The sequence below is a fragment of the Capricornis sumatraensis genome, chromosome X (assembly GCF_032405125.1).
Source record: "Capricornis sumatraensis isolate serow.1 chromosome X, serow.2, whole genome shotgun sequence".
NCBI classification, from domain to species: Eukaryota; Metazoa; Chordata; class Mammalia; order Artiodactyla; family Bovidae; genus Capricornis; species Capricornis sumatraensis.
The window spans coordinates 95,954,109-96,026,197 of NC_091092.1; the positions used below are offsets into that span (position 1 = coordinate 95,954,109).

The following is a 72,089-nucleotide window of genomic DNA, read 5'->3' on the forward strand; positions in this document are numbered from 1 at the left end:
TGTGCTCATCTTTGCACAAAATTTTCCCTTGGTATCCCTAATTTTCTTGAAGAGAGCTCCATCTTTCCCATTCTATTTCTTTGCATTGGTCACTGAGGAAGGCTTTCTTATCTCTCCTTGCTATTTTTTGGAACTCTGAGTTCAGACGGGTCTATCTTTCCTTTTCTCCTTTGCCTTCAGTTTATCTTCTTTTCTCCACTGTTTGTAACACCTCCTCAGGCAACTATGTTGCCTTTTTTCATTTATTTCTTGGGGGGATGGTTCTGATCATAGCCTCCTGTACAATGTTATGAACCTCCATCCATAGTTCTTCAATCACTCTATCAGATCTAATCACTTGAATCTATTCATTACTTCTATTATATAATTGTAAGGAATATGATTTAGGTCATACCTGAATGGTTTATTAGTTTTCCCTATATTCTTAATGTAAGTCTGAATTTTGCAATAGGGAGTTCATGATCTGAGCCATAGTCAGCCCCCTGTCTTGTTTTTGCTGACTGTATAGAGCTCCTCCATCTTCAGCTACAAAGAATATAATCAGTCTGATTTTGGTATTGACCACCTTGGGATGTCCATGTGTAGAGTTGTCTCTTGTGTTGTTGGAAGAGGGTGTTTACTATGAGCTGTGTGTTCTTTTGGCAAAACTCTGTTAGCCTTTGCCTTGCTTCATTTTGTAATCCAAGACCAAAATTTCCTTTTACTCAAAGTGTCTCTTGGCTTCCTACTTTTGCATTCCAACCCCCTGTGATGAAAAGGAGATATTTTTTGGTGTTCGTTCTCAAAGATCTTGTAGGTCTTCATAGAACCATTCAACTTCAGTTTCTTTGGCATTAGTGATTAGGGCATAGACTTGGATTACTGTGATACTGAATGGATTGCCTGGGAAATAGAGATCATTCTGTCATTTTTGAGATTGCACCCAAGTACTGCTTGTCAGACTCTTTTGTTGACTATGAGGGGTACTCCATTTCTTCTAAGGGATTCTTGCCCACAGCAGTAGATGTAATGGTAATCTGAAGTAAATTTGCCCATTCTGGTCCATTTTAGTTCACTGATTCCTAAAATGTCAATGTACACTCTTGCCATCTCCTCTAAAGAACAAACAGATCCATAAATAAAGATAAATTGGACACGGTCAAACAGGAGATGGCAAGAGTAAACACTGATATCTTAGGAATCTGTGAACTTAAACTGACAGGAATTGGGTGAATTTAATTCAGATGACCATTATAAGTACTACTGTGGGCAGGAATCCCAAAGAAGAAACAGATAGCCCCCATAATCAACAAGAGTCTGAAATACAACCTATAAAACAACAGAATGATCTTATTTACTTTCCAAGGAAAATCATTCAACATCACAGTAATTCAAGTCTATGCCCCAACCATCAATGCTGAAGAAGCTGAAGTTGATCAGTTCTATGAAAACCTAAAAGACCTCTTAAAAGTAACACCCCCCCCCAAAAAAAAAGTCCTTTTCATCAAAGGGGATTGGAATGCAGAAGTAGCAAGTAAAGAGATACTTGGGGTAACAGGCAACTTTGGCCTTGGAGTACAAAATTAAGCAGAGAAAATGCTAACAGAATTCTTCCAAGAGAATGCATTGGTCATAGCAAAAGCCTTTTTCAACAACACAAGAGACAACTTTACACATGGATATCACCAAATGGTCAATACCAAAATCACACTGATTCCATTCATTGAAGCTGAAGTTGGAGAAGCTGCATACAGTTAGCAAAAAGAAGACTTGGAGCCAACTATGGCTCAGATCATCAGCTTCTCATTGCAAAATTCAAACTTAAACTAAAGAAAGTGGGGAAAACCATTAATCCAGTCAGGCATGACTTAAATAAAATCCCCTATGAATATAGGGAAATGACAAATTGATTTGAAGAATTAGATCTGATACAGAGAGTGCCTGAATAACTATGGATGGAAGTTTGTAATATTGCACAGAAAGCAGCAGACAAAATCTTCCCAAAGAAAAGCAAGAAGGCAAAGTGGCTGTGTCAGGAGGCTTTACAAATAGCTGAGAAAAGAGGTGAAGAGAAAAGCAAGGAAGAAAAGGAAAGGTAAAGCCAACTAAATGCAGAGTTCTAGAGAAGAGTAAAGAGAGAAAAGAAGCCCTTCTTCAATGAACAGTGCAAATAAATAGAGAAAAAAAACAGAACAGGAAAGACTAGTGATCTCAAGAAAATTAGAAATACCAAAGGAACAGTTCATACAAAGATGGGCACAATGAAGGACAGAAACAATAAAGATCACTAGAAGCAGAAGACATCAAGAAGAGATGGAAAGACTACACAGAAGAACCATACAAAAAAGATCTTAATTATCTGGACAACCATGATAATGTCATTCATCCAGAGCCAGACATTCTGGAGTGTGAAGCCAAGTGGGCTTTAGAAAGCACTGCTGTGCATAAAGCTAGTAGATATGATGGAATTTCAGCAGAGTGAGTGAAAATCCTGAAAGATGATGCTATTAAAATGCTGCACTCAATATGTCAGAAAATTTGTAGAACCCAGCATTGGCCACAGAAATGGAAAAGGTCAATCTTCATCCTAATTCCGAAGAAAGGTAATACTATAGGATGTTTAAACCACCAGACAATTGCACTCATCTCCCATGCTAGTAAGGTTATCCTCAAAATCCTGCATGCTAGGCTTCAGCATTACATAGACTGAGATATTCCAGATTTCAAACAGGGTTTGGAAAAGACAAAGGAATCAGGGGTCAAATTGCCAATATTTGCTGGATCATAGAGAATGCAAGATAATTCCAGAAAAACATCTACCTCTGTTTCATTGACCACACTAAAGCCTCTGATTGTGTGGATCATAACAAACTGTGGAAAGCTCTTAAAGAGTTGGGAATATGAGATCATCTTACCTCTCTCCTGAGAAATCTGTATGTAGGTCAAGAAGCAATAGTCACCTAGTATGGAACAAGTGACTGGTTCAGGATTGAGGAAGGATTATGACGAGGCTTTTTACTGTCATCCTGTTTCACTTGTATGCACAGCACATCATGCAAAATGCTAGGTTGCATGAGTTACAATCAAGATTGCCAGGAGAAATATCAACAACCTCAAATATGCGGATGATACCACTCTAGTGGCAGAAAGTGAAGAGGAACTAAAGAACCTCTTGATGAGGGTGGAGGAAGAGAGTGAAAAAAGTTAGCTTACAACACAATATTAAAAACAACAACAACTAAGATCGTGGCATCCAGTTCTATCCCTTCATGGCAAGTAGAAGGGGAAAATGTATAAGCAGTGAGAGATTTCCTCTTCTTGGGATCTAAAATCACTGTGGATGGTGACTGCAGCCATGAAATTAGAAGATTGCTACTTGGAAGGAAAACTATGACAAACCTAGACAATGCGTTAAAAAGCAAAGGCTTCACTTTGCGAACAAAGGTCCATATAGTCAAGGTTATTGTCTTTGGAAAAGTCATGTGCAGATGTGAGAGCTGGACCATAAAGAAGGCAGAGTGCTGAAGAATTGATGCATCTGAACTGTGGTGCTGGAGAAGACTCTGGAGAGTCCCTTGGACTGCAAGGAGATCGAACCAGTCAATCTCAGAGGAAATCAACCCTGAATACTCATTGAAAGTACTGATGCTAAAGCTGATGCTCCAATATTTTGGCCACCTGATATGAACAGCTGATTCACTGGAAAAACTCTGATGCTGGAAGAGATTGAAGGCAGAAAGAGATAAGGGCAAAAGAGGATGAGATATTTTGATGGCATCACCAGTTCAATGGACATGAACTTGGGCAAACTCCAGGAGTTGGTGAAGGGCAGGAAAACATGGCATGCTGCAATCCATGAGGTCAGGAGGAGTCAGATACAATTTGGTGACTGAACAACAACAATATAAAAAAGAAAGTATAGACATTCAGCAATGAACAACACAATAACTAAGGTGAAAAATACACTAGAGGGAACGAATAGCTGAATAACTGAGGCAGAATTACAGATAAGTGAGCCTGAAAATAGAATGGTAGAAATAACTGAAACAAAGCAGAATTAAAAAAAAAATAGAAAGAAATGAGGACACACTCAGATAGTTCTGTGACAACATTAAGCACAAGGATAATTGTATTACAGGGTTCCCAGAAGAAGAAGAGCAAAAGAAAGGGTATGAGAAAATATTTGTGGGGAATACTAGTAAAAAAAATAATAATAATAATCCATAACATGGGAAAGGAGATACACACCCAAGTTCAGGAATCCCAGAGTCCCACACAGGATAAACCCAAAGAGAAGCATGCCAATACACATACAATCAACCTAATGAAAATAAAACATGAAGACAAAAATATTTAAAGCAATAAGGGAAAAGGAATATATAGCATATTATGGGATCCCCATAAGGCTCACAGGTGATCTTTAAACAGAAACACTGCAGGCCATCAAGGACTAGCAGGATATACATAAAGTGATAAAAGGAAAAAAACCTACAACCAAGATTATTCTATCCAGCAAGGATCTATTCAGACTTGAAGGAGAAATCAAGAGCCTTACAGATAAGCAAAAAGTTAAGAGAATTCAGGACCACCAACCAGCTTTACAACAAATGCTGATCGAACTTCTCTAGACTGGAAACACAAGAGAAAGAAAAAGCCTACAAAAGCAAACTCAAAAAAAATAAATTAAATTGTAATAGAATAATACACAACAATAATTACCTTAAATGTAAATGTATTTAATGCTCCAACCAGAAGACACAGACTGGCAAAATGGATACAAAAACAGTACCCCAATATATGCTTTCTATAAGGGACCCACTTCAGACCTAGGAACACTTACAGACAGAAAGAGAGGGGCTGGAAAAATATATTCCATGCAAATGGAAATCAAAAGAAAGCAAGACTAGCAATACTAATATCAGATAAGATCAACTTTAAAACAAAGACCATTACATGAGAAAAGGAAGGATACTACATCATGATAAATGGATCAATCCAAGAATAAGATATAATAATTATAAATATAAATACACCCAATAAAGGAGCACCTCATACATAAACAAAAGGGAAATAAGAAGGAACATAATAATAGTGGGAGACATTGATATCCAACTCACACAAAGGACAGATCATATAGAGAGAAAATTCATAAGGAAACACAATTATTAAATGATACCTTGGACCAGTTAGATCTAAACGATAGCTACAGGGCATTTCATCTATTTAACATTTTTGTCAAGTGCACATGGAAACTTCTCCAGGATAGATTACATCTTGGGTCACAAGTTAAGTCTTTGCAGATAAAAAAGTTGAAACCATTTTGAGCATCTTTTCTGACCATAGCACTATAATATTAGATATAAACTGCAGGGAAAATAAAACCTTAAAAAACAGAAATAATGTAGGCAAACAAATATGCTTCTGAATAACCAACAGATCACTGTGGAAATCAAAATATACCTAGAAATAAATGAGAATGAAAACACGAGAATTCAAAACCTATGTGTGTGTGTCTGCCTTCTTAGTCATGTCCAACTCTTTGTGATCCCATATACTGTAGCCTGTCAAGCTCTTCTCTCCATGGAATTTTCCAGGCAAGAGTACTGTAGTGGATTGCCACTGCCTACTCTAGGGAATCCACCCAACCCAGGTATCAAAACCACATCTTTTGCATTTCCTGAATTGGCAGGCAGATTCTTTATCACTGTGTCATCCAAAACCTTTGGGATGCAGTAAAAGCATTGCTGAAAGGAAAGTTTATAGTAAAACAAGAGAAACATCACATAAACAACACAACCTTACATCAAAATCAACTAGAAAAAGAAGAAAAAAAAATTCCAAACTTGGTAGAAGGAAAGAAATCAAAGAACAGAGCTAAAATTAACTAAGAGGAAATGAAGGAAAAAACAACAAAGATCTAAAAAAAAACTGAAACCTTGTTCTTAGAGAAGATAAACAAAATTAACAAACCATTAGTCGGACTCATTAAGAAAAAAGGGATAAGATACAAATCTATAAAATTACAAATGAAAAAGGAGAGATTACAACAGATAATGCAGAAACACAAAAAGATCATAAGAGACAACTACAAGTAACAATATGACAGGAAAATGGAAAACCTGCAAGAAACGGGAAAATTCTTAGAAAAGTATAACCTTCTAAAACTGAACCAGGAAGAAATAGAAAATATGAACACAATCACAAGCACAGAAATCAACTATAATAAAAAATCTTCAACAACAACAACAAAAGCCCAGTGCCAGATGGCTTCATGGTGAATTCTACCAAAAGTTTGGAGAACAGTGAACACCTATTCTTCTGACTCTTCCAGAAAATTGCAGAGGAAGGAAAAGTCCCAAACTCATTCTATGAGGCCACCATCACTGTGATACTAAATCTAAAGGTACCACAAAAAATAAAAATTACAGGCCAATATCACTTATGAACATAGATGCACCCCATTTTATACAACACCTGGTCCTTCATATAATCAATTTTTCTTCTATCCCTGATGCCACCATAAACAACACCCAAATTTCTTTTTATGTCAGCTACAGAATTAAATTTTCATAGCCAGGTTTCCCAGTGACTTTTCTTTTTTACCTTTCTCTGATTATAACTATGCTTGCCCAATAAGGCAAAGATACCTATGCAAGCCAGATTACATATGCACCTGCACATTATTATGATTATCTAAATCAGATCTGGCCCCAATTACAAAAAGATTTCTGTAGCATCCACCTTTGCAAGAAATTTAGAACAACTTTTATTTCAGGATAGAATATTTATTTCCTAAATGTACTTATACTGAAAACCTAACTGACCCCAGGCTTAAATGGCCATATGTAGTAAGTGAATCCATTAAAACACCATTTTAGAAAAAGTAATTGGTACCCTGCCACTATTTATCTTTGGTGGTTGACATTCTCCTCATGTCTATGAATGCCTAGATGGCTTACACATAACTGTACAGTATTCCTTAGGTTATCTAGTTGTACCTTTAACTGTTCACAACCAAACTGAGACACATCTCCCCTGAATCTATATCATCAAGTTAGGACTTAGGAAGCATTTATGATTGAGGCTTCGCTTCCTTTGGCAGACCCCTACATCCCTGGTTAAGAATGAGTATGAGTACAGCTATGGTCAGAAACCTCTCTTTAACCATTGGAAACATCACCAACACTATCGCTAAGGCCATAGTGGCCCAACAAAAATCTCTAGACTCTCTAGCTAAAGTTTCCCTTGTCAATAAAATAATTCACAATTATCTCTTTGCAGAACAAGGAAGTGTCTGTGCTATAGTCAACATATTTGTTGTACTTGAATCAACACTTCTGGGGGAGTAGAGGTGCAATTATCTAGAATATGAGAAGAAATTCATTGGTTACAAGTCCAAAGTGACTCATCTTAGAATTGCCATTTATTCAACTGGTTATCAACAGGATTGAGTGCATAGTTTAAATGTATAATATAGTTTGGTCTTTCTATCTGCCATTCTATTCTGTGTTGCAATTTTTAGAGTATACAGCTGCTGTCTATCTAGCATCTGTAAAAATAGAAAAACTGAAAATGCTTGTCCAGTGCTTCAAACTGATATTGAACACTCGTAACCTTGACAAGATCTTCCTGCCTTGACCCTCCACTTAGCCCCCAAATAAAGAAGGCATTCAAATTTGGCCTTTTGAATTTACCACTCACCCCCAAAGCTTATTTCACCCTGAAGAAATGTGTCTAATCATAGTATGATGAAGAAAAAGAAACAAAATGGATAATCAGTCAAAAGGTGAAGTTCATGCAAAAGAAACACCAAGCAATATATCAGATGATCAGCACCGTGTAATGGGGATGTGATTTTAAAAAGGGAAAATATAAAAACAAATTAAAATGGAGTCACTTATGTCAGGAACAAACTGAAGATGGTCAACACAAGCTGATAAAGGAAAATTAACCTAACCTTACAGAAATTCACACCTTTCTCAGAAATCAGCAGAAAACACTGGCTAATTCCCAAACATCAAGTATTCTTTCCTCCTTAGTTTCCCTGAGTCAGCTATCGTAATCTAATACACAGAGTTTGGTTTTTGAAATTACTTTTTGTTTAAATGAGGTCAATGAAATTCACTTGCCATCCTCTCCTCCATGGGACAAGATACCTGAAGATGTTCCTCCTCAGCTCGAAATGACATGTATCTCAAATAAAAATGCTGGGGAAAAAAGGAAGGAAAGAAAGAAAGAAGGAAGGAAGGAAAGAACCAAGAAAAGAAAGAGGAAAACAATGCCTGAAGACTTGATCAGCGATGCTTTCTGTGAAACATCTTGATCAAGAGAAGGAAATGCGAAAGGATTTCAATCTAAAATGGAACTGGAAGATATTAAATGAAAAAATCTCACACATGCATACTAAGAAGAACAGAACCTAAGGACTGATAGACTGATTTCCATAAATGCCTAATTTACAGAAGCCCAAGACTTACTTCCTCACCAATGAGTATCTGCTAAGACTCTCTCCCCATCCTCAAGCCAACAAACTTACTGCTTAGACTCTAGCTGGCATTTCCCCTCCTTACACTTCTTGCCCATAAATACAGTCAACTTCAACCCCTAAATGAACTTTACTTGTACCTTGCTATGGCATATGGTTCCTGAATTGCAATTTCTCTGATATTCCTGAACAAACTAAATGCCTGGCAATGGGAGCATGTCTTGCTTTACTTCTTTATTTAAGCTGACACTATAAATATCCCAAATTCGACAAGAGTTATAAAACAACAGATTCAACAATCTGAGGGAGACCCAAAGAGCATAAATGCAAATTATTTCATGACAAGACAAATCATAATTAAACTTGTAAAAATTAAGACAAATAAAATATCTTGAAAGCAAATGAAAAACAATTCTTTATTATAAGGAAAAAAGTTAAAATGATGGCAAAATTCTCATCAGAAATAATGAAAGCCAAAAGCAAATGAAATATATTTCAAGTGCTTAAAGAAAAAAAAAAAATTCTATATATAGGTCTTTAGTTTCTTTAGGTAGATATATTCCTAAGTATTTTATTCTTTTCATTGCAATGGTGACTGGAATTTTTTCCTTAATTTATTTTTCTACTTTCTCATTATTAGTGTATCGGAATGCAAGGGATTTCTGTGTGTTTATTTTATATCCTGCAACTTTACTATATTCATTGATTACCTCTAGTAATTTTCTGGTGGAGTCTTTAGGGTTTTCTATGTAGAGGATCATGTCATCTGCAAACAGTGAGAGTTTTACTTCTTTTCCAATTTGGATTCCTTTTATTTCTTTTTCTGCTCTGATTGCTGTGGCCAAAACTTCCAGAACTATGTTGAATAGTAGCTGTGAAAGTGGGCACCCTTGTCTTGTTCCTGACGTTAGGGGAAATGATTTCAATTTTTCACCATTGAGGATAATGTTTGCTGTGGGTTTGTCATATATAGCTTTTATTATGTTGAGGTATGTTCCTTCTATTCCTGCTTTCGGAAGAGTTTTTATCATAAATGGATGTTGAATTTTGTCAAAGGCCTTTTCTGCATCTATTGAGATAATCATATGGCTTTTCAAAGAGGACACTAATAGATGGAGAAATATACCATGTTCATGGATCAAAAGAATCAATATAGTGAACATGAGTATACTACCCAAAGCAATCTACAGATTCAATGCAATCCCTATCTAGCTACCAGTGGTATTTTTCACAGAACTAGAACAAATAATTTCAAGATTTGTATGGAAATACAAAAAACCTCGAATAGCCAAAGCAATCTTGAGAAAGAAGAATGGAACTGGAGGAATCAACCTGCCTGATTTCAGGCTCTACTACAAAGCCACAGTCATCAAGACAGTATGGTACTGGCACAAAGACAGAAATATAGATCAATGGAACAAAACAGAAAGCCCAGAGATAAATCCACACACATATGGACACCTTATCTTTGACAAAGGAGGCAAGAATATACAATGGAGAAAAGACAATCTCTTTAACAAGTGGTGCTGGGAAAACTGGTCAGCCACTTGTAAAAGAATGAAACTAGATTACTTTCTAACACCACACACAAAAATAAACTCAAAATGGATTAAAGATCTAAACGTAAGACCAGAAACTATAAAACTCCTAGAGGAGAACATAGGCAAAACACTCTCCAACATAAATCACAGCAGGATCCTCTATGATCCACCTTCCAGAATACTGGAAATAAAAGCAAAAATAAACAAATGAGACCTAATTAAAATTAAAAGCTTCTGCACAACAAAGGAAACTATAAGCAAGGTGAAAAGACAGCCTTCTGAATGGGAGAAAATAATAGCAAATGAAGCAACTGACAAACAACTAATCTCAAAAATATACAAGCAACGTATGCAGCTCAATTCCAGAAAAATAAACGACCCAATCAAAAAACGGGCCAAAGAACTAAATAGACATTTCTCCAAAGAAGACATATGGATGGCTAACAAACCCATGAAAAGATGCTCAACATCACTCATTATTAGAGAAATGCAAATCAAGACCACAATGAGGTACCACTTCACGCCAGTCAGAATGGCTGCGATCCAAAAGTCTGCAGGCAATAAATGCTGGAGAGGGTGTGGAGAAATGGGAACCTTCTTGAACTCTTGGTGGGAATGCAAACCAGTACAGTCACTATGGAGAATGGTGTGGAGATTCCTTAAATAATTGCAAATAGAACTGCCTTATGACCCAGCAATCCCACTGCTGGGCATACACACCGAGGAAACCAGAATTGAAATAGACACATGTACCCCAATGTTCATCACAGCACTGTTTATAATAGCCAGGACATGGAAACAACCTAGATGTCCATCAGCAGATGAATGGATAAGAAAGCTGTGGTACATATACACAATGGACTATTACTCAGCCATTAAAAAGAATACATTTGAATCAGTTCTAATGAGATGGATGAAACTGGAGCCGATTATACAGTATGAAATAAGCCAGAAAGAAAAACACCAATACAGTATACTAACACATATATATGGAATTTAGAAAGATGGTAATGATGACCCTGTATGCGAGACAGCAAAAGAGACACAGATGTGTAGAGCAGACTTTTGGACTCTGAGGGAGAGGGAGAGGGTGAGATGATTTGGGAGAATGGCATTGAAACATGTATACTATCATGTAAGAAACGAATTGCCAGTCTATGTTTGATGCAGGATACAGGATGCTTGGGGCTGGTGCACGGGGATGATCCAGAGAGATGATGTGGGGTGGGAGGTGGGAGCGGGGTTCATGTTTGGGAACTCATGTACACCCGTGGTGGATTCATGTCAATGTATGGCAAAACCAATACAGTATTGTAAAGTAAAATAAAGTAAAAATAAAAATTAATAAAATAAAAAAGAAAAATAAAAAATATAAAAATAAAACTCAGTTGAATACACATTGGATTTAGAAAGAAAAATTGTAATTGTGTTAAGTAAATTTCTATTCTAACTGATTTTAAATTGATTTATCTCTGTATAGTAATAGTGCATTAAAGGATAAAAATAAATTTGGAAGAAATAAAATAAATAAATAAATAAAAGGTTAAAAAAATTTCAACAAAAACCCTTTGAGGTGAAAATATTCTTCAGTAATGAAAAGGAAATAAAAATATTCTTAAATGAAGGAAAATTAAGAGACTATATCTTAGGCAGATAAAGGAAGTTCTCTAAACAGAAAGGAAATAATAAGAGGAGGAAACCTGGAATTTCAGGAAGGAAGAAAGAACACTAAGAAAAAATATCAATAATAAATTAAATGCCTCTTCTCCTACTGATTTTTTTTAAATTATGTTTAATGTTTTAAGCAAAACCATAACACTTCCTGATGTTCTTTTAAATGTATTCAGAAGAAATATTTAAGAAAACTATATATATGAGACTTAAATAGTTATTAGGGTTTCCACACTTCATCAGAATTAATAAAATGATGACCACAGTAGACTGTTGCAATATATACCATATATAGTAACATATATATAACATTCTATGTAATGTTACATGTTATATACTATTATATATAACATGCTAAAATATATCTTGGATACACGTTATACAAACATATAGTGGCTATCCTAATGTATGTGTGTGTGTGTGTGTGTGTGTGTGTATCAACATACCACTAAAATCAGCAAAATGATATCCTCAAAAACACTTTTAAATCAAAAGAATTCTAAAAATGTTTAAGTAAAAAACAGGAAGGAAAGTAGAAAAAGAGGAAAAGGAAACACAACATACAGAAAACAATAAAATGGCAAGATTAAAAGCTCTAACATATTAGTAACTACATTAAATGTAAATGGCGTAAATATATCAATTAGAAAGAGGAATTATTAAAGTGGATTAAAAATTATGACTTGGAGTGATGTCAACTTCACATCTAAGTGAGATGCTCCCTTTGTTTTTCCCATTCAATCTACATCCAGTAAAATTAAAAAAAAATGATGCCTATGTCCAACACACCAGGACACTGTTGAATTCCATATATCAAGACCTACAAAGTGATTCCCAATTGGTGCTAGTGGTAAAGAACCCACTTGCCAATGCAGGAGATGTGAGAGACATGGGTTTAGCTTTGGGGGCAGGAAGATTCCCTGGAGAAGAAAATGGCAACTCACTCCAGTATTCTTGCCTGAAGAACCCCATGGACAGAGGAGCCTGGTGGGCTACATTCCATAGGATCACAAAGAGTCAGACATGAGTGAAGCAACTAAGCATGCACACACTTCTAAAGGTAGTTAGACTTGAACACATAGAGGAGACAGAACCAGCATGTTAGAAGCAGCAATATTTGTAATCCCAGCCCCACTGCCACAGCAGCTGAGCAATCATCCCAGAGAACACTAACATCAATGGAGTCATCACACATGACTCAGGTCTTCCAAACACAGCAGCAGCCTCAGCTACAAATGACTGGACAGTAGTGGTAGGAGGACCTGTGACCCTCATTCCTCCAGCTGCAGAGGTACTCATGACTCCAGACCCCCCCTACACACACACACTACCCCTTGTCCACAGCAGTACAGCCCATGAACCTAGCAACACCAGTCAGGGGTCCTGGCACCTCCAGCTTCCCTCCTTCTCCAATGGTGACAGAACCTGCAACTCAGGAGATCCCAGATACTACAGAAATATCTACTGTCCCAATGGTCCCAGTGACAATGCCAGTGACATTGGCAACAGCAAGATATCAACAACCCTAGAGGCAAAAGCAGTTGTTGACACATGTGATAGAAATGGTGGCGGATGGATACTCCTTACTCAAAGTATAACCAGAGACAGCACAGGTAAGAGAAACCAAAAACTTGTTCTACATCACCAGCTACTGGAAAACAAAAAAGGCCTCTAATTTCTTACACACTGAATTAATCCTGTGTGTGTGTGGGGGGGGGGGGGGGTTGTCGCTAAGAGTTGGCACGACTGAGCAGCTTCACTTTCAATTTTCATTTTCATGCATTAGAGAAGGAAATGTCAACCCACTCCAGTGCTCTTGTCTGGAGAATCCCAGGGACAGGGGAACCAGTTGGGCTGCTGTCTATGGGGTCGCAGACAGTAGAACACGACTGAAGCGACTTAACAGCAGCAGCAGCAGTGTGTGTGTGTGTGTGTGTGTGTGTGTGTTAGCAGCTCAGTCGTGTCTGACCCTGTGCATCCCCATGGACTGTAGCCCACCAGTCTCCTCTGTCCGTGGAATTCTCCAGGCAAGAATACTGGAGTAATCATACATGCTCCTGCTCATGTTCAGTGGCTCAGTCCTGTCAGAATCTTTGTAGTGCTATGGACTGTAGCCCACCAGGCTCCTCTGTCCAATGGGATTCTCCAGACAAGAGTATCGGAATCACTAGAATAAAGTAAAAAGGGAAAAAAGCTTTACATAAAGAAGGCATTTGGGCTTCCCAGGAGACACAGTAGTAGAGAAGACATTGCAGGAGACACAACAGACTGGGTTTGATTCCTGCATCAAGAAAATCCCCTGGAGTAGTAAATGGCAACCTACTCCAGTATTCTTGCCTGGAAAATCCCATGGACAGAGAAGACTCCAGTTCCAGGACAGTCACTCAGTCATGTCCAACTCTTTGTGACCCCATGAATCCAGCACACAAGGCGTCCCTGTCCATCACCAACTCCCGGAGTTTACACAAACTCATGTCCATCGAGTTGGTGATGCAATCCAGCCATCTCATCCTTTGTCGTCCCCTTTTCCTCCTGCCCCCAATCCCTCCCAGGATCAGAGTCTTTTTCAATAAGTCAACTCTTTGCATGAGGTGGCCAAAATATTAGAGTTTCAGCTTTAGCATAAGTCCTTCCAAAGAATACCTAGGACTGATCTCCTTCAGAATGGACTGGTTGGATCTCCTTGCAGTCCAAGGGACTCTCAAGAGTCTTCTCCAACACCACAGTTCAAAAGTATCAATTCTTTGGCACTCAGCTTTCTTCACAGTCCAACTCTCACATCCATACATGACCACTGGAAAAACCATAGCCTTGACTAGACGGACCTTTGTTGGCAAAGTAATGTCTCTGCTTTTGAATATGCTATCTAGGTTGGTCATAACTTTCCTTCCAAGGAGTAAGCGTCTTTTAATTTCATGGCTGCAGTCACCATCTGCAGTGATATGGGAGCCTCCAAAAAACAAAATCTGCCATTGTTTTCACTGCTTCCATATCTATTTCCCATGAAGTGATGGGACTAGATGTCATGATCTTCATTTTCTGAATGTTGAGCTTAAAACCAACTTTTTGACTCTCCTCTTTCACTTTCATCAAGAGGCTTTTTAGTTCCTCTTCACTTTCTGCCATAAGGGTGGTGTCATCTGCACATCTGAGCTTACTGATATTCCTCCCAGCAATTTTGATTCCAGCTTGTGCTTCTTCCAGCCCAGCCTTTCTCATGATATAGTCTGCATATAAGTTAAATAAGCAGGGTGACAATATACAACTTTGACGTACTCCTTTTCCTATTTGGAACCAGTCTGTTGTTCCATGTCCAGTTCTAACTGTTGCTTCTTGACTTGCATATAGGTTTCTCAGGAAGCAGGTCAGGTGGTCTGGTATTCCCATCTCTTTCAGAATTTTCCACAGTTTGTTGTGATCCACACAGTCAATAAAGCAGAAATACATGTTTTTCTGGAACTCTCTTGCATTTTCCATGATCCAGCAGATGTTGGCAATTTGATCTCTGGTTCCTCTGCCTTTTCTGAAAGCAGCTTGAACACCTGGAAGTTCATGGTTCACGTATTGCTAAAGCTTGGCTTGGAGAATTTTGAGCATTACTTTACTAGTGAGCTACAATACATAGCATCTCGAAGAGTTGGATAAGACTGAGCACACAGGCAAAGAAAGTGTTTGTTACTTCAAATGAGCAGCAGAACAACTCACCAAGCACCATAAAGAATCATAGTTACAAATTGACATAGTAATGAAAGAAACATAGTAAACAAAACAATTACTGAAATCAAAAATACTCTAGAAGGAATCAATAGCAGAATATCTGAAACAGAATAACGAATCAGTGATCTGGAAGATAAATTGATGGAAATAACTTCTGAAGAGCAGAATAAAGAATGAAAAGAACTGAGAATAGTCTCAGAGACCTCTGAGACAAGAAGAAGAAAAAAGAAAAGGTATGAGAAAATTTTTGAAGAGATTATAGTTGAAAATTTCCCCAACATGGAAAAGGAAATAGTCAATTAAGGCCAAAGGGCACAAAGAGCCCCATACAGGATATACCCAAGGAGAAACATGCCAAGACACATACTAATCAAACTAATAATGACTAAACACAAAGAAAGAATATTAAAAGCAGCAAGGGAAAAGCAACATGTAACATACAAGGGCAACCCCATATGTTTAACAGCTGATCTTTCACCAGAAACTCTACATACCAGCGGGGAATGGCAGGATATATTTAAAGTACTGACACGGAAAAACCTACAATCAAGATTACCATATCTGGCAAGGATCTCATTCAAAACTGATGGAGAAATAAAAAGCTTTTCAGACAAGCAAAAGTTAAGAGAATTCAGTACCACCAAACCAGCTTTACAACAAATATTAAAGGGACTTATATAGTCAAGAAACACAAGAGAAGAAATATCTACAAAATCAACCCCAAACAATTAAGAAAATGGCAATAGAAACATATATATCAATAATTACTTTAAAGGTAAAAGGATTAAATGCTCTAGCCAAAAGACAAAGACTGCTTGAATGGATACAAAAACAAGATCTATACATATGCTGTCCACAAGAAACCCACTTCAGACCTCAAGACACAGACCTTTGACACTGAAAGTTAGAGGATGGAAAAATATATTCCATGCAAATGGGAAGCAAAAGAAATCTGGAGTAGCAATCTTCATATAAGACAAAATAGGCCTTAAAATAGAGAATGTAACAAGAGATAAGAAAGAACAGTACAAAATACTCAAGGGATCAATCCAAGAGGAAGACATAACAATTGCAACTATCTATGCTCTGAACATAGGAACACCTCAATACATAAGACAAACACTAACAGACATAAAAGGAGAAATTGACAGTAACAAAATAATAGTATGAGACTTTAACACCCCACTCATACCAATGGAGAGATCACCAAAACAGAAAATTAATAAGGAAACACAAGTCTTAAATGATACATTAGATGAGATGGATCTCACTGATAACTTCATGACATTCCACCCAAATGCAGAAGAGTACAACTTCTTCTAAAGTTCACATGGACTATTCTCCAGGATAAACCACATCTTGGGTCACAAATCAAACCTCAGTAAATTTAAGAAAATTGAAATCATATAAAGCATCTTCTCCAGCCACAATGCTATGAAACTAGATAAAAATTACAAGAAAAAACTGCAAAAAAAAAAACACATGAAGATTAAACTATAAGAGACACATGGAGATTAAACAATATGTTTCTAAATAACCAACAGGTTACTGAAAAATCAAAACAGAAATCAAAAGAATTTCTAGAAACAAATGACAAAGAAAACATGATAACTCAAAACCTATGGGATGCAGCAAAAGCAATTGTAAGAGGGAAGTTTATAGCAATATAATCCTATCTCAAGAAACAAGAAAACTATTGAATAGACAACATCTATTCTAAAACAACTGGAAAAAGAAGTGGGAAAAAAAAATTAGTAGAAGGAAAGACACCATAAAGAACAGAGCAAAAATAAATGAAAAAAAAATGAAAGAAACAATGGAAAATATTAATAAAACTAAAAGCTGGTTATTTGAGAAGAAAAACAAAATTGACAAGCATTTAGCCAGACTCATCAAGGGAAAAAAAAAAATAAAGAGAGAAGAATCACATCAAAATTAGAATAGAAAAAGGAGAGGTTACAGCAGACAATGCAGAAATACAAAGTATTATAAGAGAATGTTATGGACAACTATATGGCAATAAAATGGATAACTTGGAAGAAATGGAAAGATTCTTAGAAAAGTTCAATCATCCACGACTGAACCAGAAAGAAATAGAAATTATGAATAACCCAATTACAAACACTGAAATTGAAGCTATGATCAAAAATCTTCCAAAAAACAAAAGCCAAGGACAAGATGGTTTCAGAGGAGAATTCTATCAAACATTTAGAGAAGAGCAAATGCTTATCCTTCTAAACTCTTTCAAAATTTTTAAGAGGAAGGAACACTTCCAAACTCATTCTACGGGCCCACCATCACCCTGATACCAAAACCAGACAAAGACAACACAGAAAAAAGAAAACTATAGGCCAGTATAACTGATGAACATAGATACAAAAATACTCAACAGAATTTTACCAAACAGAATCCAGCAACACAGCAAAAAGCTCATACACCATGAAAAAGTTGGGTTTATTCCAGGGATGCAAGAATTCTTCAATATACCAAATTAATCATTGTGATATACCATATTAACAAATTGAAAGATAAAAACCATATGATAATGTCAATAGATGCAGAAATAGTCTTTAAAACAAATCAGCACCCTTTTATGAATAAAATCTTCAAAAAATGGGCATAACATGAACCTACCTCAACATAGTAAAGGCCATATATGATAAGCCTACAGCAAACATTATTCTCAGTGGTGAAATACTGAAAGCATTCCCCCTATGATCAGGAACAAGACAAGAGTGTCCACTTTCACCACTGCTGTTCTACACAGTGCTGTTCAGTACTGTTAGTCCTAGCCAAAGCAATCAGAGAAGAAGAAGAAATAAAAGGAATCCAGATCAGAAAAGAGGAAGTAAAACTCTCACTGTTTGCAGATGACATGATACTTAACATAGAAAATCCTAAAGATACTATCAGAAAATTACTAGAGCCAGTCAGTGAATTTGACTATGCCAAATCCTTTGACTCTGTGGATCACAATAAACTGTGGAAAATTCTGAAAGAAATGGGAATACCAGACCACCTGACTTGCCTCTTGAGAAACCTGTATTCAGGTCAGGAAGCAACAGTTAGAACTGGACATGGAACAACAGACTAATTCCAAATAGGAAAAGGACTACATCAGAGCTGTATATTGTCACCCTGCTTATTGAACTTATATGCAGAGTACATCATGAGAAACGCTGGACTGGAAGAAGTACAAGCTGGAATCAAGATTGCCGGGAGAAATATCAATAACCTCAGATATGCAGATGACACCACCCTTATGGCAAAAAGTGAAGAGAAACTAAAGAGCCTCTTGATGAAAGTGAAAGAGGAGAGTCAAAAAGTTGGCTTAAACCTCAACATTCAGAAAACGAAGATCATGGCATCTAGTCCCATCACTTCATGGAAAATAGATGGGGAAACAGTGGAAACAGTGTCAGACTTTATCTTTTTGGGCTCCCAAATCACTGCAGATGGTGACTGCAGCCATGAAATTAAAAGACACTTACTCCTTGGAAGGAAAGTTATGACCAACCTAGATAGCATATTGAAAAGCACAGACATTACTTTACCAACAAAGGTCCACTTAGTCAAGGCTATGGTTTTTCCAGTGGTCATGTATGGATGTGAGAGTTGGACTGTGAAGAAAGCTGAGCACCGAAGAATTGATGCTTTTGAACTGTGGTGTTCGAGAAGACTCCTGAGAGTCCCTTAGACTGGTAGGAGATCCAACCAGTCCATTCTGAAGGAGATCAGCCCTGGGATTTCTTTGGAAAGAATGATGCTAAAGCTGAAACTCCAGTACTTTGGCCACCTCATGCAAAGAGTTGACTCATTGGAAAAGACTCTGATGCTTGGAGGGATTGGGGGCAGGAGGAGAAGGACGACCGAGGATGAGATGGCTGGATGGCATCACCGACTCAATGAATGTGAGTTTGAGTGAACTCTGGGAGATGGTGATGGACAGGGGGGCCTGTCCTGCTGTGATTTATGGGGTCATGAAGAGTCAGACACAGCTGAGCGACTGAACTGAACTGATAGGACACAAAATCAATATACAGAAATCACTTGTACCTCTCTATACTAATAATGAAAAAATCAGCAAGAGAAATTAAGGAATCAATCCCATTCACCATTGAAACAAAAAGAATTAAATATCTAGGAATAAACTTACCTATGCAGAAAAAAGAACTGTACACAAAAAATTATCACACTAATGAAAGAAATCAAAGATGACATAGACAGAGAGATAGTCCATGTTCCTGGGTAGGAAGAATCAATATTGTGAAAGTGACTAGACTACCAAATGCAATCTACAGACTCAGGGCAATCTCTATCAAATTGTAAATGGCATTTTTCACAGAACTAGAACAAAAATTTTGCAATTCGTAAGGAAACACAAAATACTCTGAATAGACAAAGCAGTCTTGAGAAAAAAGAATGGAGCTGGAGAAATCAACCTTCCTAACTACAGATTATACTACAAAGCTACCGTCACCAAGACAGTATGGTACTGGCACAAAAACAGAAATATAGACCAATGGAACAAGACAGAAACCCCAGAAAAAAAAAAAACTCATGCACTTATGGGTACCTTATTTTTTACAAAAGAGGCAAGAATACACAATGGGGTAAAGACAACCTCTTCAATAAATGGTGCTGGGAAAACTGGACAACTACATGTAAAAGAATGAAATTAGAACACTTCCTAACACCATGCACAAAGATAAACTCAAATTGGGTTTAAGACCTAAATGTAAAGACCAGGACAACATAGGCAGGACGCTAGACTACATAAACCAATGCAAGATCTTCTATGACCCACCACCTAGAGTAATGGAAATAAAAACAAAAGTAAACAAATAGGACGTGATTAAACTTAAATGCTTTTGCACAGCAAAGGAAACTATACACAAGGTGAAAAGGCAACCCTCAGAATGGGAGACAATAATAGCAAATGAAACAACTGACAAGTAATTAATCTCCAAACTATACAAGCAGCACATACAGCTCAATATCAGAAAAACAAAAATCAAAAATGGGGAAAAGAACTAAACAGACATTTCTCCAAAGAAGGCATACAGATGGCTAACAAACACATGAAAAGATGCTCAACATCACTCATTGTTAGAGAAATGCAAATCAAAACTACAATGAGATATCAGCTCACACTGGTCAGAATGGCCATTATCAAAAATTCTACAGACAATAAATGCTGGAGAAGCTGTGGAGAAAAGGCAATGCTCTCGAACTGTTGGTGGGAATGTAAATTGATACAGTCACTATGAATATGGTATGGATATTCCTTCAGAACCTAGGAATAAACCTACCACATGACCCAGAAATCCCACTCTTAGGCATATAACTTGAGGAAACCAAAATTGAAAAAGACACATATCCATTGCAGCACTATTTACAATAGCTAGAACATGGAAGCAGATGAATGTCCATTAGCAGATGAATGGATAAAGAAGTTGTGGTACATATACACAATGGAATATTACTCAGCCATAAAAAGGAACATATTTGAGTCAGTTCTAAAGAGGTGGATGAACCAGAACCTAATATGCAGAGTGAAGTAGATCAGAAAGAGAAAGATAAATATTGTATACTAACAATCTCAAAAATATGGTATCTAGAAAAATGTTACTGAAGAATTTGGTTACAAAGCAGCAATGGAGAAACTGACATAGAGAATAGAATTATGGACATGGGGAGAAGGGAGGAGAGGGTGAGATGTATGGAAAGAGTAACATGGAAACTTACATTGCCATATGTAAAATAGATAGCCAATGGGAATTTGCTGTATGGCTCAGGAAACTCAAACAGGGGCTCTTTATCAATCTAGAAGGGTGAGAAGGGAAGGGAGACGAGAGGGAGTTTCAAAAGGGTGGGAATATATTTATACCTATGGCTTATCCATGTTGAACTTTGACAGAAAACAACAAAATTCTCTAAAGCATTTATCCTTCAATTAAAAATAAATCAATTAAAAAATAATAATAATGATCAAAAAAAATCATAGTAATGCTGCATTGCAAAAGAAAATGGTAGTTCTCCAGAAAGTCACAGTGAGAGATGCAATTTCTAGATAGGTTTATAAGATTTCTGAGGTCCCCAAGGAGGAGAAAGGGATTTGGGGCTTTTGAAGAGGAGATAGGGGTATGGAGTTCTCAAGGAGGAAAGAACAAAAGATTTGTTTTGTTTTCTACATTCCTTAGCAAGGATTATATTACAGCAATGTATTTTGCTTGAGGACCATTTCTCCTTCTTGAAAACCTTCTGACTAATCCTGTTATCTTAAAACGTGTATTATGGGAGTGAGTCTGGCAAGAGCTTTCTAGTAGTTCTAATCCTGTTATCTTAAAATGTAAATTCTGTTTTATAGTTTTCTATATATAGGTCTTTAGTTTCTTTAGGTAGATATATTTCTATTTTATTCTTTTTGTTGCAATGGTGAATGGAATTGTTTCCTTAAATTCTTTTTCTATTTTCTCATTATTAGTGTATAGGAATGCAAGGGATTTCTGTGTGTTGATTTTATATCCTGCAACTTTGCTATATTCATTGATTAGTGCTAGTAATTTTCCAGTGGAGTCTTTAGGGTTTTCTATGTAGAGGATCATGTCATCTGCAAACAGTGAGAGTTTTACTTCTTCTTTTCCAATTTGGATTCCTTTTGTTTCTTTTTCTGCTCTGATTGCTTTAGCCAAAACTTTCAGATCTATGTTGAATAGTAGTGGTGAAAGTGGGCACCCTTGTCTTCTTCCTGACTTTACGGAAAATGCTTTCAAATTTTCACCATTGAGGATAATGTTTACTGTGGGTTTTTCATATATAGCTTTTATTATGTTGAGGTATGTTCCTTCTATTCCTGCTTTCTGGAGAGTTTTTATCATAAATGGATGTTGAATTTTGTCAAAGGCTTTCTCTGCATCGATTGAGATAATCATATGGCTTTTATTTTTCAACTTGTTAATGTGGTGTATTACATTGATTGATTTGTGGATATCGAGGAATCCTTGCATCCATGGGATAAAGCCCACTTGGTCATGGTGTATGATCTTTTTAATGTGTTGTTGGATTCTGATTGCTAGAATATTGTTAAGGATTTTTGCATCTATGTTCATCAGTGATATTGGCCTGTAGTTTTCTTTTTTTGTGGCATCTTTGTCAGGTTTTGGTATTAGGGTGATGGTGGCTTCATAGAATGAATTTGGAAGTTTACCTTCCTCTGCAATTTTCTGGAAGAGTTTGAGTAGGATATGTGTTAGCTCTTCTCTAAATTTTTGGTAGAACTCAGCTGTGAAACCATATGGACCTGGGCTTTTGTTTGCTGGAAGATTTCTGATTACAGTTTCAATTTCCATGCTTGTGATGGGTCTGTTAAGATTTTCTATTTCTTCCTGGTTCAGTTTTGGAAAGTTGTACTTTTCTAAGAATTTGTCCATTTCTTCCACGTTGTCCACTCTATTGGCGTATAATTGCTGATAGTAGTCTCTTATGATCCTTTGTATTTGTGTTGTCTGTTGTGATCTCTCCATTTTCATATCTAATTTTATTGATTTGATTTTTCTCCCTTTGTTTCTTAATGAGTCTGGCTAATGGTTTGTCAATTTTATTTATCCTTTCAAAGAACCAGCTTTTGGCTTTGTTGATTTTTGCTATGGTCTCTTTTGTTTCTTCTGCATTTATTTCTGCCCTAATTTTTAAGATTTCTTTCCTTCTACTAACCCTGGGGTTCTTCATTTCTTACTTTTCTAGTTGCTTTAGGTGTAGAGTTAGGTTATTTATTTGACTTTGTTCTTGTTTCTTGAGGTGTGCCTGTATTGCTATGAACTTTCCCCTTAGCACTGCTTCTACAGTGTCCCACAGGTTTTGAATTGTTGTGTTTTCATTTTGATTCGTTTCTATGCATATCGAAACCACAATGAGGTACCATTTCACGCCAGTCAGAATGGCTACAATCCAAAAGTCTATAAGCAATAAATGCTGGAGAGGATGTGGAGTAAAAGGAACCCTCTTACACTGTTGGTGGGAATGCAAACTAGTACAGCCACTATGGTGAACAGTGTGGAGATTCCTCTAAAAACTGGAAATAGAACTGCCTTATGACCCAGCAATCCCACTGCTTGGCATACACACTGAGGAAACCAGAATTGAAAGAGATATGTGTACCCCAATGTTCATTGCAGCACCGTTTATAATAGCCAGGACATGGAAGTAACCTAGACGTCCATCAGCAGATGAATGGACAAGAAAGCTGTGGCACATATACACAATGGAATATTACTCGGCCATTAAAAAGAATATATTTGAATCAGTTCTAATGAGGTGGATGAAACTGGAGCCTATTATACAGAGTGAAGTAAGCCAGAAAGAAAAACACCAGTATAGTATAATAATACATATATATGGAATTTAGAAAGATGGTAATGATAACCCTGTATGTGAGACAGCAAAAGAGACACAGATGTATAGAACAGTCTTTTGGACTCTGTGGGAGAGGGAGAGAGTGGGATGATTTGGGAGAATGGCATTGAAACATGTGTAATATCATATATGAAATGAATCGCCAGTCCAGGTTCCATGCATGATACTGGATGCTTGAGCCTGTGCACTTAGACAACCCAGAGGGATGGTATGGGGAGGGAGGAGGGAGGGGGGTTCAGGATGGGGAACACGTGTATACCTGTGGCAGATTCATGTTGATGTATGGCAAAATCAATACAATATTGTAAAGTAATTAACCTACAATTAAAACAAATAATTTTTTAAAAAATGTAAATTGTGGGAATGGGTCTAGTAAGATCTTTACAACCTTAAGACTTTTTTTTTGATGTGTTATAATTATGAATTTAAAAAGTATATAACTCACTTGTTAAAACTAGCGAGTGGGGTACTCTCCACCCCCACTTCTTATGTCTATGTCAGAAGATTCTTCTGTCCCTTTTTATACTTTAATAAAACTTTGCTAATGAATAAAGGTTTACTGAAATTAAAAAAAAAATGCTCTTGAGTGATCAAGCCTGGTCTCTGGTCCCAAAGCTAAATATTCTTTTTTGGACAACATGAATCTGACATCATTCACTATAAGCTATCATCTTGGTGGCTTGTCCAGGATCCTCAGGACAGGGTAGTAAATACTCAGAGGTCTAGCCTCTCTGCTTTCTCAGTATACACATTTTTTTTGCTTTACTTTACTAACTCTCCAGTGTGCTTGTGTGAATGAAAGGCACACCCTGTGCAAAGCAAATGATGAGCACTGGTCTGCGGTTTCATGGTGCTTTGTAATGACCTAAGGCAGCCCCAAAAAGGGGAGCATTATTGGGGGTTTATACAGACCTGCCAGTGCCAAGAGACAGCCAAGGTCCCTGCGAGGGGAGCGGCCAGAAATGGGTGAAGCATGTCTACTGAACTATCCTTTCTTGGTCAGCTTTGCCTGGTCTCTTTGACCATTTCATAATTGCATGGGGAATTAGAATACCAACATAATCTGTCAGATCATAGACTTTCAAGGGACTTGTGATCCATGCTATTGCTATGTACTTTTTACTTAGACTCCAAGTATGGAAGTGCCTAGCCTTGCTAGGAGCTGAAAGTTACAAGAGCACATTTGGGAGTGAGGCAGAGCTCTAGCTCCAGAAACATCTGTCAGGCTAGAGGTCACTCTCTTAGCTGCCTGGCTCAGGGGCTAGCGACCTGAAAGTGAGTCTTTGTTATGGTTTTATCTCTGATTTATGTGGAGAGAAGTGCTATTGAATGACCATGAGCTTTTTGAGGACACAGATCAGGAATTGCAGGATGTGGTTAGATTGCAATTACAATAGGCTTCTTCCTTTGGTAGCACTAGCTCTGAATGGACAAGAGGAGGCTCTCTGGTAGATTTTGTCTCAACTCCTTAGATATTCTTTTCTGTGGAATCTGTGGAAATGAACTGGAAGGATTGGCCCTAGTAGCTTGAGGGAAAAAATCACTTTTTCCTCGCTGGCCAACCCTCCATGACCTTTTTTGCTATACTGTTGTGGTGACACTCAGAAGGGACTTCTTGATTGTTGTTTGTCCCTTTATGACTCAGCATTTCTACTGTGGTTTGGGTTTCCCTGGTGGCTCAGCTGGTAAAAAATCCACCTGCAATGTGGTAGACCTGGGTTTGATCCCTGGGTTGGGAAGATCCCCTGGAGAAGGGAAAGGTTACCCACTCCAGTGTTCTGGCCTAGAGAATTCCATGGACTGTACAGTCTATGGAGTCACAAATGGTTGAACACAACTGGGTAACTTTCACTTTCACTTTCAGGACTATATTCAGGAAAGTGCACAGGCACATGTAAGAGGGATGCTTCCCTGAGTAATCCTAGCTTGGGAAACATTCTGGGAAAGCCTCTGTGCTGCACCCCAAGTAACATCAGAGGAAAAGGGCAAATCAAAGAAAGGTCTTGTTGGTATGGAACTAAATCAATTTGAGATGCCATCAGGTCTACCCCTGGTACATCTTCACCCCACCTCAGTGGTAGAACCAGAAGGGATGAGTAAGGCACCTGCGTCAGTAAGGGACAGACTAAACCCAACCAGGGAAGGAAAGATTTGGTAGAAAGTCTGTCTACACTCCCATCTAGAGCAGGGAGGGATGCCTCTGATGGAAAGAAGCCATGGCTGTGGATATTGCTTTTTTCTCTCTTACAGATAGGAGTTAACACTTCCAGAACCACTCCTTTAAAATGTATTTTAAAAAACTGGGACATATTTGATATCCTAAATTTTAAAAAGACAAGCCTGATCTTCTGTGATACTGAATGGCCACGGTATCCTTTGGAAGACAGAGAACACTGGCTTGTTGAAGAGTCTCAATTATAATACTGTTTTACAATTAGACAAGTTCTGTAGAAATAAGAGAAATGGGTAGAAGTGATATATGTGTTGCTCTTTATCTCTCTGCCAGGCATGCCAGACCTGTGTCCTAAGGATACAGAATTGGCTGTAAAGCTTTCAGCTCCCTCCTGTCCTCTTACTCTGCCTCTGCCATACAAGATGGAGAAGAGGATGAGACAGAGGATGAGAAAGAGGATGAGGATGAGAAAAAGCAGGTTTCTCTAATTTATTCCCAGGGGTGTATATGAAAGTTAGCTAGAAGAGCTGAGGAATAGACACAAAACTTACCACCTCTTCAGGAGGCCCCCACTGGGAAAATTAACCAATCCCTAAAAATCCATAAGCCCTTTTCTTACTCAGTGGTAAGAAAGATCTGGGAGGCTATTTAGAGGACAAAAAAGTACATAGAAACTTTACAGGGCTAATTTTACTTTATGAGCTTACTTGGAGAGATGTAATACATGTCTTGGGACAGATGCTGACCCCTGACTCAAAAACTCGAGTTTTCAGGGAAGCTACTACTTTTGGAGATGAAGGGCTTGAACGTGAGACAAGGAGAGAGAGGGAACATGGAATAGCCCTTTCCTCCCTACTGTGGGCCAAACAGTTCCCAAAACACAGCCACTTTGCTGGATGTATTCTTGGACTCAAGCAAGCACATGCTGAGACCTAAGACTATGCTAAGTTGGTTGACATAGAACAGGGAGAGATGGAAACTCCTGGTAAATTCTTAGATAGGCTACAGGAGGCTCTCTGCAAGTTTACTGACATTGATCTCAAAATTACAAAGGGAGAAATGACCTTATAAGATAGATTTCTCACTCACTCAGCTCCAGATATCCACCATAAGTTACAAAAACAGCCATTTGGACCAAATAAGTCTTTAGAAAAACTGTTGCAGCTGGCTCAGATGGTATATTATGATAGAGAATATGAGGAGGAAAATAGGAGGAGAAAAAGAACTAGGAGAAAGACTGAAGCCCCAACAAAGGTTGTTAGATCCACTCTGAAACAGCCTGAGAAAAATTTCCAGAGGGACCCAGATGAAAATGAATGGACTTGTTATTAGTGTGAAAAGGAGAGGCATCTCAAGCAGAATTGCCCTCAGGCATCTAAGCTGCTCCTGGCTTCATGTCTGGTCTACAAAGGACCATACTGGAGAAGAGACTGTCCTCCAAGGTGTAGGCCCCAGGGGTCAGACTCTAGACAATTGGGACTGAAGGTGCCCAGGGGTCCCCACACAATCTCCCATCCTAATAACACCTGAGGAACCTTGGATGTTAATAACTGTGGGGGAACGAATCAGTCAGTTTTCTTTTGGACCCTGGGGCAACTTTCTCTGTGCTCACTAAAGCTCCTGGCCTGCTTTCTCCTGATCCACTACCATAATGGGACTGTCAGGACGAGCTAAACGCTATTATTTCAGTCATTCTTTAAGGTGCAACTGGGACTCTGTGCTATTTCGCATGAGTTTCTGATCATTCCAGAGTCTCCCTTACCTCTTCAGGAGAGGGATATACTGAACAAGGTCCATGCCTCTGTTTTCATGAATATGGAGCCTGTATTTTTCTCTCACATTAATTGAACAAAATGTAAATCCTAAAGTGTGGGCCGATGGAAAAACTGTGGGTCAAGCACAAAATGCTGTTCCTGTCATCAAACTCAAACACCCTCATCTATTTCCACATCAAAAGCAGTACCCACTAAAACCCAAGTTTAAGGAATGGTTAAAACCCATTATTGAAAATTTAAAGGAACAGGGGCTATTAATTCCCTGTAATAGCCCAGGCAACACTAATATTTTGGGTGTTAAAAAAGTCAAACGATAAATGGAAACTTGTTCAAAACATACAAATAATAAGTGCCTAATCCTTATACTTTATTGTCTGAAATTCCTAAATAAGCCAAACATGACTTTAAGGCAATTTAGAAGATTGTTGGGCATTACAGGCTACTGCTACATTTGGATTCTGGATTATGGGGAACTTGCCCAGCCTTTATATAAACTTATAACTGAGACACAGGAGGCCCAAACTGACAAACTAGTTCAGTCCCCGGAGACTTAAAAGGCTTTTAAGACTCTTCAAACTGTTCTCTTACAGGCTCCTGCTTTGAGTTTGCCCACAGGATCAGAGTTTAGTTTGTTTGTTACTGAAAAAACAGGCTATCGGCATATAGGTTAAGTGTAATTGCTACTATTGTTTTGCTCATGCTTAAAGCTCATAAGTTTACTAATGAGCAAAATCTTACTGTACTGACTGATATAAGAAGGATCTTAAAAACTAAAGTTCATAATGACAATGGTTCTGCCTTTAAAGCTACCGTAACTCAAGGGGTATCGAAAGCTCTAGGAATAGAATATCACTTACACTGTTCCTGGAGAACCAAATCCTCACGAAAGTTTAAAAGGCTAATGACATTAATAAGAGGCATCTGCATAAGCTATCTCAGAAAACATAAGACAGTTGGTTTAAAGTTTTACCCATAGCTTTAATGAGGGCTTGAACTGCCCCTAAAAATAAAGGGACTGTCTCTATGGCAGACCGGTTTTGTGCACAGACATTGTAATAGATCCTGAAGACTTAGAATTAACTATGTGACTCAACTATCAGCTTTTCAACAAACATTAGGAGAACTCCAGGAGGTGACCCCTGACCCAGCCTCCATAATCGGTCTAATTGCTGGGTCTGCGGAGCACTCCCCTCTTCATCAGTTGAAGGCTTCCATGGTGGGTTTCCCCATTTCAAGGAAAAGACTTTCTTAAACTTTGTCAATATCTTCACCAACAATAATCACGTGTGATGTCTCTCTAATTTGATGACATCTAGCAATCATGCCACCACTCCTTGGATGTGGGGTTGCTTCTCCCGGCCACTGCCCCTTGCTTCAGGTGGGGGGTAGCACCTCTGGGCTGCCACCCCTGGCGTCGGGCGTGGGTAGCTCCTCTCGGCGACGTGGCTGCATGGGTGCAGGAAGGCCGAGAAGATCTATTCCATGTTCAAGGTCATGAGGGGCGGCCGTGAGGAGATACCCATCATCCAAGGTAAGGAGCAGCAGCTGTGCTTTGCTGGAGCAGCTGTGAAGAGATACCCCACATCCAAGGTAAGAGAAACCCAAGTAAGATGGTAGGTGCTGCAAGAGGACATCAGAGGGCAGACACTCAAATCATAATCACAGAAAACTAGCCAATCTAATCACACAGACCACAGCCTTGTCTAACTCCATGAAACTAAGCCATGCCCAGTGGGGCCAATGAAGATGGGTAGGTCATGGTGCAGAGGTCAGACAGAATGTGGCCCACTGGAGAAGGGAATGGCAAACCACTTCAGTATTCTAGCCTTGAGAACCCCATGAACAGTATAAAAAAGCAAAATGATAGGATACTGAAAGGTGAAATCCCTGGGTCAGTAGGTGCCCAATATGCTACTGGAGATCAGTGGAGAAATAACTCCAGAAAAAATGAAGGGATGGGGCCAAAGCAAAAACAATACCCAGTTGTGGATGTGACTGGTGATAGAAGCAAGGTCCGATGTTGTAAAGAGCAATATTGTCTAGGAAGCTGGAATGTTAGGTCCATGAATCAAGGTAAATTGAAGTGGTCAAACAGGAGATGGCAAGAGTGAATGCTGACATTCTAGAAATCAGTGAACTAAAATGGACTGGAATGGGTGAATTTAACTCAGATGACCATTATATCTACTACTGTGGGCAGGAATCCCTTAGAAGAAATGGAGTAGCCATCATGGTCAACAAGATTCCGAAATGCAGTTCAGTTCAGTTCAGTTGCTCAGTCGTGTCTGACTCTTTGCAACCCCATAAACCGCAGCACATCAGGCCTCCCTGTCCATCACCAACTCCCGGAGTTCACTCAGATTCATGTCCATCGAGTCAGTGATGCCATCCAGCCAGCTCATCCTCTGTTATCCCCTTCTCTTCCTGCCCCCAATCCCTCCCAGCTTCAAAGTCTTTTCCAATTAGTCAACTCTTCGCATGAGGTGGCCAAAGTACTGGAGTTTCAGCTTTAGCATCATTCCTTCCAAAGAAATCCCAGAGCTGATCTCTAGAATGGACTGGTTGGATCTCCTTGCCATGCAAGGGACTCTGAAGAGAATTCTCTGACACCACAGTTCAAAAGCATCAATTCTTCAGCGCTCAGCCTTCTTCACAGTCCAACTCTCACATCCATACATGACCACTGGAAAAACCATAGCCTTGATTAGACGGACCTTTCTTGGCAAAGTAATGTCTCTGCTTTTCAATATGCTATCTAGGTTGGTCATAACTTTTCTTCCAAGGAGCAGTGTCTTTTAATTTCTTGCCTGTAGTCATGATCTGCAGTGATTTTGGAGTCCCCCAAAATAAAGTCTGACACTGTTTCCACTCTTTCCACATCTATTTCCCATGAAGTCATGGGACTAGATGCCATGATCTTCATTTTCTGAATGTTGAGCTTTAAGCCAACTTTTTCACTCTCCTCTTTCACGTTCATCAAGAGGCTTTTTTAGTTCCTCTTCACTTTCTGCCATAAGGGTGGTGTCATCTGCATATGTGAGGTTATTGATATTTCTTCCGGCAATCTTGATTCCAGCTTGTGCTTCTTCCAGTCCAGCATGTCTCATGATGTGCTCTGCATAGAAGTTAAATAAGCAGGGTGACAATATACAGCCTTGACGTACTCCTTTTCCTATTTGGAACCAGTCTGTTGTTCCATGTCCAGTTCTTACTGTTGGTTACTGACCTGCATACAGATTTCTCAAGAGGCAGGTCAGGTGGTCTGGTATTCCCATCTCTTTCAGAATTTTCCACAGTTTATTGTGATCCACACAGTCAAAGGCTTTGGCATAGTCAATAAAGCAGAAATAGATGTTTTTCTGGAACTCTCTTGTTTTTTCCATGATCCAGCAGATGTTGGCAATTTGATCTCTGGTTCCTCTGCCTTTTCTAAAACCAGCTTGAACATCAGGAAGTTCATGGTTCACCTATTGCTGAAGCTTGGAGAATTTTGAGCATTACTTTACTAGTGTGTGAGATGATTGCAATTGTGCGGTAGTTTGAGCAATCTTTGGCATTGTCTTTCTTTGTGATTGGAATGAAAACTGACCTTTTCCAGTCCTGTGGCCACTGCTGAGTTTTCCAAATTTGCTGGCATATTGAGTGCAGCACTTTTACAGCATCATCTTTCAGGATTTGCAATAGCTCAACTGGAATGCCATCGCTTCCACTACCTTTGTTCATAGTGATGCTTTCTAAGGCCCACTTGACTTCACGTTCCAGGATGTCTGGCTCTAGATGAGTGATCACACCATCGTGATTATCTGGGTCATGAAGATCTTTTATGTACAGTTCTCCTGTGTATTCTTGCCACCTCTTCTTAATATCTTCTGCTTCTGTTAGGTCCATACCATTTCTGTCCTTTATCAAGCCCATCTTTGCATGAAATATTCCCTTGGTATCTCTAATTTTCTTGAAGAGATCTCTAGTCTTTCCCATTCTCTTCTTTTCCTCTATTTCTTTGCATTGATCACTGAAGAAGTCTTTCTTATCTCTTCTTGCTCTTCTCTGGAATTTTGCATTCCGATGCTTATATCTTTCCTTTTCTCCTTTGCTTTTCGCTTCTCTTCTTTTCACAGCTATTTGTAATGCAATCTTAAAGATGACAGAATAATCTCTGTTCGTTTCCAAGGCAAACAATTCAATATCACAGTAATCCAAGCCCATGCCCCAACCAGTAATGCTGAAGAAGCTGAAGTTGAATGGTTCTTTGAAGACATACAAGACCTTTTAGAACTAACACCCAAAAAAGATGTCCTTTTCATTATAGGGGGCTGGAATGCAAAAGTAGGAAGTCAAGAAACACCTGGGGTAACAGGCAAATTTGGCCTTGGAATATGGAATGAAGCAGGGCAAAAGCTAATTGAGTTTTTCCAAGAGAACACACTGGTCATAGCAAACACCTTCTTCCAACAACACATGAGAAGACTGTACACATGAACATCAGCATATGGACAACACAGAAATCAGACTGATTATACTCATTGTAGCCAAAGATAGAGAAGCTCTATACAGTCAGAAAAAAACAAGACTGGGAGCTGCCTGTGGCTCAGATCATGAACTCCTTATTGCCAAATTCATACTGCAATTAAAGAAAGTAGGGAAAACCGCTAGATCATTCAGGTATGGCCTAAATCAAATCCTTTTGATTATACAGTGGAAGTGAGAAATAGATTTAAGGGAAAAAAAAAAGAAATAGATTTAAGTGACTAGATCTAATAGAGTGCCTGATGAGCTATGGACGGAGGTTCATGACATTGTACAGGATACAGAGATCAAGACCATCTGCATGGCAAAGAAATGGAAAAAAGCAAAATGTCTGTCTGGGGAGGCCTTACAAATAGCTGAGAAAAGAAGAGAAGTGAAAAGCAAAGGAGAAAATGAAAGATATAAGCATCTGAATGCAGTGTTCCAAAGACAAGCAAGGAGATAAGAAAGCCTTCCTCAGTGATCAATGCAAAGAAATAGAGGAAAATTGCAGAATGGAAAAGACTAGAGATCTCTTCAAGAAAATTAGAGATACCAAAGGAATATTTCATGCAAAGATGGGCTCGATAAAGGACAGAAATGGTAGGGACCTAACAGAAGCAGATGATATTAAGAAGAGGTGGCAAGAATACACAGAAGAACTGTACAAAAAAGATGTTCATGACACAGATAATCATGATGGTGTGGTCACTCACCTATAGCCAGACATCCTGAAATGGCAAGTCAAGTGGGCCTTAGAAAGCATCACTGTGAACAAAGCTAGTGGAGGTGATGGAATTCCAGTTAAGCTGTTTCAAATTATAAAATATGATGCTGTAAAAGTGCTGCACTCAATATGCCAGCAAACTTAGAAAACTCAGCAGTGGCCACAGGACTTGGAAAAGGTCAGTTTTCATTCCAATCCCAAAGAAAGGCAATGCCAAAGAATCCTCAAACTACCGCACAATTGCACTCATCTCACACACTAGTAAAGTAATGCTCAAAATACTCCAAGACTGGCTTCAGCAATACGTGAACTGTGAACTTCCTGATGTTCAAGCTGGTTTTAGAAAAGGCAGAGGAACCAGAGATCAAATTGCCAACATCTGCTGGATCATGGAAAAAGCAAGAGAGTTCCAGAAAAATATCTATTTCTGCTTTATTGACTATGCCAAAGCCTTTGACTGTGTGGATCACAATAAACTGTGGAAAATTCTGAAAGAGATGGGAATACCAGACCACCTGACCTGCCTCTTGAGAAATCTGTATGCAGGTCAGTAACCAACAGTAAGAACTGGACATGGAACAACAGACTGGTTCCAAATAGGAAAAGGAGTACGTCAAGGCTGTATATTGTCACCCTACTTATTTAACATAAATGCAGAGTACATCATGAGAAACGCTGGACTGGAAGAAGCACAAGCTGGAATCAAGATTGCCGGAAGAAATATCAATAACCTCACATATGCAGATGACACCACCCTTATGGCAGAAAGTGAAGAGGAACTAAAAAGCCTCTTGATGAAAGTGAAAGAGGAGAGTGAAAAAGTTGGCTTAAATCTCAACATTCAGAAACTAAGATCATGGCATCTGGTCCCATCACTTCATGTGGAAACAGTGAAAACAGTTTCAGACTTTATTTTGGGGGGCTGCCAAATCACTGCAGATGGTGATTGCAGCCATGAAATTAAAAGACACTTACTCCTTGGAAGGAAAGTTATGGCCAACCTAGGTAGTATACTCAAAAGCAGAGACATTACTTTGCTGACTAAGGTCCATCTAGTCAAGGCTATGATTTTTCCAGTGGTCATGTTTGGATGTGAGAGTTGGACTTTGAAGAAAGCTGAGCGCCGAAGAATTGATGCTTTTGAACTGTGGTGTTGGAGAAGACTCTTGAGAGTCCTTTTGCCTGCAAAGAGTTCCAGCCAGTCCATACTAAAGGAGATCAGTCCTAGGTGTTCTTTGGAAGGACTGATGCTAAAGCTGAAACTCCAATACTTTGGCCACCTCATGCGAAGAGTTGACTTATTGGCAAAGACTCTGATGCTGGGAGGGATTGGGAGCAGGAAGAGATGGGGACGACAGAGGATTAGATGGCTGGATGGCATCACTGACTCAATGCACATGAACTTGGGTGAACTCCGGGAGCTGGTGATAGACAGGGAGGCCTGGAGTGCTGCAACTCATGGGGTCGCAAAGAGTCGGACACTACTCAGCGACAGAACCGAACTGAACTGAGCAATCCAAAGATGAATTGGTGTAACACTTTGTACCTTAACAATGGACATAATATAACATTTAATTCTGATTATGTTTTAACTTGGTGTAATGTCTATTATCCTTATATCTGCAAGTATATAATGCAGTTTGTTTCTAACCTTCTGAAAGCTTTTTTTTAAATAAACGTATTTATAAATTTGGAGGCTAATTACTTTACAATATTGTATTGCTTTTGCCACAGATCAACATGAATCCGCCTTATGACCCAGCAATCCCACTACTGGACATACACACCGAGGAAACCAGAATTGAAAGAGACACGTGTACCCCAATATTCACTGCAGCACTATTTATAATAGCCAGGACATGGAAGCAACCTAGATATCCATCAGCAGATGAATGGATAAGAAAGCTGTGGTACATATACACAATGAAAGCTTTTAAGTTACAAATGGTTGTCCAGGCTCCTGAGTGCCACACCCTCCTCCAATGTTTACTTGGGGCTCCTGAATTAGAGACCCTCAATATGAAGGTTAGAATAATACACTGCCTCAATAATTTAAGGACAATGCCTGTCAACAGCAGGAGGTAATTATGGAACGAAAATGACACCCCCTTTCTCCTGGCAATATAGTTCTCCTAAAACAAAAGGGGGGGTGAGAGAGTCAATTTCTAGGTAGGTGCATAAGAAGTTTGGGGTCGCTGAGGAGGAGAAAGGGGTCTGGAGTTCTCAAGGAGGAAAGGACAAGTTGTTGTTGTTGTTGTTGTTGTTGTTGTTGTTTTCCTCTCTCTCTCTCTCTACCTTCCTTAGTAAGGATTATATAACAACAAGGTATCTTGCTTGAGGACAGTTTCTCCTTCTTGAAAATATTCTGACTAATCCTGTTATCTTAAAATGTATATTATGGGAGTGGGTCTGGTAAGATATTTCTATTGTTAGTTCTAATCCTATCATCTTAAAATGTAAATTGTAGGAGTGGGTCTACAAAGGTCTTTACAACCTCGAGACATTCTTTTGATTTACTGTAATCACCAATTTAAAAAGTATATAGCTTCCTTGCTAAGACTAGTGAGGGGCGGCACTCCTAACCCCCTTCTGATGTTTATGTCAGAAGCTTTCTCTGTCCCTTTTTATACTTTAATAAAACCCTGCTACATAAAACCTCTTGAGTGATCAAGCCTGGTCCCTGGTCCCAAAGCTAAATCTTCTTTGGAGATCACGAATCTGACACTGTTCCTGGTAAGCTATCAACAGAATATGATGATCCAACTTTCGTAATTTAAAATAGCTGTCATTAAGAAATTTGATCGTTCTACTTTCGGCATGGAGGGGATCCCCGCAGTAGTTGCAGACAACGAGGGTGCTGCCATGGCCCAGGGAGTCACAGCCATGCTGCCCCCGCCTTCCATCTCCCCTCCTGCCCTCACCCTGGAGCCCAAAGTAGATGAGGAGGGCCTGCCACTCCTGCCCAAGACAGGGGCTCCAGGCTGCTCAGACTCCCAGTTTCCTGCTTGAGCTGCAGCCTGGGTGCAGCCTGGGCTGCTGAGGGGATGCTTTAAGGATGACAATGAGGAATTGGAAGAGGATGAGGATCTCGAGGAGGAATAACAGGAGGAAGAGATGAATCACTTCTTGCTGAGGCTGAAGTGGGGCCAGCCAGACTCTCAGAAGGAGGAGGAGCACCTGATTAATCTCTCTGAGCCAGCCCCGTACATCTTGTGTTTCATTTGCAAAGGTTACTTAATAAATGCAACTACCATTACAAAATGTCTTCATACATTTTGTAAAAACTGCATTGTAAGATACTTTTGCTATAGCAACAGATGTCCAAAATACAACATAGTAATACATCAGACACAACCTCTTTACCACATAAGGTTGGACCAAGGGTTACAAGAAATAGTGTACAAATTAGTGATCAATCTAAGAGAAAAAAGCAAATGCATGATTTCTATAAAGGGGTCTAGAAGCACCTAAAACTTCTGTTCCACAGCCAGCCCCTTCAAGCAAAAGAAAAACTTAAGAAGTCTTAAAATCAATGTGTCCTATTCCACCTGAACTTGATATGTCTTTATTACTAAAGTTTATTGGTGTTGATGAAGGCACAGGACATTTTAAGCCACTGGAGAAGAAGTTTGTCTGAATTTCATGAGAAGCAACTATTGGACATGTAGAAAAATTCCTCAGAAGAAAAAGAAAAATGGGTCTTGATTCAGCTTGTCAGGTAGATATCATCTGTGGTGATCACTTGTTAGAGCATATCAAACTCTAAAGGAAACGACATATAATAGGTGATGCAGCAATGCAGGATGGTCTGCTGATCCTTCATTATGGACCTATGGTTTCTCTTTTGAAAATTACTTGGATGATTCTAATGGTATCTAACAGTAGAAGGGAAACAAAATAAGACACTTCTGCAGGATTGCAGTCTCACCAAAGATTTTCATGAAACGTGTAATTGCTATCACTTTGTGCTGTTTGAGACATAACTGATTTATTTTCAGCAAAAAGAATCATGGGATTTATAAGTACAACTTGGAATGACAGAATGCATCTGTTTTACTACAGACTACATGTAAAAAGCTTCCATAGCTCACAGGGAAAATTTGTAAAGCATTGAATTTTTATGATTTCAGATACTTTGACATTGATTTTGTTTCCTAAACATTGAGGTAAATCAGTTAGTTACTGCTTCTGTCTTCATGGAGCCACACCACTTTCAAGTTGGTTCAGATTCTGCTCTCTGCAATGGCATCAGTTGTGCAGTCATCCTTTTGGAAAATAAGTGTGCTTTTGAACTGAAAATTTAAAGCCAGGCTTTGTTAAATTACAGAATGTACCTCTTAAAAAACACCAAAATTTCTCTCCTTATGTCTGTTACTGTTTGTTTCATGTATTTGGGTCTTCCTATATTAGGTGCATATATATAAACAAGATATATATTATATATATTAACAGTAACTCAATAGGCATGAGTTTAAGTAAACTCCAGGAGCTGGTGATAGACAGGGAGACCTGGCATGCTGCAGTCCATGGGGTTGCAAAGAGTCAGACATGACTGAGCAACTGAACTGACTGATATTAACAAGTGTAAAATCCCCTTCTTGTATGGATCTTTTTATTATTATATAGTGTCTTTTTTAATCTTTCTCTTGATCTTTTAATTGGAAGTGGTTCCTCTGCTTCTCCATTTTACTTATATTCTCTTATTCTGTGACTTTAGGAGAAATAATTATCTACTGTGGTCTTGGAAGGTTATTTATATGTGGGGGAATCTTTGTGTAGGTTTAATATATTTGGTGTGAGGACTGTTTTTAGTATGGACGCTTGTCACCTCTTTCCTCAGTGTGTGTTAGTTGTTATCCTCTTTATAGGAGGTGCGTTGATATGGTAGCTGTTTCCTGGTCCTGAGGTTCTCAGAGGCAGGGGTGGTTCAGGCACAACCCTGAAGGTGGTTCCTGACCACTTTTGGAGACTGTGAGGGTGGTGATGGCATCTTCGGACCACTCTTGGTGTCTGAATGGGTGGTAGAGGGGTGGGTCACGAATACCCCTGGGCTCCAGGAGGGATGCATCAGGGATTCACAAACACTCCAGGCATATGGTTGGTTAGTGGTGGCAGCTTGATACCCACCCCCACACCCCTGGAGCCTGTGCAGGCAGTGTCCAGTCCTCTGTGAGTGCACTCACTGGGAAAAGGGCTACAATCAAGAGTCCCTCCTGTCTCTCCATGCAAACTTCAAACAGTGGTGACTTAGCCTGTAAGTAACCCAGGCTTCCTCCGTGTACACTCAGTTGTGGTCATAATGGATTCCAGCAACCCCCACATTGAGGCTGTTTCCACACAGCCAGCTCCAGTCCTCTTCACAGTTCTGATCTCCAAATTCTGAGTTCCAGCATCCAGCCCCTGCCCACAGTGGTGGTAGTGTATTTCAGGCTGGGGAGTGCAGAGCAGTGGCACTGACTGTTCTGTTCTTCCTCTGGTCTTGCTGCCACAAATCACCTGCTGCATTCTCCTCTCATGCTCTGAAGCTCCCCTTCTGTCCTGTCTGATCTCCCCACCAGTGAAGGACCTTTCAGGATTCAGGAACCTTTATTCTCTCACAGCTCCTTCCTAGGGGCACAGGTTCTGTCCTGATTTTTTTTCTTTTTTGCCTACCCAGTTACATGGAGATTTTCTTTCCCTTTCAGCAGTCTGAGATCTTCTGCCAGTGTTTAGTAGGTACCCCATGAGAACTGTTCTACACATAGATGTATTTTTTCATGTATCTGGGGGAGAAGGTGAGCTTCACATCCTACTAGTCTGCTGTCTTGATTATTCTGATGGTATATTTAAATGGGCCTTGTATAAGATAGTTACCTCTCTTTTGCTTAATTATACTGTGTGATAGACATTATGTCTCCCTAGGGAATCTTTCTCCTGCCTGGTATTATAAGGCAGGGCATATAAATCTGCCCCTCAGGCAATAATAATTAAACATACACAAAGAAGCCAACAGGTTACCCAAACCCACACAGTATAAAATAAAAACTGGGGGCTAATATTCATAGGCTAATATAGTCAATAATGGAGATTTTATTTGCCCCTATGGTACATTGCACTGAGTTGAACTTGTAAACTCAGAAAGAGGGCGTGGTTGAATGCCTTGTGCAAACTTTTGAAGGCATGATAAATTAAACTTTAAAATTCTAAAAAAATAATAAAATAAAAAAATAAAATAAAATTCCAGAACATAGAATTCTTGATTTCCATTTTAGTTGAATATTTCACTGATACAAAAAGGTAAACACAATGTAGGCAAATCAATCTTTGATATCCTTTTTGTAGATGATTAGTTTTGGAGGTAATTAAAAGTAACTGTCTTTGTCGTACCTATATCTACAAGTTAGAAATATAAACATAGCCCACAATGACCTGAGATTAAGCCTAATTAGCTCAATCAAGTAGAACCTGAAACCAAAAAGAAAAAAGGGGGATAAAGAAACTTTTTTAAAACTTCTGGAAAAGCTCCTTCATCTAAAATCTAATTCATAGCCTTCATAAGGATTTAAGAACAAACACAAATATCAAATCTTTCTGACTAACAGCAAAAAGCTTTAGTCATCTGAGCAAATAAATTGGTCATTACAATTATTATTTATAAACAAGAAAGCTCATATTGTAACACTTATGGCATGATTAAATTCTAAAATAAAGCTATGAGATCTCTAGTTATGTCTATTTATATGCCTATATATAAATTATACATCAAGCTTCCCAGGTAGCACAGTATGCATGAGATGTAGGTTCAATCCCTGGGTAGGGAAGATCCCCTGGAGTAGGAAATGGCAACTCATTCCAGTATTCTTGCCTGGAAAATTCTATGGATAGAGGAGCTGACTCAGCACAAACACACACACACACACACACACACACACACACACACACACAAACACACACACACAAACACACACACACTATATAATGTTTCTACCTTCAGATAGTATTAACAAAATTAAAATTTTAAAAGAGCTCTATTTAATTGACCATAAAGTAAGTGCTTACACATTAAAAATTATAAATATAATAGAAAACAATCCAAATGAACTGCAGGTTCACATCATCTGGGAAACAGTCAATATTAATGTTTGATATTGCTTTTTTGGTTTAATGAATACAGATGTCTTACTTTCATTGCACTTAGGTTTACTAGAAGTCAAATAATGTCATATTATCTCTAAGAAAATTTGCTAGGAAGAAAAATACCTTGAAATGATGGCAGACTTTGCCAAATGTCTGATAAAATTTTCACAGGTAATATAAAAATGATTGTTGAAAACAAGTAGATTAAAATGGAATAAAACTTTTCAGTTCAGTTCAGTCACTCAGTCGGGTCCGACTCTTGGCGACCCCATGAACCGCAGTACACCAGGCCTCCCTGTCCATGAGCAACTCCTGGAGTCCACCCAAACCCATGTCCATCGAGTTAGTGATGCCATCCAACGATCTCATCCTCAGTCGTCCCCTTCTCCTGCCCTAAATCTTTCCTAGCATCACGGTCTTTTCCAATGAGTCATCTCTTCACATCAGGTGGCCAAAGTATTGGAGTTTCAGCTTCAACATCTGTCCTTCCAATGAACACCCAAGACTGATTTCCTTTAGGGTGGACTGGTTAGATCTCCTTGAAGTCCAAGGGACTCTCAAGAGTCTTCTTCAACACCACAGTTCAAAAGCATCAATTATTCTGTGCTCAGCTTTCTTTATAATCCAACTCTCACATCCATACATGACCACTGGAAAAACCATAGCCTTGACTAGATGGACCTTTGTTAGCAAAGTAATGTCTCTGCTTTTTAATATGCTGTCTAGGTTGGTCATAACTTTCCTTCCAAGGAGTAAGCGTCTTTTAATTTCATGGCTGCAGTCACCATCTGCAGTGATTTTGGAGCACAGAAAAATAAAGCCAGCCACTGTTTCCACTGTTTCCCCATCTATTTGCCATGAAGTGATGGGATTGGATGCCATGATGTTAGTTTTCTGAATGCTAAGTTCTAAGCCAACTTTTTCACTCTCCTCTTTCACTTTCATCAAGAGGCTCTTTAGTTAGTCTTCACTTTCTGCCATAAGGGTGGTTTTATCTGCATATCTGAGGTATTGAAATTTCTCCTGGCAATCTTGATTCCAGTTTGTGCGTCAACCAGCCCAGTGTTTCTCATAATGTACTCTGCATTTATGTTAAATAAGCAGAGTGACAATATACAGCCTTGATGTAATCATTTTCCTATTTGGAATCAGTCTGTTGTTCCATGTCCAGTTCTAACTGTTGCTTCCTGATTTGCATATATGTTTCTCAAGAGGCAGGTCAGGTGTTCTAGTATTCCCATCTCTTTCAGAATTTTCCACAGTTTATTGTTTTCCACATAGTTAAAGGCTTTGGCATAGTCAATAAAGCAGAAATAGATGTTTTTCTGGAACTCTCTTGCTTTTTCAATGATCCAGCAGATGTTGGCAATTTGATCTCTGGTTCCTCTGCCCTTTCTAAAACCAGCTTGAACATCAGGAAGTTCATGGTTCACATATTGCTGAGGCCTGGCTTGGGGAACTTTGAGCATTTACTTTACTAGCGTGTGAGATGAGTGCAATTGTGTGGTAGTTTGAACATTCTTTGGCATTGCCTTTCTTTGTGATTGGAATGAAAACCGACCTTTTCTAGTCCTGTGGCCACTGCTGAGTTTTCAAAATTTGCTGGCATATTGAGTGCAGCACTTTCACAGTCTCATCTTTTAGGATTTGAAATAGCTCAACTAGAATTCCATCACCTCCACTAGCTTTGTTCGTAGTGATGCTTCCTAAGGCCCACTTGACTTCCCATTTCAGGATGTCTGGCTGTAGGTGAGTGATCACACCATCGTGATTATCTGTGTCATGAAGATCTTTTTTGTACAGTTCTTCTGTATATTCTTGCCACCTCCTCTTAATATCTTCTGCTTCTGTTAGGTCCAGACCATTTCTATCCTTTACTGACCCTATCTTTGCGTGAAATGTTCCCTTGGTATCTCTAATTTTCTTGAAGAGATCTCTAGTCTTTCCCATTCTGTTGTTTTCCTCTATTTCTTTGCATTGATTGCTGAGGAAGGCTTTCTTCTCTCTCCTTGCTATTCTTTGGAGCTCGGCATTCAGACGCTTATATCTTTCCTTTTCTACTTTGCTTTTTTGCTTCCCTTCTTTTCACAGCTATTTGTAAGGCCTCCTCAGATAGCCATTTTCCTTTTTTTGCATTTATTTGCCATGGGGATCGTCTTGATCCCTGTATCCTGTACAGTGTCACGAACCTCCATCCATAGTTCATCAGGAACTCTATCAGATATAGTCCCTTAAATCTATTTCTCACTTCCACTGTATAATCATAAGGGATTTGATTTAGGTCATACCTAAATGGTCGAGTGGTTTTCTCCACTTTCTTCAATTTCAGTCTGAATTTGGGAATAAGGAGTTCATGATCTGAGCCACAGGCAGCTCCCGATTTTGTTTTTGCTGACTGTATAGAGCTTCTCTATCTTTGGCTGCAAAGAATATAATCAATCTGATTTCAGTGTTGACCATCTGGTGATGTCCATGTGTAGAGTCTTCTCTTGTGTTGTTGAAAGAGGGTGTTTGCTATGACCAGTCCGTTCTCTTGGCAAAACTCTATTAGCCTTTGTCCTGCTTCATTCCGTACTCCAAGGCCAAAATTGCCTGTTACTCCAGGTGTTTCTTGACCTCCTACTTTTGCATTCCAGTCCCCTATAATGAAAAGAACATCCTTTTGGGGGTGTTAGTTCTAGAAGGTCTTGTACATCTTCACTGAACTGTTCAACTTCAGATTCTTCAGCTTTACTGGTCGAGGCATAGACTTGGATTACTGTGATATTGTTTGGTTTGCCTTGGAAATGAACAGAGATCATTCTGTCATTTTTGAGATTGCATTAAAGTACTGTATTTTGGACTCTTTTTTGAAGTATGATGGCTACTCCATTTCTTCTAAGGGATTCCTGCCGACAGTAGAATAAATATAATGGTCATCTGAGTTCGATTCACCCATTCCAGTCCATCTTAGTTCACTGATTCCTAGAATGTTGATTGTTCACTCTTGTCTCCTGTTTGACCACTTCCAATTTGCTTTGATTCATGGACCTAACATTCAATAACTATGTTTTATCTATGTCTACTTAAAAATAGTTTCTCTAGATTTTTGGTACCTTGAAACTTTATAGTTTTGCAAAGTTAAATGATGGAAATTTATTAAATAGCTATATCATTCCCAAATTAAATATGATACTGAAACATTAATTACTGAACAAAGTATTCCTTTTATAGATAAACTAAAAATACTTAAAACTAAGAATAAAAATTTGGGGAGTCACATTGAAAATTTTTCTATAAAAAGCATGATTTTATAAATATAAATAATATTTATATGTTTGAAACTCTATAGAACATTAATGTAAAATCTCACAATTGCTTACTTCTCAATTTTCACTATAAAGTTTTTCAAGTTAAGATTTCTCTTGAAATATATAACAAAACTACTATATTAATAAGGAAAAAGTCTTTATATAAAAGGAGAAAAGTATAAAGAATAGAATTGCATTTTGTTTAGTGAAAAGAAAGTAATTTTGTTCCAGAGAGAGAGAAAGAAAGAAAAAAATCTGAAAGCAAGAAGAAAGTTATAGAAAGTTTGTGGGAAACGAACCCTGAAAAATGTTTCTTCGTGGTCATGATTAGCTAAGTTCAAGATAAAATTTAATTGAGTAAATAAACCTTAAGATTAAGAGTAAGCTGGTACAAAACTAGAATTCAATTAACTCTTTTTTGTTGTGAGAACAAAGTTTTCTTGGAATATTGATCTGCTTTTGATAACATTGAAAGCTTTCTTTATGTTTTAAATAATGTTGTAACTTTACTTGTCTTTAAAATATTTTATTGTCACTTTGGCTGAGTAAGTAATACCTAACAGTGATATATGATACTATTTGACCAAGTGTTTTAAAACATTTTGATATATTGACAACATTCCCCAAGTTAATTTCTAAATTAAGTTCTTTTGACCTCTAGCTAACTTTGGAATGCTTCCAAGGGCCCTGAAACATTCCAAAGTGAGATATTATAATGATTCTGTTTATTTGGCATCTTAAATTAAATATTGACAAGTAGTATTACTAAATCTTCCTTGGTTATATTTCTTGGGTAAGTGTCATTAAAACATATTCCAAAAATTATATGGAATTTATAAAAATCAGGTATGTTCTGGTATAATGTCATAACTCTATCATCTTAAAATGGTGTGTCTCACAGCAACTGGCAAGTTTCTTTGTCAATTTCACTCTAATCAGATTTTTAACCATGTCATTTTAGGTTTTTTGTCATTTACAGTCATTTAATTCTGAACACTTTACAGAATGAAGATCTTCATGAAGATCCATTAAAAGGATTTTCTGACAAATATGTTTCTGATGACTTTTAGATCATATCACTGAATTGGGTAAGAAATTACAAAGCTCTAAAGGAAAACCTAATGGCTTCATCCAGATCAACAGGAATTAGGGGACTGAAAGGGCTGATAAACATGATTTATAATGTTGTTACTTTTTGTTTAAAATGTTAGTTTTTTTACTTTTCTTTTCCAGAACCCCTTTCTTCTTATGCTAACTATGACCCACATGAAAAATAAGATTTCTGCCTTAAGTGATCAACTTCCTAGTCTTGGTGATCTTTGAGGGAGTTCGTTTGGTTCTAGAAACTGATGGCACAAACCCCCATTTATGATTTTATTAATGTTTATAGCTGCATTACTTATACTCTATTTTATAAGATTGTCTCTTGCATTACCCAATGTGTAACCAATCTTCTAACAAAATAAATGATGGCTAAATATCATAATACAATTCATCACATAAGTAGCTCTATATAAAATTAATTGTAACAGTGTACCTCTAGATATAGGGAGAAGTAACAAGGAAAAAACATTTCCTAAATTGTAATAGACTAATAAGACAGATTTTATTCCAGGGTTGTGAGAATGGTTTAAGGGAGCAAACCAATCAACATAATCCAAAATTTTCACAAAATAAAGGACATAAAATATTCGATTATCTCTACTAGAAAATGAAGTAAAAATAAAGGACATAAAATATTCGATTATCTCTACTAGAAAATGAAGTAAAAATACTATCTACAATTGCAAAGAAAAGAATAAAATATGTAGGAATAAATTTAACCTAGGAGGTGAAAGACATACACTGAAAACTATAAGGCATTGTTGAATGGAATTGAAGGAGACATAACAACATAAAAAGATAAGAATTAACATTGTTTAAATGTCCATATTATGCAATATAATCTATAGATTCAATGAAATTACTATCCAAATTTAAAGGTTTTTTCACAGAAAAAGAACCAAAAATTCTAATTTTTTATGAACCCCAAAAGACCTTAAGCAGCCAAAGAAATCTGGAGAAAAAAAGAACACATCTGGAATTATCACCCTCACTGATTTCAAACTACATTACAAAGCTATAGTAATCAAATCAGTATGGTATTGGTAGATATGGAATAGAACAGAGCCCAGAAATAAACCTACACATGTAATGGACAACTAAATTATGTCAAAAGGCAAAGAATATACAATGAAAAAAAGCATAGTTTCTTCAATAAATGGCGCTAGGAAAACTGGATGGTCACATGCAAAAAAAATGAAATTAGACTACTATCTCACATCATACATAAAAATTAATTCAAATTAATTAGACTTACAATAAGATCTGAAATGAAATAAATCCTAGAAGAAAACATGCCATATAATCCTTTATATTGGTCATAGCAATATCTTTCTGAATATGTCTCCTCAGACAAAGGAAAATAAATAAATAAATAGACATCAAACTAAAAAGATTTTGCCAAATGACAGAAAATATCAACAAAAGGAAAAGACTTCCTACTAAGGAGGAGAGAATATTTGTAAACAATTTATCCAAAAAGGGGTAAGTATTCAAATATGCAAGTTCATTTCAGTTGCTCAGTCGTGTCTGACTCTTTCCAACCCCATGGACTGCAGCATGCCAGATCTCCCTGCCCATCATTAACTCCCAGAGTTTACACAAACTCATGTCCATTGAGTGGATGATGCCATCCAACCATCTCATCCTCTGTCCCCTTCTCATCTCACCTTTAATCTTTCCCACCATTAAGGTCTTTTCCAATGAGTCAGTTCTTCACATCAGGTGGCCAAAGCATTGGAGTTTCAGCTTCAGCATCAGTCCCTCCAATGAATATTCAGGACTGATTTCCTTTAGGATGGACTGTTTGGATGTTCATGCTGTCCAAGGGACTCTCAAGAGTCTTCTCCAACACCACAGTTAAAAAGCATTGGTTCTTCAGTGCTCAGCTTTCTTGATAGTCCAACTCTCACATCCATACACGACTAATGGAAGGACCATAGCATTGACTAGATGGACCTTTGTTGGCAAAGTAATGTCTCTGCTTTAGGTATGCTGTCTAGGTTGGTCATAACTTCTCTTCCAAGGAGCACGTTTTTGTTTTTGTTTTTGTTTTTTCCTTTAATTTCATGACTGCAGTCACCATCTGCAGGGATTTTGGAGCCAAAAAAGTCTGTCACTGTTTTCATTGTTTCCCCATCTATTTGCCATAAAGTGATGTGGCCAGATGCCATGATCTTGTTTTCTGAATGTTGAGTTTTAAGCCAACTTTTTCACTCTCCTCTTTCACTTTCATCAAGGGGCTCTTTAGTTCTTCTTCACTTTTGGCCATAAGTGTGGTGTCATCTGCATGTCTAAGGTTATTGAAATTTGTTGCAGCAATCTTGATTCCACCTTGTGCTTCATCCAGCCCAGCATTTCACATGATGTAATCTTCATATAAGTTAAAAAAGCAGAGTGAAAATATACAGCTTTGATATACTCCTTTCCTGATTTGGAACCAGGCTGTTGTTCCACGTCTAGTTCTAACTGTTGTTTCTTGACCTCCATATATATTTGTCAGGAGGCAAGTCAGGTGGTCTGGTATTCCCATCTCTTTAAGAATTTTCCACAGTTTGTTGTGATCCACATGTCAAAGTTTTTGGCATAGTCAATAAAGCAGAAATAGATGTTTTTCTGGAACTCTCACTTTTTCGATGATCCAACAGATGTTGGCAATTTGATTTCTGGTTCCTCTGCCTTTTTAAAATCCAGCTTGAACATCAAGAAGTTCATGGTTTATGTACAGTTGAAGCCTGCCTTGGAGAATTTTGAACATTACTTTACAAGCATGTGAGATGAGTGTGATTGTGTGGTAGTTTGAGCATTCTTTGGCATTGCCTTTCTTTGGGATTGGAATGACAACTGACCTTTTCCAGTCCTGTGGCCATTGCTGAGTTTTCCAAATTTGCTGGCATATTGAGTGCAGCACTTTCACACCATCATCTTTCAGGATTTGAAATAGCTCAACTGGAATTCCATCACATCCACTAGCATTGTCGTACTGATGCTTCCTAAAGCCCACTTGACTTCACATTCCAGCTAGATGAGTGATCATACCATCATGATTATCTGGGTCATGAAGACCTTTTTGTATAGTTCTTCTGTGTATTCTTGTCACCTCTTCTTAATATCTTCTGTTTCTGTTAGCTCCAAACCATTTCTATCCTTTATTGTGCCCATCTTTGCATGAAATGTTCCCTTGTTATCCCTAATTTTTTTTGAAGAGATCTCTAGTCTTTCCCATTCTATTGTTTTCTTCGATTTCCTTGCATTGATCACTGAGGAAGGCTTTCTTACCTCTCCTTGCTATTCTTTGAATCTCTGCCTTCAAATGGGTATATCTTTCCTTTTCTCCTTTGCCTTTTGGTTCTCTTCATTTCACAGCTATGTGTAAGGCTTCCTCAGACAACCATTTTGCCTTTTTGCATTTATTTTTCTTGGGGATGGTCTTAATCACTGCCTCCTGTACAATGTCATGCACCTCCACCCATAGTTCTTCAGGGACTCTATCATATTTAATCCCTTGAATCTACTTGTCACTCTCACTGTATAATTGTAAGGGATTTGATTTAGGTCATACCTGAATGGTCTAGTGGCTTTCCCTGCTTTCTTCAATTTAAGTCTGAAATTGGCAATAAGGAGTTCATGATCTGAGCTACAGTCAGCTCCCATTTTCATTTCTGACTGTATAGAGCTTCTCCATCTTTGGCTGCAAATAATACAATCAATCTGATTTCAGCATTGACCATCTGGTGATGTCCTTATGTAAAGTCTTCTCTTGTGTTGTTGGAAGAGGGTGTTTGTAATGACCAGTGCATTCTCTTGGCAAAACTCTATTAGCCTTTGCTCTGCTTCATTCTGTACTGCAAGGCCAAATTTGCCTGTTACTCCAGGTATCTCTTCACTTACTACTTTTGCATTTCAGTTCTCTGTAATGAAAATGACATCTTTTGGGGGTGTTAGTTCTATACACACACACACACACACACACACACACACACATACATATTCCATATAAATAAACACCAAAAGAAAACAAAGAAAACCCAGACAAACCAATTTAAAAATGGGCAGGGCAGCTGAATAAACAGGTATACAAAGAAGATATATAGGTGGTCAATAGGCATATGATAAGATGCTCAACACCAAGAAACGCAAATCATGATATATCACCTTATACCTCTCAAAATGTCTATCAACCTATCAACCAAAAGCCAACAAATAACGAATGATGGCAAGGTTGCAGGAAAAGGGAACTCTCGTGAACTACTGGTGGGAATGTAAATTGGTGCAACCATTATGGAAAACATTATAGAGATTCCTCAATAAACTAAGAATAAATTGCTATTTATAGCTATCCCACTTATATGTTTTATCTAAAGAATATGAGAATACAATTTCTAAAAGATACATGCAACCTATGTTCATTGCAGTGTTATTTACAATAATGAAGATATGGAAACAACCTAAGTAAAATATAATGTTGCATACCTGAAACTCATGTAATGCTCTAAATCAGTGCTACTTCAATAAAAAAATAAATTTAAATAATATTTCCCTAATATCTAGGGTCATCAAGAAAATCACTTCAAATATAGTGAGTTAAAAGTAAAAGTATGGAAAAAATGATACCACATGGAAACAGTACTGAAAGGAAAGCAGGAATGTCTGTGTTTGATATCAGATGAAATAGACATAAGAGCAAAGAAAATATCAGAGGCAAAAAGGAAAATAATGTAGTTATAGCAAGACACAGAAACCTTAAGTATCAAAAATATCAAAATTTAAGTTCAAAATTTTAACAATCCTCTTGCAACCAATGACAGAAAACAAGGATATAGAAGAATGTAAAAAAAAAAAAAAACCAACAACTATCAACCCATAGGAATTAATTCACATGTACTTAGAACAGTACACTCAAAAACAGAAGACTGCACATTCTTTTGAGGTACCTACAAAACATGTCAAGGTAGACCATATCTTAGATTAAAGGCAAAATTCAAATTGTTTACAAGAACTGAAATAATATCAACTGTGTTTACCAATCACAATTAAATCAAACTAGAAAGCAATAACAGAAAGATAACAAAAGACTATATAAACAGTTGAACATTAAGTGATAAACTTACTCAACGTTCATGGACCAAAAATAAATCTCAAGGGAAATGAAAAATACATTGAACTGAATGAAAATAAATACATATCATTAAAACTAACGACACACAACTAACACAAGGCTGAGGGGAAATTTTATAGCACTGACTATATCCTTAGAAAAATAGAAATATAGAATTCTATTTGACAAAATTATAGCAATATTGTTTTTAATCTGTCTCCTAAGGCAAGAAAAATAAAAGCGAAAATAAATAAATGGGTCCTAATTAAAATTAAAAGCTTTTGCACAGCAAAGGAAAGTACGAACAAAATAATAAAACAGCCTACTGAATTGGAGAAAATGTTTGCAAACAACATGACTGATTGGGGCTTAATATTAAAAATATCCAAACAGCTAGTAAAACTCAATAGCAAAAAACAACCTGATTTTAAAATGGGCATAAGACCTAAATAGACATTTTTACAATAGGACATGCAGATGACCAACAGGCACATAAAATGCTGCTGCTGCTGCTAAGTCGCTTCAGTCATGTCCAACTCTGTGCGACCCCATAGACGGCAGCCCACCAGGCTCCCCCGTCCCTGGGATTCTCCAGGCAAGAACACTGGAGTGGGTTGCCATTTCCTTCTCCAATGCATGAAAGTGAAAAGTGAAATTGAAGTCGCTCAGTCATGTCTGACTCTTAGCAACCCCATGGACTGCAGCCTACCAGGCTCCTCCATCCATGGGATTTTCCAGGCAAGAGCATTGAAGTGGGGTGCCATAAAATGATGCTACACACCGCTAATCATCACGAATATGTGTGACTTATTCATGTCGATGTAAAGCAAAAACCACCATAATATTGTAAAGTAAACAGCTTCCAATTAAAATAAATGAATTAGTTCAAAAACACAGTAAGCTATCATCTCACACTTCTCAGAAAGGTTACCATAAATAAGAAGAAAAACAACAAATTTTGGTGAGGATGTGAAGAAAATGGAACCTCAAACACCATTGGTGGATGTTTGAGTTGATGCAGCCACTGTGGAAATCACCATGGTGTTTTCTCAAAAAACTAAAAATTGATTCAGCATATGACCCATAAATTCAACTGGGTATGCAGTGTCAAAACAAAAAGCACTAATTTGAAAAGATACATGTCCTCCAATGTTCATAGCATTATTTACAATGGCCAAGATATAGAAGCAACCTAAATGTTCATCAATACATTCTGGAATACTACTTAGCTCTTTAAAAAAAAAAAAAAAAAAACAAAGAAAGAAAAGAAAGAAAATTTTGCCATTTGCAAAATCATTGATGGACTTGAAGGGTACTGTATGTTATCACATATATGTGGAGTCTGAAAAATTAGTGAATATAACAAAAAGAAGCAGAGTCACAGACAGAGAGAACAAACTGTGTTTACCAGGGGAAGAGAGAAGGGGAAGGGGTAAGACAGGGGTAAGGGATTAAGAGGTATAAACTATTATGTATAAAAAAATAAGCTAAAAGAATGTGTTGTACAAAACAAGGTATATAGCCAGTATTTTTTAGTAACAATTAAGGAATATAGCCTCTAAAAATTGTGAATTGCTGTGTTGAACAATATAACATATAATAGCCTGAGACTGGACTTTAGGGGCAACTATAGACTCTGAGAGCGAATGCAAGTTGCAGCAAAGCAAGATCTGAGTCTGAGCTGACCCCACAATGTCCACAACAGGTCCAGAGACCTTCCTAGATATACTGGATGACTTTCTGAATAGGCATATCGACTGTAGCTGCAAAAAAAAAGAGGACTCACTTGGACATTTCCCCTCACTACCACTCTACTTGATGTTAGGTTGATTCAGTCATGTTGGAATCTTTGCAACTCCATGGACTGCAGCACACCAGGTTTCCCTGTCCTTCAGTATCTCCTGGAGTTTACTGAAGCTCATCTCCATTGAGTCAGTGATGTAATCCAACCATCTCATCCTCTGTTGTCTACTTCTCCTCCCACCTTCAATCTTTCCCAGCATCAGGGTATTTTCCATTGAGTCAGCTCTTTGCATCAGGAGACCAAAGTATTAGAGCTTCAGCTACAGCATCAGTCCTTCCAATGAATATTCAGGACTGATTTCCTTTAGGATGGACTCGTTGGATCTCCTTGCAATCCAAGGGACTCTCAAGAGTCTTCTCTAACACCACAGTTCAAAAGCATCAATTCTTTGGCATTCAGCCTTCTTTATGGTCCAGTTCTCACATCCATACATGACTACTGGGAAAACCACCATAGCTTTGACTATATGGACTGTTGTTGCAATGTAATGTCTCTGATTTTTAATATGCTTCTTAGGTATGTCATTGCTTTTCTTTCAAGTAGCAAGCATTTTCAATTTCATGCCTGAAGTCACCAACCACAATGATTTTGGAGCCCAATAAAGTCTAATTGTTTCCATTGTTTTCCCATAAATTAGCCATGAATTGATGGGACCGGATTCCATGATCTTAGTTTTTTGAATGTTCAGTTTTAAACCAGCCTTTTAACTCTCCTCTTTCACCTTCATCAAGAGGTTCTTTAGATCCTCTTCGCTTTCTGCCATAAAGTTGGCATCATATACATATCTGAGGTTATGGATATTTTTCCTGGAAAACTTGATTCATGTTTGTGCCTCATCAAGCCTGGCATTTGGCACGATGTACTCTGCAAAGAAAACTAAGATCATGGCATCTGGTCTCATCATTTCATGGCAAATAGATGGGGAAACAATGGAAACAGTGACAGACTTAATTTTCTTTGGCTCAAAAATCACTGCATCCAGTGACTGCAGCCATGAAATTAAAATACACATGTTCCTTGGAAGAAAAGTTATGACCAACCTGGACAGCATATTAAAAGCAGAGACATAACTTTGTCAGCATAAATCTGTCTAGTCAAAACTATGGTTTTTCCAGTAGTCATGTATGGATGTGAGAGTTGGACTATATAGAAAGCTGAGCACTGAAGAATTGATGCTTTTGAACTGTGGCACTGGAGAAGACTCTTCTTGGACAGCAAGGAGATCCAACCAGTCCATCCTAAAGGAAATCAGTCCTGAAGGACTGATGCTGAAGCTGAAATTCCAATACTTTGGCCACCTGATGTGAAGAACTGACTCATTGAAAACTACCTTGATGCTGGGAAAGATTGAAGGTGGGAGAAGGGGACGACAGAGGATGAGATGGTTGGATGGCATCATGACTCAATGGACATAAGTTTGAGCAAGCTCTGGGAGTTGCTGATGGACAGGGAAGCCTGGCGTGGTGCAGTCCATGGGGTGGCAGAGTCAGACACGACTGAGCAACTGAACGGAACTGAACTCTGCATACAAGTTAAATAACCATAGTAACAATATACAGCCTTGACATACACTTTTTCCAGTTTTCAACCAGTCCATTGTTCCAGGTCTGGTTCTGTTGCTTCTTGACCTGCATACATGCATCTCAGAAGGCAGGTAAGATTATCTGCTATTCTCATCTCTTTAAGAATTTTCCACAGTTTGTTGTAATCTACACAGTCAAAGGTTTCAACATAGTAAATGAAGCAGAAGCAGATGTTTTCCTGGAATTCCCTTGAGTTTCTATTAACCAACAGATATTGGAAATTTGATTCCTGGTTCCTCTGCCTTTTCTAAATCCAGCTTGTACATCTGGAAGTTCTCAGTTCAGATACTGTTGAAGCCCAGCTTGAAGGACTTTGAGCATTACCTTGTTAACATGTGAAATGTGTGCAACTGTGTAATAGTTTGAACATTCTTTGTCATTGCCCTTCTTTGGGATTGGAATGAAAACTGACATTTTTCAGTCCTGTGGCCACTGCCAAGTATTACAATTTTGCTGGCATATTGAGTGCAGGTCTTTCACAGCATCATCTTTTAGGGTTTGAAATAGCTCAGCTAGAATTCCATCACTTCTACCTGCTGTGTTCATACTGATGCTTCCTAAGTCCCACTTGACTTCACACTCCAGGATGTCTGATGCTAGGTGAATGATTACACCAGCATCATTATCCATGTGATTAAGATATTTTTTGTACAGTTTTTTCTGTGTATTCTTGCCACCTCTTCTTAATATCTTCTGCTTCTGTTCAGTTTAGTTCAGTCGCTCAGTCGTGTCTGACTCCGTGCGACGCCATGAATCACAGCACGCCAGGCCTCCCTGTCCATCACCAACTCCCAGAGTTCACTCAGACTCATGTCCATCAAGTCAGTGATGCCATCCAGCCATCTCATCCTCTGTCATCCCCGTCTCCTCCTGCCCCCAATCCCTCCCAGCGTCAGGGTATTTTCCAATGAGTCAACTCTTCACATGAGGTGGCCAAAGTACTGGAGTTTCAGCTTTAGCATCCGTCCTTCCAAAGAACACCCAGGACTAATCTCCTTTAGTATGGACTGGTTGGATCTCCTTGCAGTCCAAGGGACTCTCAAGAGTCTTCTCCAAAACCACAGTTCAAAAGCATCCATAGGCGCTCAGCTTTCTTCACAGTGCAACTCTCACATCCATACATGACCACTGGAAAAACCATAGCCTTGACTAGACGGATCTTTGTTGGCAGAGTAATGTCTCTGCTTTGCAATATGCTATCTAGGTTGGTCATAACTTTTCTTCCAAGGAGTATGCGTCTTTTAATTTCATGGCTGCAATCACCATCTGCAGTGATTTTGGAGCCCCCAACAATAAAGTCTGACACTGTTTCCACTGTTTCCCTATCTATTTCCCATTAAGTGATGGGACCAGATGCCATGATCATAGTTTTCTGAATGTTGAGCTTCTGCTTCTGTTAGGTCCATACCATTTCTAGACTTTATTGTGCCCATCTTTGTATGCAATGTTCCCTTGGTATCTTTAATTTTCTTTTTTTTTTAATTCTTTTATTTTTTTTTAGAAAATATTAGATATTATGAACAAAATTTTACTGTTCACTATAGTTACATATTCTTACTTGCTTTATATGTTATAAGCATATTGAAGCAGATAAAATTCACTTAAGTAAATTAGTCATATTCCAGAACTCTGACATTTACCTTTCTAAGTCGGCACAAAAGAAAGCTTATCTGATTTCCCTGAGAAATCAGCATCATACAGCAAACTAAACTAGTATATACTGAGAGTTCCTTGGACTGCAAGGAGATTCAACCAGTCCATCCTAAAGGAAATCAGTCCCGAATATTCATTCGAAGGACTGATGCTGAAGCTGAAACTCCAATACTTTGGCCACCTGATGTGAAGAACTGACTCATTGGAAAAGACCCTGATGCTGGGAAAGATTGAAGGCAGGAGAAGGGGACGGCAGAGGATGATATGGTTGGATGGCATCATCGATTCAGTGGACATGAGTTTGAGTAAACTACCAAAGTTGATGATGGACAAGGAGGCCTGGCGTGGTGCAGTCCATGAGGTCGCAGAGTTGGACCTGACTGAGTGACTGAACTGAACTGAACATCTGTTATTTTTCAGACTTTAACTTTAGGTTACAGCTAAAATAATTTTATCTCAAGTTTTATAAAATAACAGAGGCTGCAACATATAAATCCTGTTCATAATCATACTGGCCATTTAAAAATGTAAAAAAATATACCTTTAATCAAGAAAATTATACTCACCTTGCTAGAAAGAAAGTTACCAATAAGTTGTTTTACAATACTTTAATTACAGTTGAAATTTACAACAACTAGATTTCACTGTATTTTGTTTTATTGCTTAATGCTTCTCTTTTAATTTTAAAGTAACAGATTACCTCCCCCCATCCCAGAAAAAATCCAGATCCAGCATTACAAAACAATTGGCCTTAAGAACACATTTTGTTTAGCAGCCAGAATGATTCTTTATCTTTGGAAATGTTAATACCTTCATGCAGTACTTATCTGCTCAAGAAGACCACAATAGTTCCCCACACTGTTGCCTGCTGAGCACATAATACTGATATCCTGTTTTTATGTTATAAAACCCAGTTGTTGTTGTTTAGTTATTCACTCATGTCCAACTCGGTGACACCACAGACTATACAGCCCACCAAGTTCCTCTGTCCATGGAATTTTCCAGGCAAGATTACTGGAGTGTGTTGCCATTTCCTATTACAGGGGATCTTCCTGACCCAGGGATCAAACATGTGCCTCCAAATCTCCTGCATTTCAGGTCGATTCTTTACTACTGAGCCACTGTGGAAGCTCATAAAACTCAGTATTTACTTAGAAAAATTAACTGCATTCATGGAGAAAAGAATCAAACTTTACATAAACTTGATATAAAATGTTACTAGTTACTCCTTATTTGAGAAAAACAGATCAAACCAAAAAGGTCTCATTATCATAAAACCCCTTACATAACAAATTATCAAACACATTTGTACATATGGGTGTACTATCTTCTTAAAATATTTTTATAAATAACCTAAAGTCTGATTTGGCAAATCATTCAACTGAAAACTGATTTTATTATACAGTCTTGACTCAACAGTAGTTTTCAGGCTTATTGATATATATATATATATATATATATATATATATATATATAGCATAAAAATTCCCAAACATTTGAAACAAATATTCTCAAATATTTGAGGAAAGATGAAATTAATATGGCTAATAAAGTAACAAGTAACAAAGGTTTTCCCTAATCCTAGAGAATGAAGCAAAAAGAGAGACCTTATAAGACAAATTGTAGAAGAAGAATTTGAAGTAAATTTGGCCTTGGGCCCTTTTACATTGCTACTCCTTCAATTTGCACAAGTTAAAGAATAAGAGAAGCTAATAACTATTTTTTCAGTGGAAAAGGCTGCAAGGAAAGCAAAGTAGCTGAGTAGTGATGGAGAAAGTACAACAAAGAAGATAAAAATTTATAGTTAAGATAATCAAGATACGATGTCACAACTATTCTGAAGATGAGAAATAGCAAGGAATAATCAACAAATTAGGAAAGCAATAATCTGCTGCATCTTTTTAAGTTATACACAAATAAAAGACTTATTTTATTAAAGCAAGTGTCTTAGCTGTACTTTGATGGGGTTATACAAAAATGTCACTGCATCAACCTAAAGGGGTGGGATGGGGAGGGATGGGAGGAGTTTCCAGAGGGAAGGGATATATGCATGAGTGAAGTGAGTGAAGGTCACTCAGTTGTGTCAACTCTTTGAAACCCCATGGACTATACACTCCATGGAATTCTCCAGGCCAGAATACTGGAGCACATAACCTTTCCCTTCTCCAGGGGATCTTCCCAACCCAGGGATCGAACCCAGGTCTCCTGTATTGCAGGTGGATTCTTTACCAGCTAAGCCACAAGGGAAGGCCAGATATATGCATACCTATGGCTGAGTAATGTTGTTATATGGCAGAAACCAATACATTGTAAAGCAATTATCCTCCAATTAAAAATATTTTTTTTAAAAAAGTCACAGGATTGATCCCATCAACAGCCATGTTACTGCAGACAAGTTATTTATAAACATTAATTAAACTTCCTATCACCACATTATTGCAATATCAAAAAGACTGGGTCATTTCACTTCTTCAAGAAAAATTGCATTGATATGATTACTGAAAGCTTTCAGTAATAAGGAGAAAAAAGATTTTTAACAATTTCAACACAGAATAGAATGTTCAGAATCTTATATTTAATAAAAATATCAACAATCAGGGTACCATCTTGGTCTGTAAATGATATTCTCCCCAAAGAACTTGCAAGTGTTTTTAAAACACCATGAAGGGGACATCAGTTAAAGTTTCTCTCTGATGCATTTTTTTTAAACCTATTAGTAACTTTGCCATAAAACTGATTTAAGGTAGTTGTGTTTTTTTCAGAAACACTGAGAATAATCCAATATTTAGTATTAATACTCAAATCAGCACACTGAGATAATAGCAACATTTTATAGACTAGCTGCAATTTTCAGTAACTATGTTCACCAACTGTGTAACAGAATTGTAGTGTTCTCCTAAGCCATATGCATGTTTCACATAAACAAGTATTAATAGGTCTTCTGGATATTCTTCACCAACATAAATAGGAGGAGAATCTGCCTGTATTATCTCTACTGGTTTTCATAAAATGTGAGATAGGGCTCTTATCTCAAGTTGACCCCCCCCCCCCATGAAGCTGTGTTTACAATATCATCACAGTACTTTCCAAACTCGTCAGGAGTATACATAACTCCCATATTACAATTTGTTGAAAATGGCAGAAAGTCTTCCACATGACTTTTCATATAGTTAGCAGTTTGACATCTTAAGGCAGCCACAGTCAGAATGCAGTTCTGTTCTTTCAGTTGATCTTCAACGTCTCTATACATACAGTGGCCATCAGATGGAATCTATTTAATTACCAACTGTCGTAGAACTGGACATGGAACAACAGGCAGGTTCCAAATAGGAAAAGGAGTACGTCAAGGCTGTATACTGTCACCCTGCTTATTTAATTTATATGCAGAGTACATCATGAGAAACGCTGGGCTGGAAGAAGCACAAGCTGAAATCAAGATTGCCGGGAGAAATATCAATAACCTCAGATATGCAGATGACACCAATCTTATGGCAGAAAGTGAAGAGGAACTAAAAAGCCTCTTGATGAAAGGGAAAGAGGAGAGTGAAAAAGCTGGCTTAATGCTCAACATTCAGAAAACGAAGATCATGGCATCTGGTCCCATCACTTCATGGGACATAGATGGGGAAACAGTGGAAACAGTGTCAGAATTTTTTTTTTGGGGGGGGGGCTCCCAAATCACTGCAGATGGTGATTGCAGCCATGAAATTAAAAGACGCTTACTCCTTGGAAGAAAAGTTATGACCAACCTAGATAGCATATTGAAAAGCAAAGAAATTACTTTGCCAACAAAGGTCCATCTAGTCAAGGCTATGTTTTTTTCCAGTGGTCATGTATGGATGTGAGAGTTGGACTGTGAAGAAAGCTGAGCACCAAAGAATTGATGCTTTTGAATTGTGGTGTTGGAGAAGACTCTTGTGAGTCCTTTGGACTGCAAGGAGATCTAACCAGTCCATTCTAAAGGAGATCAGTCCTGGGTGCTCTTTGAAAGGAATGATGCTAAAGCTGAAACTCCAGTACTTTGGCCACCTCATGGAAGAGGTGACTCATTGGAAAAGACTCTGATGCTGGGAGGGATTGGGGCAGGAGAAGAAGGGAGTGACAAAGGATGACATGGCTGGATGACATCACCGACTCGATGGACATGAGTTTGAGTGAACCCCAGGAGTTGGTGATGGACAGGGAGGCCTGGCATGCTACAGTTCATGGGGTCGCAAAACGTCAGACACAACTGAGTGACTGAACTGAGCTGAATGAAAGTTATGTTTTTTGTTTTTTGGTGTTTTTTTTGTTTGTTTGTTTGTTTGTTTGTTTGTTTTTGCTAGGTTAGAAACTATTTTTTCCCATACTGTAATCAGAAAAAAAAAGAAAGAAAGAAAGAAACAGCTAGAAAAATCACTTGCCTATGTAAATAAAAATCAGGAATGTCAAAGAACTATTACTGCAATTCATGAGACTGGGCTATTATTGATTATTTAAAGGCTTGTCAAAATCTAGAATCAGAAAGTCAAAAGATGCAAATGCTAGCTGAAACAATTGCTACTGCCTTTAAAAAGAAAAATGAAGGATGCTTTATATGTGGATATAAAAACCATTTAAAAGGAGACTACCCTAAGAAGGCTAGTAAAAAACCTCCAAAGTTCGCCCTCACTGCCGTAGAGGAATACATTGGACCAAAGATTTTAAATTTAAATTTGATATTGATGGAAAACCTATTCCAGGGAACTCCAAACAGGGGACCCCCCAGGTACCCTAAAACAAAAACCAAGGGCAAATTCTATCTTTTCCCTCAAACCTTCAACATCCAGCAATGCTATTGTTAATATACCAGCCCTAGATGATTTTTTTCCTTTACCCTTAAGCAGTCTCTTCTAGAGTACCTACCAGACTTTTTGGACCCCTGCACCCACAAACCTTCAGTCTTTTATTTGCCTGATCTAGTTTGGCTTCTAAAGGAATTACTGTTCACCCTGGAATAATTTATTCAAATTATAAAGGAGAGATTCAAATTATGATGTCATCTCAGATTCTATGACAATTCAAAAAGGGGGACAAAATTGCTCAATAACTTCTTTTGCCTTACATTTCTATTAACTCCTCTAGTAATGTATGGTGGAGAAGGCAGTGGCACCCCACTCCAGTACTCTTGCCTAGAAAATCCCATGGATGGAGGAGCCTGGTAGGCTGCAGTCCATGGGGTCGCCAAGAGTCGGACAAGACTGAGCGACTTCACTTTCAACTTTTACTTTCATGCATTGGAGAAGGAAATGGCAACCCACTCCAGTGTTCTTGCCTGGAGAATCCCAGGGATGGTGGAGCCTGGTGGGCTGCCGTCTATGGGTTCACACAGAGTCGGACACGACTGAAGTGACTTAGCAGCAGTAATGTATGGACAGACAGATTCAACAGTACAGATCAAAAACAATCCTTATGAACATCATTGGTATCTGACTATGCCTGACCAAATATAAATATCAAAATTGACAATAAAAGATTTTCTGGTCTCCTCGACACTGGATCTAGTATTACTGTTATTTCCAAACACTTATGGCCCAAATCCTGGCCTATAGAAAAGGTCTCTTGCCAAATTGCAAACATTTCTCAAACCAAAGTACAAAAAATTTATCAAAATGTTTAGATCTACCCAATGAAGGACCAAAAGGCCAACCTACAACATTAAGACCTTGTGTGATAAATACACCCCTTAATCTAATAGAAAGAGACTTACTTATACAATGGCAAACTCAGATATACATCCCACATTTTTCCTAAGGGCCACTGCTCACTTAACAAACAAAACAATTATTAAAATAACTTGGAAAAATGACCAGCCTATTTGGATAGAGCAATGGCCCCTTACAAAAGATAAATTACAGGCCACTAAAAACCTTATAGACACACAATTAAAATTAAAACAGATTGAGGAATCTTACTCTCCTTAGAACTTTCCAATTTTTAGTATAAAAAAGAAATCTAGCAAATGGTGTCTCTTAACAGACCTTTAAAAAGTTAATGCATCTATGAAACCTATAGATACATTACAACTAGAGATCCCATTACCTATTACTATTCCTCAAAATTGACACATTATTATTACTGACTTACAAGATTTCCTTTTTAATATACCTTTACACCCTTTAGACCAGGAGAGATTCACTTTCTTTCTCCCTTATCCTAATCATATTGGGCCTCATGAAAGAATTTCAATAGACTATATTTCCTCAAAATATGCTTAACAATCCTAATATTTCTCAAAAATTTTGTAGCCAAGGCTTTACATCCAATGTGACAACAATTCCCTCATGCATATATCATTAATAATATACTGTAACTACGAAAAGGAGAAATGATATTTTTGACACTGAATGGCCATGATATTCTTTAGACTCCAGAAAAAGAACTGATTAAAATAAAATCTTTTTTGAAATTACAAAACCGATTCTTCTTACACATACAGTTAATAAAAGGTTAACTTGTTAAAATACTTTTTTGGAGCTCCAATTCTGCCTGGAAAACAAAACAGGCCTAAGAAAAAACCTAAAATTAACTCTTGTCATGTCCTTGAGATACACAACCCACTCTATCTTGGACTCCAGCCATAAACAAAATTGGTGAAAAAAAAATTTTAAATGGAAAAGATATTTCAAGTGAAAAACTATACCTATCTATCTATGTCTCAATGTATGTCTTTGTTTTTGGATAATATGAAGTCAATGAGCTCTATTTAAATTTAGGTTCATGTAAACTAAAAACTTTCAATATTAAATATAATGTATATTTAAATATAAATATAATTTAAATATAATTGTTTGCTAATCTAATTAAGACATATCTTAAATCACCAACATTAAATAATACTTTTATTATGCCTAGGTTCAAGATAAACTAAATTTGTCAACAAAAAGGTAACTCTTTATATATATATATATATATATGAATGAGATGAAAACTTTTAGATAAACTCTATTAAAATAATTATATTTTAATAGAATAATCTATTATTATAATCTAAAGTAATCTCAGGATTGGGGTAACAAGTTTCTAAAGGTATACTAAACTAAATAGTTAAAGTTTATTAAATAGCTAGGTCATTTCCTAATGAAATAAGATTTTAAACATTAGTTGCTGAACATTAACTTCCTCTTACAAAAAGCTTTTCTTATAGAAAAACTAAAGAGATTTTTAGAATATTAATAAATATATATTATAACAAATAATATGATATAATAAATATATTTACCAATCTATAAAATACTAACATACAAGACACTTCATAGTTGCTAAAGAAAAATAAGATGTATACTTTTAATAAAGATATAAGATATGAAAAATAAAATGATAAATACAAAAATATAAAAAAGGTTTATGACAAATAAAAAAAATAATGGCAAATAGATTTAACTCATTACCCTGAACTTTCTTCCTCTTCCATCTTACATATCTTGATAAATTCAAATTCTTCTTTTATATAGGCCACGCCTCTCCAAGGTAAAACTACACATGTTATAATCTACCTATCAACTTACCTTTCAATAATGAAAACACCTAATTCTATAAAAACAGACAATGGCCCTGCCTATATTTCTAAACAAATTCAAACAATTTTTACATTCATTCTCTATTAAACAGATTACAAACATTCCTTATAATCCACAAACACAAGACATAATTAAACAAATACATTACACACTGTAACTACAAATAAAAAATTAAATAAAAAGATATAAACAAAAACACTTTTATCTTCCTTTTCCAAAACAGACTTAACTAGATTCTATTACAATATAGTCTTTAAGCTGATAACTATTATTAATATAGCTTTATTTCTGTTTCCAATCTGTAAGATTTTTAAAACAAAATAACATCAACTTCAATGCCTGTTTCACAATATAAAACAAAAACAACATAAAAAAGACACCATTTGGAGAGGCGGTCCTAAGATGGCAGAGGAATAGGACAGGGAGACCACTTTCTCCCTTACAAATTCATCAAAAGAACATTTAAACGCTGAGTAAATGCCACAAAACAACTTCTGAATGCTGGCAGAGGACATGAGGTGCCCAGAGAAGCAGCCCATTGTCTTCAAAAGAAGGTAGGAAAAAATATAAAAGACATAAAAAGTGACAAGAGGTAGGGATGGAGCTCCGTTCTGGGAAGGGAGTCTTAAAAAGAGAGAAATTTCCAAACACCAGGAAACACTCTCACTGCCGAGTCTGTGGTGAGACTTGGAAGCACAGAGGGGAACATAACAGGGAGGAAAAGTAAATAAATAATTAAAACCCACAGATTCTGTGCCCAATGGTAACTCTCAGCAGAGAAGCAGTGCAGATGCCTGCACCTGCCACCAGCAAGCGGGGGCTGGGCAGGGAGGCGCAGGCTGCACTGCTTAGCATAAGGATCTGGCCTGAATGCCCCGAGCCCAATCTGAGTGAACTAACTTGGGCTAGCAAACCAGACTGTGGGATAACTACCACCCGAAAAGCCAGCCCTAACCTAAGACACCACCAGGCCTGCGCACAGAACAAAGGATTGAACAGAGATAGCCAGCTGCAGACCATCCCCCTCTGGTGACAGGCAGCCAGAGCCAAAAGGGGGCAATCGCAGCCCCAGAGAGACATTATCTACAAAACTGTAAGCAGGCTTCTTTGCTAACTAAGACTTCTTGGTGTTCTGGATGGTCAACATCCACCTGAGAAGGTGTGCCAGTTCTACACCCAGAAAACCAAGCGGCAGGGACGGGAGAGGCAATAAGTCGCAGCGACCATGCTCGCCAAACACCCCATCACCTGAACTGCTCGGACCTGAGAAGGGCACAAAACGCAGGCCCAACCGAGTCTGCGCCTCTGAGGACTACCCAAGTGCCTGAACCTAAGCGGCTTAGACTTGGGAGGTGCATGCATCCCAGGGCCGGCCTCGGACGGTTCCTGACAGAGCAACCTAGAGCCTGAGCAGAGTGGGAAGGGAGGGTACATGTGCCATGAGTGGAGGCAGGCCCAGTGTGGCTGAGGCACTGCGAGCACATGCCAGTGCTATTTGTGTGCAGCGTCCCTCCCTCCCCTCCCCACAGTGCGACTGAACAAGTGAGCCTAAAAAAAGTGTCCACCACCGCCCTCGTTGTGTCAGGGCGGAAATCAGACACTGAAGAGACCAGCAAACAGAAGCTAAAACAGAGGGAACCGCCTTGGAAGTGACAGGTGCAATAGATTAAAACCCTCTTGTTAGTACCGACTACATAGGAAGGGGCCTATAGATCTTGAGAAATATAAGCCAGACCAAGGAACTATCCGAAAATGAAATGACCCCACAATACTCACAACACCAGAGAAAGTCCTAGATATATTTTTAATATTTTTATGATCATTCTTTTTTTAATTTTTTTAAAATTTTTAAGTCCTGTATTACACCTTTAATTTTCACTTTTATAACCTACTATTACTTTGCAAAAAAAAGACCCTATTTTTTAAAAGCAAACTTCATATATATATTTTTTTAATAATTTCTGTGACTTTGCTTTTTTTTTTTTCTCTCTCTCCTTTTTTTCTTCTTTTCTTTCATATTGCATTTTTGAAATTCCAAACTCTAGATTTTTAATATTTGCTTTTTGGTATTTGTTATCAATTTTGTACCTTTAAGAACTCAATTCTCAGTACCCATTTTTACTTGGAAGTGAGATTACTGGCTTGACTGCTCTCTCCCCCTTTGGAATCTCCCTTTTCTCTACCAGGTCACCTGTGTCTCCTCAGTATCCCCTCTCTTCTCTACCCAACTCTGTGAATTTCTGTGGGTTCCAAGCAGTGGAGAACACTTAGGGAACTGATTACTGGCTAGATCTGTCTCTCTCCTTTTGATTCCCCCCTTTTATCCTCCTGACCACGTCTGTCTCCTTCCTCCCTCTTCTCTTCTCTGTATAACTCTGTGAACATCTCTGAGCGGTCCAGTTGTAGAGTGCTCATAAGGAAGTGATTACTGACTAGCTTGCTCTCTCCTCGATTGATTCCACCTCATCTCATCCGGGTCACTTCTAACTCCCTCCTTCCTCTTCTCTTCTCCATGTAACTCTGTGAACCTCTCTGGGAGCCCCTCACTGTGGAGAAACTTTTCATCTTTAACCTAGATGTTTTATCAATGGTGCTGTATAGAAGGAGAAGTTTTGAGACTACTGTAAAAATAAGACTGAAAACCAGAAGCAGGAAGCTTAAGTCCAAACCCTGAGAACACCAGAGAGCTCCTGACTCCAGGGAACATTAATTGACAGGAGTTCATCAAACGCCCCCACACCTACACTGAAACCAAGCATCACCCAAGGGCCAACAAGTTCCAGAGCAAGACATAGCATACAAATTCTCCAGCAACACAGGAACACCACCCTGAGCTCCAATATACAGGCTGCCCAAAGTTACTACAAAACCATAGACAACTCAAAACTCATTACTGGATACTTCATTGCACTCCAGAGAGAAGAAATCCAGCTCCACCCACAAGAACACCGACACAAGCTTCCCTAACCAAGAAACCTTGACGAGCCACTGATACAACCCCACCCACAGTGAGGAAGCTCCACAATAAAGAGAACTCTACAAACTGCCAAAATACAGAAAGGACACCCCAAACGCAGCAATATAAACAAGATGAAGAGACAGAGGAATACCCAGCAGGTAAAGGATCAGGATAAATGCCCACCAAACCAAACAAAAGAGGAAGAGATAGGGAATCTACCTGAGAAAGAATTCCAAATAATGATAGTGAAAATGATGCAAAATCTTGAAATTAAAATGGAATCACAGATAAATAGTCTGGAGACAAGGATTGAGCAGATGCAAGAAAGGTTTAACAAGGACCTAGAAGAAATAAAAAAGATTCAATATTTACGGAATAATGCAATAAATGAGATCAAAAACACTCTGGAAGCAACAAATAGTATAATAATAGAGGCAGAAGATAGGATTAGTGAAGTAGAAGATAGAATGGTAGAAATAAATGAATCAGAGAGGAAAAAAGAAAAATGAATTAAAAGAAATGAGGACAACCTCAGAGACCTCCAGGACAGTGTTAAAAGCACCAACATTCAAATCATAGGAGTCTCAGAAGAAGAAGACCAAAAGAAAGACTGTGAGAAAATACTTGAGGAGATTATAGTTGAAAACTTCCCTAAAATGGGGAAGGAAATAATCACCCAAGTCCAAGAAACCCAGAGAGTCCCAAACAGGATGAACCCAAGGCAAAACACCCCAAGACACATATTAATCAAATTAACAAAGATTAAACACAAAGAACAAATATTAAAAGCAGCAAGGGAAAAACAACAAATAACACACAAGGGGATTCCCATAAGAATAACAGCTGATCTTTCAATAGAAACTCTTCAGGCCAGGAGGAACTGGCAAGACATACTTAAAGGGATGAAACAAAATAACCTACAGCCCAGATTACTGTACCCAGCAAGGATCTCATTCAAATATGAAGGAGAAATCAAAAGCTTTACAGAAAAGCAAAAGCTGAGAGAATTCAGCACCACCAAACCAGCTCTCCAACAAATGTTAAAGGATATTCTCTAGACAGGAAACACAAAAAGGGTGTATAAACTCGAACCCAAAACAATGAAGTAAATGGCAACTGGATCATACTTATCAATAATTACCTTAAACATAAATGGGTTGAATGCCCCAACCACAAGACAAAGACTGGCTGAATGGATACAAAAAACAAGACCTCTATATATGTTGTCTACAAGAGATCCACCTCTAAACAGGGGACACATACAGACTGAAAGCGAAGGGCTGGAAAAAAGATATTTCATACAAATAGAGACCAAAAGAAAGCAGGAGTAACAATACTCATATCAGATAAAAATAGACTTTAAAACAAAGGCTGTGAAAAGAGACAAAGAATACTACATAATGATCAAAGGATCAATCCAAGAAGAAGATATAACAATTATAAATATATATACACCCAACATAGGAGCACCACAATATGTAAGACAAATGCTAACAAGAATGAAAGAGGAAATTAACAATAACACAATAATAGTGGGAGACTTTAACACCCATTCACACCTATGGATAGATCAACTAAACAGAAAATAAACAAGGAAATGCAAACTTTAAATGATACAATAGACCAGTTAGACCTAATTGATATCTATAGGACATTTTACCCCAAAACAATGAATTTCACCTTTTTCTCAAGGGCACATGGAACCTTCTCCAGGATAGATCACATCCTGGGCCATAAATCTAGCATTGGTAAATTCAAAAAAACTGAAATCATTCCAAGCATCTTTTCTGACCACAATGCAGTAAGATTAGATCTCAATTACAGGAGAAAAACTATTAAAAATTCCAACATATAGAGCCTGAACAACACATTGCTGAATAACCAACAAATCACAGAAGAAATCAAAAAAAGAAATCAAAATATGCATACAAACGAATGTAAATGAAAACACAACAACCCAAAACCTGTGGGACACTGTAAAAGCAGTGCTAAGGTTAAGTTTCATAGCAATACAGGCATACCTCAAGAAACAAGAACAAAGTCAAATAAGTAATCTAACTCTACACCTAAAGCAACTAGAAAAGAAAGAAATGAAGAACCCCAGGGTTAGTATAAGGAAAAAAAAATTAAAAATTAAGGCAGAAATAAATGCAGAAGAAACAAAAAAGACCATAGCAAAAATCAACAAAGCCAAAAGCTGGTTTTTTGAAAGGACAAATAAAATTGGCAAACCATTAGCCAGACTCATGAAGAAACAAAGGGAGAAAAATCAAATCAATAAAATTAGAAATGAAAATGGGGAGATCAAAACAGATAACACAGAAATACAAAAGATCATAAGAGACTACTATCAGCAATTAAATGCCCATAAAATGCACAACGTGGAAGAAATGGACAAATTCTTAGAAAAGTACAACTTTCCAAGAGACTACTATCAGCAATTATATGCCAATAAAATGCACAACGTAGAAGAAATGGACAAATTCTTAGAAAAGCAAAACTTTTCAAAACTGAACCAGGAAGAAATAGAAAATCTTAACAAACCCATCACAAGCATGGAAATTGAAGCTGTGATCAGAAATCTTCCAGCAAACAAAAGCCCAGGTCCAGATGGCATTACAGCTGAATTCTATCAAAAATTTAGAGAAGAGCTAACACCTATTCTACTCAAACTCTTCCAGAAAATTGCAGAGGAAGGTAAACTTCCAAACTCATCCTATGAGGCGACCATCACATCACCCTAATTCCAAAATCTGACAAAGATGCCACAAAAAAAAAAAAAAAAAGAAAACTACAGGCCAATATCATTGATGAACATAGATGCAAAAATCCTCAACAAAATTCTAGCAATCAGAATCCAACAACACATTAAAAAGATCATACACCATGACCAAGTGGGCTTTATCCCAGGGATGCAAGGATTCTTCAATATCTACAAATTAATCAATGTAATACACCACATAAACAAATTGAAAAATAAAAGCCATATGATTATCTCAATAGATGCAGAGAAGGCCTTTGACAAAATTCAACATCCACTTATGATAAAAACTCTCCAGAAAGCAGGAATAGAAGGAACATACCTCAACACAATAAAAGCTATATATGACAAACCCACTGCAAACATTATCCTCAATGGTGAAAAATTGAAATCATTTCCCCTAAAGTCAGGAACAAGACAAGGGTGCCCACTGTCACCGCTACTATTCAACATAGTTCTGGAAGTTTTGGCCACAGCAATCAGAGCAAAAAAAGAAATAAAAGGAATCCAAATTGGAAAAGAAGAAGTAAAACTCTCACTGTTTGCAGATGACATGATCCTCTACATAGAAAACCCTAAAGACTCCACCAGAAAATTACTAGCGCTAACCAATGAATATAGTAAAGTTGCAGGATATGAAGTCAACACACAGAAATCCCTTGCATTCCTATACACTAATAATAAGAAAATAGAAAGAGAAATTAAGGAAACAATTCCATTCAGCATTAGAACGAAAAGAATAAAATACTTAGGAATATATCTACCTAAAGAAACAAAAGACCAATATATGGGCTTCCCTGCTAGCTCGGAGGTTAAAGTGTCTGCCCGCAATGCAGGAGACCTGGGTTCGATTCCTGGGTCGGGAAGATCCCCTGGAGAAGGAAATGGCAACCCACTCCAGTATTAAAACTATAAAACACTGGTGAAAGAAATCAAAGAGGACACTAATAGATGGAGAAATATACCATGTTCATGGATCGGAAGAATCAATACAGTGAAAATGAATATACTACCCAAAGTAATCTATAGAATCAATGCAATCCCTATCAAGCTACCAACGGTATTTTTCACAGAGCTAGAACAAATAATTTCACAATTTGTATGGAAATACAAAAAAAAAGAAAAAAAAACCTCCAATAGCCAAAGCAATCTTGAGAAAGAAGAATGGAACTGGAGGAATCAACCTGCCTGACTTCAGGCTCTACTACAAAGCCACAGTCATCAAGACAGTTTGGTACTGGCACAAAGACAGAAATATAGATCAATGGAACAAAATAGAAAGCCCAGAGATTAATCCACACACCTATGGACACCTTATCTGTGACAAAGGAGGCAAGAATACACAATGGATTGAAGACAATCTCTTTAACAAGTGGTGTTGGGAAAACTGGTCAACCACTTGTAAAAGAATGAAACTGGAACACTTTCTAACACCATATACAAAAATAAACTCAAAATAAATTAAAGATCTATAAGTAAGACCAGAAATTATAAAACTCCTAGAAGAGAACATAGGCAAAACACTCTCTAACATACATCATAGCAGGATCCTCTATGACCCACCTCCCAGAATACTGGAAATAAAAGCAAAAATAAATAGGACATAATTAAACTTAAAAGCTTCTGCACAACAAAGGAAACTATAAGCAAATTGAAAAGACAGCCTTCAGACTGGGAGAAAATAATAGCAAAAGAAGCAACTGACAAACAACTAATCTCAAAAATATATAAGCAACTCCTACAGCTCAATTCCAGAAAAATAAACGACCCGATCAAAAAATGAGCCAAAGAACTAAACAGACATTTCTCCAAAGAAGACATATAGATGGCTAACAAACACATGAAAAGATGCTCATCATCACTCATTATCAGAGAAATGTAAATCAAGATCACAATGAGGTACCATTTCACACCAGTCAGAATGGCTGCTATCCAAAAGTCTACAAGCAATAAATGCTGGAGAGAGTGTGGAGAAAAGGGAACCCTCTTACACTGTTGGTGGGAATGCAAACTAGTACAGCCACTCTGGAGAACAGTGTGGAGATTACTTAAAAAACTGGAAATAGAACTGCCTTATGACCCAGCAATCCCACTGCTGGGCATACACACCGAGGAAACCAGAATTGAAAGAGACACATGTACCCCAATGTTCATCGCAGCACTGTTTACAATAGCCAGGACATGGAAGCAACCTAGATGTCCATCAACAGATGAATGAATAAGAAAACTGTGATACATATGCACAATGGAGTATTACTCAGCCAGTAAAAAGAATACATTTGAATCAGTTCTAATGAGGTGGATGAAACTGGAGCCTATTATACAGATTGAAGTAAGGCAGAAAGAAAAATAACAATACAGTACACTAATGCATATATATGGAATTTAGAAAGATGGTAATGATTACCCTGTATGTGAGACAGCAAAAGAGACACAGATGTATAGAACAGTCTTTTGGACTCTGTGGGAGAGGGAGAGGGTGGGATGATTTGGGAGAATGGAATTGAAACATGTATAATATCATATATGAAACGAGTTGCCAGTATCAGTTCAATGCATGATACTGGATGCTTTGGGCTGGTGCACTGAGACGACCCAGAGGGATGGTATGGGGACGCAGGAGGGACATGGATTCAGAATGGGGAACACGTGTATACCTGTGGCAGATACATGTTGATGTATGGCAAAACCAATACAATATTGTAAAGTAATTAATCTCCAATTAAAATAAATAAATTTATATTAACATAAATTAATTAAAGAAAAGACACCATTTGCCAAATACGTTATTTGTTCCTAAGAGTATCAAAAATACAAAATATTAACCTTCTTTTCAGGTCTGTCTTAAAAATATAATCATCTTCCTTGACACACTAAACAGAAAAATTCAACAGCTACCAGGCTGCATTTGTTTTCCAAGGACAAGGTCAAATATATTCGGATATGAACAACGTTTCATTTACCAAGTTGTTTTGTACCAGCTTTTCAATAATTTCACCTAAAAAAATTTTTTGAGTGTTTAGTCCTAATCCTTTGCCCCAAATAACACAATCCACTTAAAACACAGTAAGATCCCATTTCTGTTTATATCAAAAAAAAAAAATGTATATACTAAATTTTAAAAATCAACCCATTAATTCTAAACTACAGCCAAATACCAATCCCAAACAGATTTCTAGATGAATTTTTTTCTTTTAGACTCAAATATTTCCTAAAAATGTTTCATCATTGTCACTTTCCTATCTTTCTATAACTATTGTTAATATAGCTTTATTTATTTTAATTTTTTTAAACTTAACAAAAAGAGATATTTTGACAAAAACAATAAAAATGTTTTAAAACATTAAAAGACACCTCCCTTCCTTTGCACATTTGATATCAAAATGGGTTAACTAATCTATAAAAATCTAAAAAACTAATCACAGAGAAAGAGTTATGCTTCTATTTCTCCAGATAGATCCAACGCACTCATATAACTTCCTCTTCAAAAGATTCAACCTAAGGGGCTCCCCAACATTCAGACTAAAAATGATACAACAAAAACCTCAGGAAAAAAGAATTCCAATACAAGCCATGGCGACTTTAAAATTTCCAAAAAACACTGCATTCAGTGTCATCGACCTTATGATCTCCCTACTTGGAGACAGATAGAAACCCTTACTAATCAAGCTGAAAATCTGATTTCTCAACAAGAAATGTCTCAGAATCCTGAAAATATTTTTCTTCGCTATGCTTGCTTTGCTTGCTTTTGCTTCACCCCACTCAGGCTGACTTGATTGATCACACTTAATGAGCTTATGTACCTAATCCCCTTGTTTTTATTATAGGTTGTAAAATAGACAGATATAAGACCAATCGTATCCACTAATGACTCAACACATATGACCCCTCCTTGGAACTTAGAGGGGCCCTCTCATCCTAAAGAAAAAGAAAAACTAATTAATATCTCTCTAGGTTATAAAGTCCTTCCTTTGTATATGGGCCCAACAAAATTAAACATAAATGTTAGCCGACAAACTTGGGCTTTCATCCTGCCTCTAAAAGAAGACTTTCAGACACTGCTTAGATTATTTACTGCCCTTACTTTGTCCATAAACCATGTTTATACTACTGAAACTTTAGAGAAAAAAGAAAAGAACAGAAAACACTATGCAAAGGGTTTACTAATAAAAACTTTAAATATATTTCTATTCATTG

At 37.7% G+C, this 72,089-nt stretch overlaps 1 pseudogene; it reads left to right on the plus strand.

The window, feature by feature from the left end:
• Positions 1-35,806: 35,806 nt before the first annotated feature.
• On the plus strand, positions 35,807-44,465 carry LOC138071813 (polycomb group RING finger protein 6-like; annotated as a pseudogene).
• The last annotated feature ends 27,624 nt before the right edge of the window (positions 44,466-72,089 follow it).